This window comes from Nuphar pumila, chromosome 2 (genome assembly GCF_984573655.1).
Source record: "Nuphar pumila chromosome 2, dmNupPumi1.hap1.1, whole genome shotgun sequence".
Lineage (NCBI taxonomy): Eukaryota > Viridiplantae > Streptophyta > Magnoliopsida > Nymphaeales > Nymphaeaceae > Nuphar > Nuphar pumila.
The window spans coordinates 68,983,493-69,055,581 of record NC_143250.1 but is presented as its reverse complement, the minus strand read 5'-3'; the positions used below and the strand labels follow the sequence as shown (position 1 = coordinate 69,055,581).

Below are 72,089 nucleotides of genomic sequence, written 5' to 3'. Positions count from 1 at the left end.
GGATCCTCGGTGGCGAACCCTCATCCGATCCTTCGGCAACCGGAGGGATCCTCGGTGGCGAACCCTCATCCGATCCTTCGGCAACCGGAGGTGGCGGTCGGGGCGGAGACACATACACAACCCTTAATTTGTACTCCTCAACATGATTCCCAGCTTCCTTATTGAACTGCCGATACCAAACCGCAAACCCACTAAACAAGACATTGAGAAGCAAACCAAACACCGAAACCTAACGCCACAACACCGGCATACCATTTCTGATGTAATATCCTTCTGGGTAGCTCCATCGGCAGCAAAGACACTCTGGAGTAAAAATTTATCCTTACATTGCATATCCGGGGGAACCTCACGTTGGGCTTGCATTGTAACTATCGCAAACCACCAACACACCCATCAAACAACTCCAGAATCTCAAATCCAAATCCCCCCCACTTGGGGGGAAAACAAATAGAACTACAGTAACAAAGACAACGAGAACGATTATACCTACAACATCGCAAGTCGCCTGCGGCAAGACGAACCCGGTGTTCGGACGAACGCAATACTTGAGCGGATTCGTCGTCTTAACCTGATCAACCAAACGGGAATTTTCGGGAAATCACAAACAATCCAAAAAAATTTAAAAAGGGATATAAAAAGTAAAAACAAGAGGAAAACCGAAAAAAGAGGATTAAGCAAGTGCCTTGAAGGCGACATAATGATCCGTCCGATTCGTCAATTGGATCGAGCACGAGATCTGTTTCTTCAATTCAACTTCGGACACCAAACAAACAAGGAAACGAACAATCAATCAAAAAAACGGAAATTTTAGGACAGGAATTCTACTGGAAAAAAAGAAAAAAAAAAACTAGAAAAGAAAATAACCAAACGCCATGAATCTCTAGCAAATATTGCCCTAAACGGAAATAAAGAGGGTGAGAAGAGAGATAATTACAAGGGAATCTGAGCTCGTTGGGTTGGATGCTGAGGAGTTCTTCGGAACTCATTTTCCTTCCGCCTCTTCCTCCTCGCAGAAGAACAAAACCCTAAAGATCGACCGATTCTGAGAATTCCGGGCACCGAACCAAACACGAGAAAAGGGTTTGATCAGATGGAGCTCAGATTCCGAGGCTTTGAGCCGCCGGATGCATTGGATCGGAAGGATCTGGGAACTGCCCGTCGAGCGGTTCCACCTCCCCCTTTCTATTTACTTTTACTTTATTGAATTCCTATGTTTATTTATCTTTTGTTCGAAGGTTGGCCTTTTCATCTTTTGGTGAAGAACGCAAACTGAAGAAAAGTGGAGCAATAACGAAAAGGAAGAAATGAAAAAACAAAAGGGAAAATTCAGTTGCGTTGGGTAAAAGCATTGCAGAGCGCTGAGTTTACCAAAATATTCTTGGTTTTCTTGTACAATTACAATCGTTTTAGTGAAGTGTCTCAAATGGATCGGATTGAGTCGAATATCAGATACGAATCCAGCACTTTGAATTTGGATAGGCTGCAGAATGAGTTGGGCTAGTTTGGGTTTGGCTCGTTCAAGGAAAAGTTGGACTCGTCCTAGCAAGTAAACGAGCTGAGTTCGAGCAAGAGCTCAGACACAACTATATATAAACGAGATGTACTTGATCAAGGGTTCGAGCTTGTTTAAACTCAGTTAGCTGGATTAAGATCAGGTCATATAGTGGTAGTTATATAAGTTTGGGATTATGATATATATGAATTTTGTTGACTTAAACACGTTGGTAATGCCCTTTTTTATTCTTGGGTTTTTTCAAGATCCTGTGTTGCAAATCACAATCACTACACTTTCTTGTGAAAGTTGGTCACAAAATTGACCTTGTGACAAAGAATCGTTTAAATCAGTTTAGCTGGAGCCAAGACAGGCTCGAGCTCGATCAGAGCTGAGTCTGAATAAAGGCTGTTCAAACTCAAGCTCAAGCTCGGCTAATGTGCAGCCCTACCGGATACTTAAATAAGATTCAAGCATTTGGATAGGATGCAGATTCTCTTAATCAGATTGGCTTCAAGTTCATGTCAGTATTTTATTTGGATATTTATTTGGGAAAGGATTGAATCCAATCCATTTTGCAGTTTAACTAGATGAAGAATGCATGTTTCCAATCTTCTATTAACAATTTAGTAGTACCATTTACGTTTCGGGGTTTGATGCATTCCTGCTTCATTTTGGATCTGCTCCACATATTTGAGATTTGAATTCGAATCAAACATGCCTATCCATTTGAGTAATTGAGTGCTCCACAGTCACATCTGTAGAGAAAAACTAGTGTTTTTGACCAGAATTGTGTTTAGAAAATAAGTGTTGTGGCTCTTTTTATGTAGGAAGGAGAGTGGACCGGGGCAGGGGCGGGGGACAAGGTCTCCATCCCTGCCCCGTCTCAAAATTTTGCCCTCCATCCCCACCTTCATTTCTGCATGAGTTTTGATTTTAACCTTTATCCCCGCCTCCATCCCCGTTTCATGTCCTCCATTCTCAGTCCAAATGGGGCGATGTGAGACCCGTTTCTCCCAGGTCCACTGTCATCCCTAAAGGCATTTTAGTTAATTTACTAACGGGGATCCAGGACGGGGGGCATAAGTCCATCCCCGAACGGGTTTTGATTTTAACCTCCATCTCACTTTCATGTCCCGATCCAAACGGGGTGAGGTGGGGTGGGCCCCATTTTCTCCTGGTCCACTGCCATCCTACAGAGATTGACATGCAGGGTTTATGAAGGTAGAAGCTCACAAATTAAAAACTTAAAATTATGGGACTTGATTTTAATTTTTAACTTAACTACTTGTGGATGGTTTGCCAATGAATGCTAGAAAAAAAACAATCCATTTCTCACAAGAAAATGTCTGCCGTTATTTTTCTGTTTTTAATAGTTTTTTTTTCGACAGAGAAAGTTGAGTTAGGCAGACCCCTACCAGTTATACAACCATACCATTTGGGGTTCGAACTTGCAACGTCCTCACACAAGGTGTGACGTGCACTAACCCGCTCTCGCCTTTCCTGGGAGTCACCTGTATCTCGGACTTTAGTGATGCAATCGAGGTTGGTTGAGTTATTAAGGCGACCAATCTTGACCATCGGATCCTTCGTTATCAACGGTCCCACGTGCGTGGATTTGGTAAGAAACATTACGTTGGTGGTCATGCTGCTTACTTCACCTACCCTGGTCAGTGTTGTCAATATCGCATCATACCAAAACTATTCAGGTGAATCGGCCCATTCTGATTCAGAGCTGAATCGGCTAACTTTTAGCCCAAAAAATAAAATATTAAAATATTTAAAAATTAATTTTATCCATTTTTTGAAATTTATAAAAAAAAAAAAACCCGAATCAGCTGTGTACCATGTCGGTTTTTTATCTCGATATGATACAGATGGCTGACTCAGGCCCATTGACCCAGAAGAGTCCATCATCTTAAAATTGGCAAAAATGGCCCACAAGGAGCTAGGGGCAACTGAGGACAAGGGGGTTGCGAAGGTTCGAAACCCATAAGGGGGCATCTCTTGCCACAAGTTCGGAGTCCATTGTCATCCCTAAAGAAGGATTAGGGAAAAGGTGGGGCGGGGATTGAGACTGGGACAGGGATGGGGTGGGGCAAAGCGTAAGTCCATCCCCACCGCCATCCCTGGTCCAAATGGGGCGAGGCAGGGTCCGTTTCCCCCCGGTCCACTGTCATTCCTACCTCAAGGGTTTTACTGACAGCAATGTGTAGTTTGTAGGAGTGTCAACGGGCCTGGTTTACCCAGACCTGACCCGAACCAAACCCTATAGGGTCCGGGTATGGTGATAAATAAGAAGACCCGTGTCCAGACCTAAAGGTCCGATTGATAAATGGACCCGGGTATAGTTTGTGAAATTTTATACCGGACCCAACCCGAGTTTCAATTAGGACTAGCAAATTTTCAATGTAAAAATGATAAAAAAACAAGGTTTTACCAGGTTTGGTTCATGTAGTTTTTATTGGGTATGGGTATGATTTTTCGTATAATAAACCTGATTAGACCTGAGTCCGGACCCGATACCATACCCAAAAATATAATCTAAGTCTGGTTTCACCTGGGTCTGAACCAAACCCGACCCATTGACACCCCCAATGGTTTGAGATAGGCAGTTTTCTCTTGGCAAGCCAGAAACAGGAATGGTAGGCCGGAACAGCAATCTTGTTAGGATATGTTTAGGAGGCGAATCGGCTTTCACAAAGATCCAGAAAATTTGCCTGAATTGAATCTAATCAGTTTGAATCCAATCTTTGAATTGAAAATTTTGATTTTTCTTCAAAATCAGAAAATAGAAAGTCCGAAAAAATCTTCAAAAAAACAACAGCCATAAGATATTAAAAACAGTACTCCCATTACTGTAGGACTCGGACTGTGTCCAGACCCAAAATGAAAGTACACGTGCGAACTCGGTTCCTTGTTTGATCTTAGCAAAAACTCAGATGGCGTTGAAGAAAGTGTTCAATTTGGATATGAAATTGAGAAGGATCAAATCCAAAATACCAAATCAAATATGAAATCTGTTTGTTAAGATCCCAAGTGGATTCCGGTTTTTTATCCGCGTCCAAAATATTACCGGACATTGGGCAATGATTGGCAAGATCCAGTCTGCATTAATCATAGTGATAAATATTTAAAACGGGAAAATGACTGCGGCACAATTCTTGTTTGAAATTTATGTTTCTTAGATTTGTCATGTTTAATCGGTAAAAAAGAAATTAATTAATTTTATGAAGAAAAAATGTAAAAAAAAAACACAAAATTTATAAAACATAAAAAATAAAATAGCATTGTTTATTCAGAAGAAATAATTGTTTAAAAGGTCAATATCATGGTTTATTGTGATTTTTACTTAAAAATTTTAATGTCACGATATTTTGAAAATATCGCTATATTTTCGCTGCTTAAATTTGTACTACAATATTTAAAAAATATTTCCTACGTTTTTTTTTATTTGAGGTAACGCAGATCTTGAGTGCTTTAGTATAAGCAGGTTAACTTATGAGCTATTTACGAAAAGCCACCGAACCATTCAATTATTACATTTAACAGGCTGCCTTATATAAAATGCATTTCCAAGGCGGGCATCAAACACAATTTTTTTCTTTTTTTATAAAATAACTTAACAACTTTTTAACAAATTAACAAGGAAACATTTTATCGATTCTGTTTGACAAAACAAAGGTCAGGTCAATGATTTCGAAACAAGAGGTATCTTTGAAACATAAATAATAAAAGCTGGAGGTAGGGATGGCTGTATACTTGGGCGGGGGGACAAGGTCTCCACCCCCGTTCTGTCTCAAAATCCTGCATTTCATTCCAGTGCGGGTTTTGATTTTAACCTCCATCCTCGTTTCATGTCCTCCATCACCGGTTCAATCAAACGGGGTGAAGCAGGGCCGGAACCCGTTTCCCCTCAGTCCACTGTCATCCCTAAAGAAGGATCAGGGACGGGGTGGGGCAAGGCGGGGATTGGAGAAGGAAAAAGGGTAAGTCCATCCCCGCCTCCATCCCATCACGAGTTTAGATTTAAACCTCTATCCTTGTTTCATGTCCTCCATCTCTGTCTCCATCCCCATTTTATGTCCTCCATCAAGGTCCAAACAAGGTGAGGCGAGGTGAGGCGGGGCCCCATTTTCCCCCGGTCCACTGCCATCCCTAGCTGAAAGTTCCCAAAAAGTTGGGCGCCTGTAAATATCTAATAAGTTAGGCGCTTTTCCAAAATTGCTTTTACTTCCTTTTTTAAGATTTTAGTGGATTCTGATTTGAAAAACACTAGCTGTATGGGTGTCAACGGAGTAGATCTTATCTGATATCCAACTAAATCCAACTCCATTTAATCAGATTTGGTAAGCCAAAACTGTATCGGATATGATTTTTACTTTTTCTACCAAGTCAGACAAATATTCAGATTTGATGGATATCCAAATCCATTTACATGTAAAGGACATGATTTGGTATGAGCTTTTCACTATTCCTATCTGAATTCAAATTCAAATACATTTAGATAATATCCCCTACTTTTATGGTATTGGCTACATCCTTACTGTTCGTTTGTGAAGTTTGGCTCGCCTTATCTAGCAGGAGCTGTTAGTACACGTCACCTTGTGTTGGGATGTTGCAAGTTCGAATCCCAATTATATGGTTATATAATGGGTAAGGGACTGCCTAACCCCAGCTTTATTTATCGAAAAAAAAAAGATTGCTTGTCAATGTTAAATGACTGCCATGTTTATTAACGTTTTGAGCTACATTTTCTTTCTTGATAGCTGGGGAGAAAAGCCTTGATTTTTTGTTCACAAGGCAAGATAGGTTAACCTACACCTACCAACCGGGGCTCAGTTTCTCTGGTAGGAGTAGCTAGTGCACGTCAATTTGTGTTGGTAAGTTGCAGGTTCAAAACCCAATGGTATAGTTGTATAACTGCTGCCTAACCCTTTTGCCTCTAAAAAAAAACAAGTTAACCTGCGCCCTCATTTGGAGAGAGAACCGGGTGCAATATGATTGCACAAAAAAAGATCACCATCCATCAAGTCTTGAGTCCCACACCTGACCCGGCCCTGTCTCCTAGATGGAGGGTGATCAAGTCCTTAATGCACAAATATTTGTGCAATCATATTGCACCTAATCCTTTCACCTGCACTCGGGTGCCTAAAATCCTACGTCCACCTTTCCCAGAAGAGAGTACACCCAGCTTGGCTTCAACTTGAGAAGACACAAGCGGCTGCCTAGCAAGATGAGTGGACTCCTCATGGACTGTGTTTTGATCTACATAATTTTTTTGGGCCAAGGGAAAATTGTCAACATGGGTGTGAATCGGCTTGAATAGGTTGATTAGTATCGTATCAGCAGAAAATCGATAAGAAACTGACCTGAATGGGCTATTTTTTAATAAAATGTGAAAATAACTTAAAATTATTTTTTAATATTATTTTAATGATTTTAACACTCATGTTTTGATTGATTCTAATTTTTTTTGGCTGTTTCAAAACTATTGGGAACTGAATTTCAATCGGCCAATTCACCCAAATCATTTTCAAAATGATTCGAGCACCGAAAAGAGATTGACAACATTGAGAGAGAGAGAGAGAGAGGTCCTAGGTCAAAAGGTTTTAACCCTTTTCCTTCATCTACTAATTTCCTTAGGCCATGTTTGGAAGCGAGAAAAACTGATAGAAAAAAAAAAGTTTTGCCTATGAGAAGTTTTCCAAAAGAAAATTTTTTGCTCGTTTGTGTAGCATGAGAAAAACAAGCTGAAAACTAAAGAGAAAAATTTTTGCTACTTTGTTTGTGCATGAAAAAAAAAATCTCATGCTACACATAAAGTAGTTTATCATCCACACTGTGGACAGTTGGGGTTCAGTAACAGAGCAAATGGATCAGCTTTTCAGATTAAGACAGGACCAAAAGACCATTGATTTGCTCAGCAAAAAAACAATCTGATTTAGCAAATCGGAATCCACATCTAGATTTCATTATAAGGATTAAATCTGTAAAGTGTTGGGTTCAGATTGGATATCCAATTTGATTCCCAATTTATAGATAAATAGACAGTTGAATATAATAACTGAGATTTTGGGCAGTTCTTTGTAAGTAGCTTTTAAATTAGGAAACCTTTTGTAAATTATTCCTAAGCTATGTCCTATGACGATCTCACAGTAAACCAGTTTGCATTTAGTGATTCCTCTAAATAGTATTCCCTCTCCAATGCAGAATTAAAATTTTCCAAAAAACTGGAAATGCATGAATCAGAACCCCAACCCAACTTGCATATTACTAGGATCCAGTAAGGGTTGATTCGCTGGCGATGGGGTATCGTCTGTGATGATGGCATAGTCGGCGATGAGGGTGTCGTCCGGCCAATTTGGGTAGGTCAAGCTACTGCAAAGACAGAGGAAGGGCGAGAGGTGGGACGAGAGAGGGGGGTCTCCCCTGCCAGGAAACACTCTGATAGAAAAGACTCTTTCCTTCCCACGGAGGAAGTCGTTCCTATCAAAAGTTATACTTTTTTCAAAATATTTTTCAACAAAATATTTTTGCTCGTTTGGAAAGGTCAAAAAACCATATGATTTTCTTGTTGGATTAACCGCCACGATTGACGTGGTGGTTATCCACGACGTGGATACATCCCCACATCAGGGATGATCCATCTGATAAACCAGGTATAGTATAAGAGGGAACAGTTACGCAAACCGTTCCCACCCTATGCTTTATAAATACAGGGTATCACGAGCGACCCTAAATACGGAAAATATAGGTCTGCTCATCGGCTGCCTGAGGAAGCTTGCGCTTGTGGTAGTTGCAGCTCGGCTGAGCAGAGAACCTCCGGCGACCTCCATCTTCGGTAACCACAGCAGTCTGCCAATGGTTGCCTCAAGTGCGTTGTCTTTTGTGCTCTGTGTTTTCTGTTTCTACGCAGGGCCATCGCTTTTCAAGAGTCAGCGACACCGGACAGACGTTCTCCCAACAATGGGTTATAGGCCCACACCCCGTATCCGCTGCGTGGGGTGTGCTCTGGTCGTACCGGCCATGCAGGTCGTCGTGGAGCGATTCTGCAGCCGGTCGCCAACGGGACTCTTTTTCTCCTTCTTTTCTTCAACCAGTCGGATCCTCTTTCTTTCTGCAAATAGAGCCTTCTGGGACCACCGTTGACTGATGGCTTTTATGGATACAACCGGTCGATCTTCACTGGCAGTGAAGATCCACCGGTGGGTTGGGTCGTCGACTCTTAGTCGCCGCCTTGTTTTGGCTCTCCTGTCATGGCTGGATCGCGGCGAATTTCCAGCATTTTTTTTCCGGCTGTCGACCAGAACATCGTGAATGGATTCTAGGGAGGGCAACGACGATTTTTGAGGAGGAAAGAGTGGAGATAAGAGAGGGTTAAAGATTTTCTCTGAAACCCTAAATCGTGAAAAAGGGGGTTTAAAGTCTTGGGTCGGGTCCATGTTTGGATCTGGACCCACCCCACCTGTACCGATCCGTAAGGATCAACTGGATCGGGTCTTTGTTATGGGTGAGGGATCCAGTATTATAAGAACCCAGACCCATGTCATTTTGGATCCGAATCCAACTTATCCATACCGATCCATAAAGCTTCTCTGGATCGGATCCGATTCTCGGGTAAGAGACCCAAGACCCTTGAGACCCAGAACTGTTTTTGGTTTTGGATTCAGGTCGGGTTTTAAGGAACCCAATCTGAACTCCGAATTTGTACCCGATCCATTTGGTTTCACTGGATCGGGTCATTTCTTTAGATCCAAATCTACAGACCCGTACCAACCCATAAAGCCACCGAGTTGGATCTGAATACAAGGCTTCAGATCAAGGTACCCGGGTCCAAATGTCCCTGGATCGGATTCTGGTAACTAGATTCAGTTCTATCTTTGCCAGATCCAGAATTCGGTTGAACCGAGTAATATGGTTATGGATTTGGCAAACCTGAAAGAACTAGATCTGTTGCACTGTAACAATGGACTGGTTCAACCGTTTCACTGGGTTTCTGAATCAGTTCAGGCCATTCAGGAACCGGTTCTCAATCAACTGGACCCGGTTCAGGGTTTCTGAGACCGGTTCGGTCTGTTACAGACCCGATTCAAGGATCTTATAACCGGTTTGAGGGTCTTTATGACCGGTTCAAACAGTTTTCGGATCGGTTCAAGGGTCTTATAACCGGTTCATACGGTTTAGGACCGGTTTGAGGGTCTTTAGGATCAGTTCATACAGTTTTCAGACCGGTTCATATGGTTTTAGGACCAGTTTTTTGGGTCTTTTTAACTGGTTCATGTAGTTTTTAGGACTGGTTCATCCAGTTTTCAGACCGGTTTGTGGATCATTTGACTGATTCATTTAGTTTTCGAACCATTTTTTAGGGTCATATGACCGATCCATTTGGTTTACGGACCATTACAAGATGTTTTTCATATTGGCATTAAAGATGGTTAGATGACTTAGTGTGTTCACGTCACCAAAGTGACTGCATACACGTATGTCATCAAAGATTTTTTTATGTTATCGTACAATTTAAGTCGATATCCACATTGTACTTAAATTCATGAAACGATAAACGATCCAAAGGTAGTTTTATCGCGTTTGGAATTTAAGTAGGATAAAATAAGGTAAATGTGTCGAGATACATCACACATGTGCATCCAAAGGTACCTTATGTTGATGGTCTAACATCACAAAAACCTTAGTTTTATCGAATATGGTCGGTAGGCGAAGTGGTTTCGCGTGTCGGAGCTCTTACCAAAGTAGGACTCCAATGACTCCCTTCACTCGCTTGAAAATAAGCATATCAAGGGCCTTTGTTCTTTTGCTTTTTCCACTAAAGTTTTAGTCTCGTACGAATGCTTCTTGATACGTGTCTTTTGTCGTGCAGTTTCTAGTTTTGTGATTTTAGATGGCTCTAGCTCTATACCTTTTCTTGATGGATCTAACTTTAGTGATTGGAAAGAAAATATTCTTTTTATGTTAAGGTATATGGATTCAGATCTGGCCCTAAGGATAGATGAAATCGTTGCCCTCATTGATCAGAGCACTGCTGATCAAAAGATTGCTTTTGAGAAGTGGGAGCGCTCGAATAGGCTTAGCTTGTTACTTTTGCAATCTAAAGTAGCTAAGAATATTCATAGTGCTATCCCACAATGCAGAACAGTGAGGAAATTTCTAAGTGTCATTGAGGCATAATTTGTGAGTTCAAACAAGGCCAGATCCAGTACCCTGATGTCAAAACTCATATCTATGAAATATACTGGAGAGAAAAACATTCACCAACACATTTTGAAGATGAGAAACATAGCGTCTCAGCTAAATGACATGAAGCTCACCATCTCTGATTCTTTCCTAGTGCATTTAATTCTAACGTCCTTACCTTTGAAATACAGACCTTTCAAAATCTCTTACAACACACATAATGATGAATGAACATTTAATGATCTCATGTCCAAGTGTATTAAAGAAGAAGAGAGGTTGAAATGGGAGAAGGTGCAGAGTGCACATATGGCTTCTCATGCATCCAAGGTAGGAACAAGGAAGAATGCATTTAAGAAAAATGCTAGGAAGAAGCCAACTGAGGATAAGTCATCCCAAAGCAAGCAATCCGACTCTACTCCCATAAGGCGCTTCTTTTGCAAGAAGAAGGGATACAAGAAGGAAAATTGCATAAAGTATAAGAAGTGGTTGAAAAAGAGATATAATTTGTCATTTGTTTCTCATAAATGTAATTTATTACAAGTTTTTGAAAATAGTTGGTAGATTTATTTTGGTGCCACTGTTTATATTTTCAATTGTCTACAGTTGTTTCTGAGCAGAAGGGAACCAACAATGCATGAGAAGAGCATCTATTCGAGAAACAAGATGCGTTCACATGTGAAGGGTGTTGAAACCTGTAGGATTACTCTGGATACATGCACAGTTTTAGATCTTCATGATGTCTTTTATATTCCATCATATAGTAAAAACTTAATTTCAATTTCGAAGTTGGATAAATTTGGATATTGTTTTAACTTTGAAAATTCTAAATTGTTCATTTGTAGAAATTCAATTGAAATTAGTTCAACATCAGTTTATGATGGTTTATATAGATTGAATGTGAAGATCCAAACTCAGAAGTCTCTGACTTCTGAATACGCATTGGTTAGAAATAAATGTAGCTTGTCAAATGATAAATCTTACATGCTTTGGCATCGAAGGTTGGGTCATATCTCTGAAAAGAGAATAAAGAGACTCATAAATGAAGGAATCTTAAAATCTCTAGATTTTACCGACAAAGACCCATGTATTGATTGCATAAAGGCTAAGCATACAAACACATATAAAGAAGGTGCCAAACGCAGCAGTGAGATATCGTAGATAGTCCATACGGATGTTTGTGGACCTTTTTCCCTTTGTTGCACAAGCGAAAAATATTTTATCACCTTTATTGATGACTATTCTCGGTATATGTATCTCTACTTGATCTTTGAAAAATCTAATATTTTTCAGATATTTAAGGAATTTAAGAAAGAAGTAGAGAAACAAACCGATAAGATTATTAAGATAATCAGGTCTGATAGAGGTGACAAATATTATAGTAGATTTACTGAGATGAGGCAAAGGGATGGACCATTAGCATGATTTCTCAAAGAGGAAGGCATTGTGTCCCAATATACCATGCCTGGTAGTACCTATCAAAAATGGTGTAGCTAAAAGGAGAAATCGTACGCTTAAGAAAATGGTCAGAGCTATGTTGAATTATTCATCATTTTCCATAAAGTTGTGGGGTGAAGCCTTAAGGACTGTTGTGTATATTTTGAATAAGGTTCCTACAAAATCTGTGGCTAAAACTCCTTATGAGTTGTAGATAGGTAGGAAGTCATCACTGTCTTATATGCACATATGGGGATGTCCTGCAGAGGCTAAGTTGTATGACCCTTACATTAAAGCCTTTGATTTAAGAACAACCAATGAATATTTCATTGGTTATCCAAAAAGATCAAAAGGGTACATATTTTATTGCCCATCTCACTCAACACAGATTGTTGAAACGGATAAGGCAAAATTCCTAGAAGATGGTTCAGTAGGATTGAGTGCACTTCAAAGCCTTGGTTTTGAGGAAGTACAGGATCCAGTTTCATCACATATTAAGAAAAACATCAAAAGATACCACATTATTATTCCTAATGATAATGTGGTTGATCATTCGGTTGTTAATGCACAAATCTAAAGTGAACCTATTGTGGACAATACAAAAGAGCATGAACAGGATGATCAGGTTCAATCTGAGCTTCAAGAACGACCTGTTTGGAGATCCACAAGGACTAGGAGATCTGCTATACATCTTGATTATATGGTGTACCTTCAGGAGCCTGATGATTTTATAGATATGGATGATGACCCATTGATTTTTATGGAAGCTGTTGAAAACAAACAATCTTCGCATTGGATAAAAGCCATGAAAGAAGAGTTAGACTCTATGGCTAAAAATCAAGTGTAGAATCTTGTCACGTTACCTAAGGGAGTAAAGCTCATAGAGTGTAAATGGGTCTTTAAGACCAAGAAGGACTTCAAATGTAACATAGAGAGACATAACGCAAGATTGGTTGCTAAAAGATTCACCCAGATGAAGGGCATTGACTATAATGAGACATTTTCTTCTGTCTCAACTAAGGAGTCAATGAGGATAATTTTAGCTCTCGTAGCTCATTATGACTTAGAGCTACATCAGATGGATGTGAAAATAACTTTCTTCAACGGGGATCTGAATGAAGAGGTATACATGAAACAACCTTTTGGTTTCTCTGAAGATGATCGTTTGGTTTGCAAGCTTAACAAATCAATATATGAACTTAAAGAGGCCTCCCGACAGTGGTATATTAAATTTTCCCAAGTCATTGTGACTTTCGGGTTTACAAAAAACATTATTGATCAATGTATATACCTTAAGGAAAGTGAGAGTAAGTTCATTATATTGATGTTGTATGTGGATGACATTTTAATTGCAACCAACGATATAAAGTTGCTTTATGAGACAAAACAATTTCTTGCATCACATTTTGATATGAAAGATATGGGTGAGGCTGCTCATGTTCTTGGCATTGAGATCCGTCGAGACAGAGCAAAAGGTTTTCTAAGCCTCTCCCAGAGATCCTATATAGAAAAGGTGTTAAAGCAATATGGGATGGAGAATTGTTCTCCTAGTTCAACACCCATATCAAAAGGTGATAAACTGAGCCTGAAGGATTGTCCACATAACGATATTGACAAAGCACAGATGAGTGCTTATCCATATGCATCAGTTGTTAGCAGCTTGCAGTACGCGCAGACATGTTCTCGACCAGATATTTCTTTTGCAGTAGGGGCACTTTGCAGGTTTCAGTCTAACCCAGGTTTACCCCATTGGAAGGCTGCCAAGAAATTCTTGCAGTACTTGCAAAGGATAAAAGACTATATGTTAACATATCATAAAGTTGATCACCTCGAGGTCATTGTCTACTCAGATGCGTATTTAGGAGGATGCCTTGATAGTAGAAAGTCTACTACTGGGTACGTCTTCTTACTTGCTGGGGGCGCAATCTCTTAGGGGAGTGAAAAACAGCCGACCACTGCAGCCCACACCATGGAGGCAGAATTCATAGCATTGTGCGAGACTACTTTGCAAGCTATATGGTTAAAGAACTTCATATCACAGTTAAAGGTGGTCGATTACATTAAGAAGCCGTTGAAGGTCTAATGTGATAATGAAGTTGTGGTGTCCCTTTCGAACAATAACAAAAGTATTACGTCATGTAAGCATATGAAATTGAAGTATTTTGTTGTTAAAGAAAGGACGAAGAATCATTTAGTGCATATTGTCAATATTGGTAGCAAAGAGATGATCGCTGATCCTCTTACTAAAGGGCTAGCACCGTGATTATATTCCGAACATGTAATAAGGATGTGATTGTTAAACTCTTTTTAACATATGCATATAAATAAAATGATCACTTTCAGTTCATGATGGTTGTTGTCAATCTTATAAGGATTAGAGATTCAACTCAGGATCTATAGAATATATTATAAAGGCCAATCGATTCATCAAGTTATTCCCATAAGGTTTTCTGGTTAAAAAGGTTTATTGTCGGATCAAGTGGGAGAATGTTGGATTAACCACAACGATTGACGTGGTGGTTATCCATGATGTGGATACATCCCCACATCAGGGATGATCCATCCGATAAACCAGGTACATGATAAGGGGGAACAGTTACACAAACCGTTCACACCCTATGTTTTATAAATACAAGGTATCATGAGCGACCCTACAAACAGGGAATATAGGTTTACTCACCGACTGCCTGAGGAATCTTGCGCTTGTGGTAGCTGCAGCCCGACTGAGCAGAGAACCTCCGACGACCTTCATCTCCGGTAACCACAATAGTCCGCTAATGGCTGCCTCAGGTACGTTGTCCTCTGTGCTTTATGTTTTCTTCTTCTACGCAGGGCCACCACTTTTCAGGAGTCGACGACACCGGACAGACGATCTCCCAACATTTTTGACCTCTGTTCCTTTTTCCTACATCTTTCTCACTTTCAAATGATCTTCAACATCATCAATACTAAGCCAAAATGACCATCTCCTAAAACATGTCATATATATATATATATATATATATATATATATATATATAGAGAGAGAGAGAGAGAGAGAGAGAGAGATGTTGTCAGTTTCCAAACAGCCTTAATCTCTCTCGTTTCCATTTTCTATATAGTCCTTGATATTGCCGGAATCCACATATCCCAAGATACTTATATCATACCCTTTGGTCTCTCTAGAGGTGTCAATGAATTGGGTTTCATTCGGTATCTGACCAAAATAGATTCTGTTCAGTTGCATTTAGTAACCATAATCATGTCTGATTATAATTAGATATGGATATGGTTTTGCTTTTCTTGCTATAGAATCCAATAAATATCCAAATTTGATGGATACCAGAATCTGTTTACATGTAAAAATGTGGATCTGGTATGAGCTTTTCACCATCCAAATCCAAATCCAAATCCAAATCCAAATTTGAATATGTTTAGCCAACATCCCATCCAAATCAGAACCGTTTACATCTCTCTCTCCAGGTTCATTGCCCCCAAGCCAATGAACCTAAGACACTATATCAAGCATAGCTATGTTTGCTTCTCTTTCTCTCTCTAGCTAGTTTACAAAGATGGCTACATGGTCTAATCAATGCTACAAGATGAGGGCTTTGGTGGTGTCTGGTCATGGATCTCATTGGGAGTGGTAAAATCCACTTCCCGTACTAAGCCAGGTACCTTGATTTACCGTTGAACTTGGCCTCTCTGGAAATGATTCCAAGTTCAATATCACTACTGATTTTTCTCTGTCAATTTGGTCGGGCCTGACCTTGTGGTAGGATCCAAATCCTGGATAAGGCCAACTGGGTCCAGTAGGGCTATTGTGTTGGTGGGGCAGTGGCTTACTAGCTGGACCCCTGCTAAGTTGGTGCAGTTCTTGCCCAAATAAAGATCTTGCCAGAAACAGCCGACACAGGTCTGGATCTTTAATAAGTGGTCCATCCAATAAGGCTGGACCAAGATACGGCTCCACTTTTGGAGGCATGAAGGAAGAGATCGGGTGATATGCCAAATCACCGTCGATTGTGACAAATCTACGACAATTGGTGGGGTCACTGATGATGACATCATGAGCCCCATTGTGGTGGGCCCCAATATTTGTACAATGAACGGTCATGATGGATCGTGATGATATTCCAAAGAATTAATAAACGGATTGGATTTGGTTTAGATGTAGGCGAAAATGATCCCAAGATAATTGTATGTGGCCTAATTGGTTTCTAAAATCAAATTTGGATACCGATGAGAAAGAGAGAGATTTTGGGTGTATTTGGGGATTAGGGTTTTGGGCTGTATTTTGATTTATTTTGTTATAAATAAAATTTATGCATTGTTATGAACTTCAAATTATGGCACCAGTGTTATATATTGCTATTAGATAATGTTTAAGAACTTTCGGTTGAGGTTGAGAAAAACTGCAACAAATAGTTTGATTTGTCCATGTGAAATAGATTTTTATTAATAATTGTAGCCATTTTTTATTTTATCTCAAAAAAAAAATAATTCTTGGGAGGGCGCTGCCCCCAACCACAAACTATCACACCAATTTTTTTTTCTACACCCATGAATCCTAGCTATACCCCTGGATCCAACCCTTTCCCTACGTCCACTAATTTTCCTAAGCTGAGAATCAAGCCATGGATTTTTTCAACGTCAGCATTATGGAGCCATACTGACCATATGCTAAAACATATGACCAGAGAGAGAGAGAGCAATGTTGTCAGTATCAGTATGAATCGGTTCATTCATATCGTATCAACAGAAAATCGATACAAAACTGACCTGAATTAGCTATTTATTAAGAAATGTGAAAAACTAGCTTAAAATTATTTTTTAATATTGCTTTAATGTTATTTTAATGGTTTCAACACCTGTCACATTTTGATGGATTTTACTATTTTTAGCGGTTTCAAAACGATTCAGATCCAAATCTGAATAGGCCGATTCACCCGAATAGTTTTCAAAATGATTCAAGCGAGCACCGAGACTAGATTGACAACATTGATAGAGAGAGAGGTCCTAAGGCAGAAGGATCCAACCCTTTCCCTACGTCCACTCATTTCCCTAGGCTGAGAATGAAGCTATGGATTTTTCCAACATCAGCATTATGGACCCACTTGGATCCGGTAAGCTGGCCTGCTGACTAGATTGCCTTTCTCTTTCTCTGGTTGGGAAGATATCCTTTGGAATATAATATGCTCGGTTTCGGTTCCTTCTGAACATTCCCACTAGGGGTGGCAAAATCTGACCCAACCTGCCAACCCGCTTCTTAGCTGGGTTAGAGTTGGGCTTAAATGGGTTCGTATCGTAAATGGTTTGACCCGCCTAACCCGTTTATTAAACGGGCTATGTTTGTGTTAGGGGTATGCCAACCCGCCAACCCGTTTGACCCGTTTAATAAACGGGTTAGGCGGGCGGGTCAACCCGTTTACACGAACTCGTCAACCTGAGTCCCGCCAAATACACGAACACAAATCCTATTATGGTAATCGGGTCCCATCACCAAGGTTGGTAGGTTCTTAAGTGAGATTCCGGCCGATGACAACCTCGTCGAAACCCTAATCCTCCACTCGAAGCTGACAACGGCGTGCTTCCTCACCGGAAAGGCGCTCCTCGCACGTATCTCAACACCAGAGAATAGGTCGTTGATCACGCTGGCAAACGATCCCGATGCCATCGTCGATTCGTCATGTTGCTCAGCTGTGACCACTCCTCTATTCTCGTAGAACCCTAGCCGGAGACGATCGGCCGATCCTCCACCGCCGTTCTCCTCCAAGAGGTCGTTTACCTCCAAACCCTCACCCGTCTTCCAGTCAAAGAAGGTGCTGGGATCATCGAAGAATCCGATAGGCGACGATTTGGCCGTCTTCTTGATGGAGAAATTGTCGGCCCGAGGGTTGAACCGAACGAAGAACTTGGGGTCGCGGCCGCCGCGGAGGAGGTCAAACTCGGTGCTCATGGAGAGCGGGGAGGCAGCGGGGGAGCCGATGCCGATCTTGACGATGAGGCGGAAGGCGTTGGAGGGGTCGTTGGGGCGGTACGAGAGGCGAACAGAGGGACCAACATTGAAGGCGGTTGCGAGGCTCATGCAAAGCTTGGCGGCGAAATCTCCGACCGAGACCCATTTATTAAACGGGTTAACCATGTCATGTCGGGTTACCCATTTAATAAATGGGTTGTGTTCGTGTTTGCCACATCCGACCCGTTTAATAAACAAGTCGTGTTTGTGTTGAGGTATGCTGACCCGCCAACCCGACCCAATTGCCACCCCTGATTCCCACATATGTCACACTCAAGTCTTAGGAATTTTATCTAATACAAAATACCCTTCGTTGATTGGAGATTTTACACAAACACCATTCTTGAAACTCAATCGGGGAACGTTGGTCCTCAACGTCGCACATGAACCCAGACTGGACTTAGCTGAGAACAAGCTAGCCCATTTTTTTTTTTAAGATGATAGAAGAAAAATATCCCATCATTGACAACACTTTGTCTGGCCTTAGTTTAGTAAAATGTTTTGAAGTTCCTCCTCCTCACTTGGGAGTACATTCGACTTCAATTTTGTAGCAAGGGATGCCCCTTTTGTCACTAAAAAAAAATGGTAACCCCACTTAACCTATAGTAATAAAAATACATGTCTTACTCTGATAGAATTTGTAACTTGCTATCTTCTTAAGTAGCAGGTCTTGACTCACCTTTCGTGAAAAGACCGATTCATTTGGATCGACACGCGCGTCTAACTAGGTTGCATTGCGTTCATGTTATATATTTGAAATAGGATGACCTCTTCATTTTCTCATGTTACAATCCTCTTTTCGCCCTTGAGACAAAATGTAGGACTAGTGCCAACAGTTTATCACAAGGAAAGGACTCACCTAGATATTTAAAAGAAAGTCGAGTGTTAACAAATGGCTGGTTTTTAAATTGTTTTTGTGAACAAACTTTTAGAAGAGAATAACGTGCAGACTGCAGAGGATCTTGTTGATTTCTTATCTCCACACCGAGACTGATGATCAACAAAGCATCACTGCATCAGAAACGGTACGCTATTAATTTTGCTCAGAGTAATACCACAAGGTGGTATCCCATGTAGTAAGCAGGGTCCTGTGCCAAGTTGAAAGCCCAAGTTAGAATTCTTCTACCACATGGAGCTTGAGAGATATCCGGTAGGGGTCTGCTTAACTCTAGCTTGACTATAAAAGAAAAAAAAGGGTCAGAGGTACAAACTCAAAGTTATGAACATGCCCATTTCATGTTATGCACATATTATCTCTCTTGCAGAGTGTGCTGCCTTTACAATAACACTAAGACCTGGTCACACTGGTTCAACCTGCCATACTGCCCTCTAGCAATCAAAGCCCGAACCCCACAACGCCAACCCCGCTTGGGCCTTCACAAGTAACACGAAAATGGAATTCTTGGACAAGAGGGAGGGCCCGCCCATATATGAGATAGTGACAAACCCGTAATATCTGGGGGGATTCGGGGATGGCAAATGAGTCGGTCGGTTCCTTGGAGAACGATGGAGCCTCGTGTAATAAGCCCAAGCGCGTGCGTTTTCGTGTCGCGGAAGCGAGTGGTGGTGGTGGTGGTGGTGGTGGTGGAGGAGACGGGCGGAGCGTCGGTGGGTGGCTCGGGCGCTTCCTCCTTCGTCTTCCTCTTGGTGTAAGTTTTTTTCTTATTTTTAGTTTTCAAATTTTCTTCTTTTCTGCTGGGCCTGATTTTCATTCCTTAGAGCTCTCTGAAGCTCACAGGAAACAATAACTCTCTCTCTCTTAGGATGTTTTAATTTTTTGATTGCTGATTGGTTAGCGTTTCCGAGGTGATTAGTCGCGGGGGCACTTGTTGGTTCGGATGGATTGACGACGTTTGTTGGTTATTAAGAGGAAAGATGAAAATTTGATGCAAACTTGGTTGGGTCTTGTATGTTAACGAGTTGAATTAGTCATTTTTTTTTTCGTTCGGGGGATGAATTTGATTGATGCACTTCTGCTTTCCACTTCTTCCTTCGGGTGAAATAAGGGTGGAGATGAGTTTTGTCCTTCTCTGAAGGCCTACTTCTTCTTGCTGCTGAGCTTGTCAGCTCTATGGAGTTTATTGTTATTTTCTTTTTTTAGTAGGAAGGAATGAATCTTATGACTTTTGGTTTGTTTGCAATTTCTTCTTTCTTGTTCTTCTTATTTTTAATTTATATATGCATTTTTTAACTGAAGGATTATTGACGGTGTCCAAATTGTCAGCATTTTTGCGCTTCTCTTCCTTTAGGATACGTTCTACCACCTTTTATATTAGATTATGATGGCTATCATTGTGCTTCGAAAAATCTCAAATATCGCTACTATAGGTGTTGAATTGCTTGCCTGTTATCGGAGATATTTTGAGTTTCCCTATTTTGAGAGTATCTTGTGGGCAATAGGTTAATAGGAGGAGGAATTATCCATTATTAATACTTTTTATGCAGTGCCTTATATTTTTGAAGTTTATTTGTTATTGATTCGTCAAGTTTCCAAAATTTGAATAAATGAATCTTTTACTGCTTTGTTCCTGCATAAGTTTCTCCGGAAATCCCTATATATCTTAAAGTTAATGTTGTGTTGATTCATCAAGTTCCAAGATTATACAAAGCAAACTTTTCACTGCTAGAGGTGTTTAGTGTTTACTACTACAGGGTTGTAATTTTTTTTTCTCGGCATTCTTATTTCAGATGGCAGATTGATTTTCATAAGGGAGTAATTTACTGACTCCTGTGGCTACTGAATTCCTCTTCTTTCGTTCTTAACAAATAAACCCCTAATTCATCGGTTCATTGGAGGAGACAAGGACAGAGGGTGGTAAGCCCCCTGGCATACGGCTTGCTGAATTTCTTCGTAGATCCAGGATCAGCATTAGATCTTGTCAGACCATCGTCATCATTGTCACATTTCTTGCTTATGCAAGTTATCATGCCTCCAGAAAAACCACCAGCATTGTTAAAAGCGTTACAGACCCTGAGTCCACAGAGTTGAGATTATCACAATGGCCAGCGAGCCATTATCTGAAAACAAACCATGGGAAGCCAAGGATTATTACTAAGGGATGGGCACCATTCAATGGGAAAGATGGCACTGCAATGCTTGGAGAAATTGACCTTGCTTTTCTCTCTTTTTATTCTCTTGGCATGTACTTCTCTAGACATTTGGGTGATCGTCTCAACCTTAGGCTGTTCCTCATTGTTGGAATGGTGGGAACTGGATTGTTTACCTCATTGTTTGAAGCAACTTATTGGTTGAATTGTTAGAAAATCGTGTGGGCCTACATACGTTGAACCACACATTGTAAGACTATCCTAGGTTCAGACCCGGTTCATGTGATTTAATCCAGACGGGCCCTGTGGTATCTCATATGTGGAGAGACCCACCCTATCTACAATTCTGTAATGGGCTGAATTGGAAATAAACTCCTAAATACATTAGGTTATGGTCCCCAAACCTTATATAAAAGCCCTCCCTCTTCAGAATCCCCATTATAAGGAAGATAATTTAGTCTCTCTTTCATTAGGTTTAGAGAAAGGAAAATGACCAGATATATAGGTTATGAAAGATCATACCGTCAATGATCTATCGAAGCGCCAATGGATTCAGGTAACGCTTCCGCATTAAGTTCTATTTTATTTTTGATCTCAACGGCTTAACAAGAAAATGTATTCGATCCTATTTTCGGTTTCAGTGGATCTTTAAATACAACAATCGGTATCAAAGCACATTGTTCTCGTTAAATTGATGAATAAATTTGGTTTTGCCATTATTCGTTCTTTGTGAAACCCATTAGTTGCAAATGGATATTTAAAACCAAAAGGGATTCAAAGGGTAATGTAGAAAGATATAAGGCTCATTTTGTTGCAAAAATGTTTCCTCAAAGGTAAGGCATTGACTAAATAGAGACCTTATCTCCGGTTTCTATGAAAGACTCTTTTAGGATTATGATGACACTTGTGGCTTATTATGACTTAGAGCTGCATCAGATGGATGCTAAGATTGCATTCATTAATGGGGGGATATAGATGAAACAATATACATGGTCCAACCAGAATATTTTGCCTCAGGCGATGCCAAGAAAATGGTTTGCAAACTAAATAAATCCATCTATGGACTTAAGCAAGCTTTCCGTCAGTGGTATCATAAATTTTATCAAGTTGCCCTCTTGTTTGGTTTTGAGATGAATGTTGTTGATGAATGCATATACCATAAGTTCAGTGGGAGTAAATTCATTTTTCTAGTTTTGTATGTGGATGACATATTGCTTGTCAGTAATGATATAGGCATACTACACGAAACCAAGAGATTTCTGACAAAAAAATTTGAAATGAAAGTTCTTGAGGACACCGCTTTTGTATTAGGGATCCAGATACATCGAAACCGTTCTCGGGGTATTCTTGGATTATCATAAAAGAGCTATATTGAAAGGATTCTGGAAATGTATGGCATGAAGGATTGCAAACCAAGAGATACTCACGTTGCTAAAGGAGACAATTTTAGTCTCGCTCAGTGCCCCAAACACCAGTCTAAAATTAAGGCTATAGAATAGATTCCCTATGCATCTGCTGTGGGGAGTCTTATGTATGCTCAAGTATGTATGCGTCTGGATTTAACGTACATTGTTGGGATGTTAGGTAGATATTTTAGTAACTCAGGTACAGATCATTGGAAAGCAGTCAGACAGGTTATGCGGTATTTGCAAAGAACAAAATGTTACATGCTCACATATAGGAAGTCAGATCAGTTGGAAATTATTGGGTATTCTGATTCTAACTTTGCGAGATGCCAAGACAGTCGCAGATCCACGTCAGGCTATGTTTTTCTGTTGTCCTGAAAAGCTATTTCTTGGAGGAGTGCCAAGCAGAGACTCATTGCTTCTTCCACCATGATAGCAAGATTCGTGGCTTGTTATGAGACATTCAACCATGTGTTATGACTACATAATTTTGTCACAATGCTGCAGATTTTGGATAATGTTGAAAGACCGCTAAACTTATTTTGTAACAATAATTCAGCAGTGTTATATTCCAATAACAACAGAAGCTCATCGAAATCAAAGCATATTGACATTAAGTTTCTTGTTGTTAAAGAAAGAGTGCAGAATGGTCAGATATCGATAGAACATATTGGCATAAACTCCATGATTGCGGATTCGCTTACCAAAGGTTTGCCACCCAAGGTCTTTCACGAGCATACTGCTCGCATGGGTGTTTTATCATTTTATAATATGTTGGTTTAGTGAGAGTTTGTATTTGGACGTTCTATGATATAATAAAGTTAATTTTACTACTTTGGTATAAAGTTAAAGTTTCAGTTTCATTCTGTACTTGTTATGATCTCACTAAAGTTTTCAGTAGGACCATTTGAAAATAGGCATGTTTGATCACATTGCATGTAATTTACATGCTTTACATCTGTACTTGATCCATGTCATTTGGTTGTATCAATATACTTGATCATTGATGGGTCTAATTACATTATTTGTAATGAAGACCACTTTGGTTCTATGTTGACATGATCAATGAACCAGATTAGTTGAGATATCAATTGATAAGACAATAATTTTGAGCTCATAAGGTTACAATGTGTGATTATAAGGTTACATACGTGGCCCAAGTGAGAGATTGTTAGAAAATCGTGTGGGCCTACATACATTGAACTACACATTGTAAGGCTATCGTAGGTCTAGGCCCGGTTCATGTGATCTAATCCAGATGAGCTCTGTGGTATCTCATATGGTATGGTACACTATGTAGAGAAATCTACCCTATCTACAATTCTGTAATGGGCTAAATTGGAAACAAACTCCTAAATACATTAGGTTATGGTCCCCAAACCTTATATAAAGGCTCTCCTTTTTTAGACTCCTCATTATCAGAAAGAGAATTTAGTCCCTTTCTCATTAGGTTTAGAGAAAGAAAAAGGGCCAGATACGAAAATTCTGAAAGATCATACCGTCAACGATCTACCGGAGTGCCAATGGATTCAAGTAACGCTTCCCTATTAAGTTCTATTTTATTTTTGATCTCAACGGCTTAACGAAAACATGTATTCAATCCTCTTTTCAGTTTCGGTGGATCTTTAAATCCAACATGAACATCCATAGTTATGTCTACTTTTTAGTCATTTAGATGTTGGCAGGCCTATTTTAGTAATCTGTAGTTGCTGTCATTGGTAATTGGTTTGGGAAGAAAAAGAGAGGGTTGATAATGGGAATATAGAATGCATATACTTCTGTGGGAAATATATCTGGTTCATTGATTGCTTCAGTTGCATTAAAATATGGATAGGGATGGTCATTTGTGTTGTGGGGGCTACTTATTACCTTGATAGGATTGGTTGTGTTTCTTGTGTTGCCTGTTAATCCTGAAAGCGTGGGGGTCATGAAAGATGGAGATGGTTTATTAGAAACCTTCAAGAAAGGAGGACTTGAGGAACCCTTTCTGAGGCAGATGAATGGCAACAAGGAAAAGGCTGTTGGGTTTATACAGGCATGGAGGATCCCAAGGGTGGCACCATTTGCTCTTTGCCTCTTCTTCTTCAAGTTGGTGGCTTATACTTTCCTCTACTGGCTTCCTTTCTATATCAGCCGTATAGGTAAGCTTTTATTTTTTGACCTTTCTTTAGTTTCTTTGTTTGCAACTAATGTTTCATAAACTATAGTTGGCAAATGGACCACCCACTTATCACCTTTCATGATTAATTACTAATTCATCACAAGATATCATTAACACTGATATATATATATATATATATATATATATATATATATATATATATATATATATATATATATATATATATATATATATATATATATATATATATATATATATATATATATATATATATATATATAAAGAGAGAGAGAGAAGGTGGTAGCTGCTAACCATTTTTTTAGCTAACCACCATGCTAACCCGACTTTCAAAGGTTTTTTTTCCATGTTTTCCTGATGATATTGTTTTGATTGATGAGTCTAGAGCTGGGGTTAATGCTAAGTTAGAATTATGGAGACAGACATTGGAAGCAAGAGGTTTTAAGTTGAGTAAGAGTAAGACAAAATATATGGAATGTCGGTTTAGTAAGCAACAAAGTAGTGATGAGAGTGTAGTGAAGCTTGGTGAGCAAGAAATACCGGTGGATGACTGTTTCAAATATTTGGAATCTATCATTCAAAAGTATGGAGAAATTGATGGAGATGTAAATCATAGGATAAAGGTTGGGTGGATGAAATGAAAAAGTGCAACTGGAATGTTGTGCGATCGTAGAATACCATTGCGGTTAAAGGGAAAGTTTTATAGGGCGACAATTAAGCCCGCTTTACTATATGGTACAGAATGTTGGGCTGCCAAGAGACATCATATTAAAAAAATGAGTGTAGTTGAGATGCGTATGCTTAGATGGATGTGTGGAAATATAATAAAAGATAAGATTTGAAACGAGGAGATACATAAGAAGGTAGGCGTTGCATCAATTGAAAATAAGATGAGAGAGAATTGTTTACGGTGGTTTGGACATATTCAGCGAAGGCCTAATGATGCTCCAGTTAGAAGGATGGAGAAATGAGAAAATATATTAGTTAAAAGAGGTCAGTGTAGGCCTAAGAAGACTTGGATGGAGATGATAGGAAAGGATATGAATACTTTGAACCTCATCGAGGACATGGCATTAGATAGAAATGATTGGAGGAGAAGGATTCATGTGGAAGACCCAGAATGATTTTCTTTTTTGGTTCATATCGCCGACCCCAATTGTTTTGGGATGAAGGTGTAGTAGTTGTTATTGTTGTTGTATGTTTTCCTTAAATCTAACCGTACTGATGCATTCTACATGTTTGATTTTATAGGAATCGACTCTTGGATCATCCAATTCCGATAAGTAGGTAGGTTTTCATAAGGTTTAAAAAATCGACGGTCTAAGATTTTCCTAAATATTAAAGGCTTAAAAAGTCATGTTTTTCGTTGTCAGATTTAAGTACCATGCTAACCGGGCTTTCAAAAGGTTTTTCCCATGTATTACTTAAATCTGATTGTACTGGTGTTTTCGTCACAGTCGATTTACTAGGAAACGACACTTGGATCATGTTTTTTTGATGAAAAAATATAACCTTTTAAGCTTTGAATATTTAAGAAAGTCTTAGACCGTAGATTTTTTAAACCTTTAAAAACCTACCTGTGTATTAGAATCAGATGATCCAAGAGTTGATTCTTATAATCAAGCATGTAGAACACATCTGTAAATTTTGTACGCTCAAATTTAAGGAAAATATGGAAAAAAACCTTCGAGTTAGCAGCTACCACTTCTCTCTCTCTCTCTCTCTCTCTCTCTCTATATATATATATATATATATATATATATATATATATATAGTGGTAACTGCTTAGTGGGATTTTGATTTTTTTTATATTTTTCTTAAATGTGACCGTACAGATGTGTTCTACATGTTTGATTTTATAGAAATGGACTCTTGGATCATCCGATTCCGGTACACAGGTAGGTTTTTATGAGGTTTAAAAATGAACGGTCTAAGATGTTACATAAATATTCAAGGCATAAAAATCATGTTTTTTTTTTTATTGAAAAACATGATCCATTTAGCGTTTCCTAACAATTCAACGGTGCAAAACACATCTGCAGGGTCAGATTTGCAAAAAACAACCCGAAAACACTGTTGGCTCGCAGTAGGCGGGTGGTAAGCAGCTACGATATATAGCGTTCTGTTCTGTTACTGTTATGAAAATCACTTCACTGCATCCAGCTAGTGAAACTGCATCTTATGTCTTGTAGACCATGAGAAGTCCAGTTAGTTTAGGAGCTGCAATTTAATGGTGAAAAGATCAGGTGCAATATGATTGAACAAATATTTGTGCATTAAGCACCTGATCACCTTCCATCTTGGGGACAGGCCTGTCCGTTGTGGGACCCAAGGCTTGATGGAGGGCGATCAGGTGCTTAATGCACAAAATTTGTGCAATGTGATTGCACCCGATCTGGACTTAATTTAATGATATGGCTTGTTTCTTAGTTAGATCACTGACATCCAGTTTGATACATCTTGCAGCCATTGATGGAAAATATTTGTCTGATGAGATGGTTGGGAACCTATCTACTCTTTTTGATGTAGGAGGCATGGTGGGTGGCATCCTAGTCGGTCACATCTCTGACCGGCTGGATGCTAGCTAGGACCATAACAGCTGCAGGCTTCATGAACTGTGCTATACCAGCACTCTTCTTCCACCAAATATATGGTGATGTCTCTTTGTTTGTGAACATCGACTTGATGTTTGTTGCTGGTATGTTTGTCAATGGACCATACACACTGATTACTACTGCAGTTTCTGCCGACTTGGGCACACAGCTCCTTAAGTGGGAATTCACGTGCGCTTGCAACAGTGACAGCAATAATAGATGGAACTGGATCCATTGGTGCGGCTTTCGGGCCAATGTTGACAGGATATATTTCTGCCAAGAGCTGGAATGGCGCCTTCATAATGTTAATGGCATCAGCTTTAGTGGCCGGACTGCTATTGACGGGGCTGGTGATGGCCGAAATGGCTGCCAAGATGGAAAAGGCCAGGCCTGTAAGTAGCAGCATGGTGTAGGGAGTTTGACTTGGATTTTTCGCTTCGTCTTAATTCCGCTTGCATCTCTGCCTACTGCTTACTGCATTTATCGAATGTGAGACGTGGGCAATGAAATAAAAATATGGGTTACCCTTTGTATACCAGAGTTTGTCGAGAGGAAGGCTTCAGATGGGGCGGTAGTGATGGTTCTGGATGAAGAAGATATTCTGCCGTTTCTGATTGTTCTTTTGTATGCTGCTAAATTATAAATATTATAGTACAAGTTTTCACCCTAGTGTGATGTTGGTGATTTTGACTGAGTGAGAGTGAACTTATTTCATGCAAGTTTGTACTTGGGCATCACTGGAGTTGCATATCTTGCTGAACTCATCTTAATGATCTGGGTGAGTTTATAAGCACTTAATATGAATGCTGATAAAATTATTGTATATGTTTGAAGCTATAGAATCCTGATGTGGAGTGGCTTCATTCGAGTGTGCTTGGCAAAACAATGTATGAGATTCAACCCTTCATATTGTACTTATAAGAATGAATAGGTTTGAATGTTTTTTGTTGTTGTACATGTGAATTTATTTATCTACAGGCATGGAAATGAGAGGGTTGTGTATGTTCGCCCCCGATGATTCACTGAATCCCACGTCCGTGTTCGGGGGATCGAATGAGCACCACGTATTCATGCACATGGGGCTCGTATTCCCGTGTATGTTGACATAACTTTGCATCGGACTCTGGTGCTGTTGCAAAGACTTAATCACCCTTACTTGCTTTTCTTGCCCTGAAATGACGGTTCGAGGAAATGACAAAAATATCCTCTATTCAAAAGTTGTGAAACGACGGGTGGGGAAAAGGACAAAAAAGTCCTCCTTCCAGAAAGTTTGATGTTAACCATTTAAAGTGGAGACGTTCGCCTGCGCCATCTGCTGTAACAGTGCTCCCATTATCAACGTTCCAGTGTTACAAAACATTCCAGTGTCTTCTCTTCATTACTGCTGTCGTTAGGCATCATGGAAGAAAGCAATGATTCACAAACATTCCAACCAGTGCCATCAAGGCACAGTGAGTAGCTTTTCATCTCATCATGCTATCGATGAAGAAGGCATGTCGTCTTGTGTGCCATTAAGGCATTGTTTGGTTATTGCAGGTAGATCTTGTTATTACGAAGGTTGGAAACTTATCGATATTTGTAAGACGCTGGGACCTGTTGACAAGAACGCTTGTTTGCAGATGCTAGGAAGGGCCTCTACCCTATCAGGTATCCTACAGTCACTTATCATATGCATTGTATCTCAAACCGCTGTATTAGTAACAGACTCTCGTTTTTGTGAGATACATTTTTGTTAGTTAATATCGATTTGTTTGCTATTATGTTCAAGTTCTTCCTTATCGATTTGTAATTTATTGTGCGATATATTTATCGACCTTTTAGATAGTATGTTTTTGTATCGTCAAGTTATAAGTTATAAAAACTGAACTACCGTATCGATTTTCAATATCTGACAAATCTCTATACATATCGTTTTGTAAGATATTATATGTTTTGTAATATGTATTTGTAAGATATTTGTACACAGACTTTGAAAACGTTTGGGTGCAGAAACACATCTTGACACGCATGGCGGGGCGATTTTCGCATGCATATCGTTGCTCTCTCAGCGACTTCTATTGAACTCGCTTTAGAGCCTCGTGGATATTATGAGAGCGTTATCGTCAACACACATGTACGACATGTTTATTTTATTGGCATGGTAAGCGACACGTCGATGCTCAGCACAAGCAAACATCAAACCGCACTTGCTTTGATACTTTCATTCATTAAATCGTTGCTTTGACTTGCGTAACCCTAGTGGTATCCGTTCTTATATGCATCCTGATTAAATCGTAGTAAACCTATGCCGCTTGCTAACGGAAATTGATATATTGCTTACAAAACATTCCACTGTCTTCTTTTATTTGTCGTTGTTGTTAGGCATTAAGGAAGAAAGCAATGATGCACAAACATTCCAACCAGTTCCATCAAGGCGGTGTGAGTAGCTTCCCAGCATCATGCTATCGATGAAGAAGTCATGTCGTCTTGTGTGTCATTAAGGCTTTGTTTGGTTATTGCAGGTAGATCTTGTTCTTACGAAGGTTGGAAACTTATCGATATTTGTAAGACGCTGGGACCTGTTGACAGGAATGCTTGTTTGCAGATGCTAGGAAGGGCCTCTACCCCATCAGGTATCCTACATTCACTCATCATATGCATTGTATCTCAAACCGCTGTATTAGTAACAGACTCTCATTTTTGTGAGATAATATCGACTTGTTTGCCATGTTACTGCAAACACAAATTGATATATTGCTTAAAACATTATTGAGCTTATCATCAGGTTGTAATAAAGACGATGTAGCTCAATCAATAGAAAGATCTGGAGAATTGAATATCTATACTTATGACCCAACTGAAGAATTGAACATCTGCACTAACGATGCACATGAAAAGAAGGGTGCAGGCATTAGACCCACTATTGACTTGAATGTTCCAGTGGAAGAAATGCAATTCAATGATGAGGTAGACTACCATGACAGCGCACATAATAAAAGTGTATGCACCGGGAATGTACACGGAAGTACACCTGACTTCAATGTTCTAGGAGAAGAAATGCAATTCAGTAATGATCCTGATTTTGATGTCAGTACACTTAATAAAACCGTAGGAACTGAGAATGTACATAGAATTGCACTTGACTATGTTCCTGTAGAAGGAATGCATTTTAATAACGAAGAAGATGCATATGAATTTTACAATGATTATGCCTTAAAAGTTGGCTTCAGTGTGAGAAGGTTTTCTTGGTCAAAAAATGCACAGGGTGTCTTGGTTAGAAAGACATATGTCTGTTCCAAGCAAGGTTGGAAGAAATCAATGGGAAATCCAACTAGGAGCACGCCAGAATCAAGATGTGGATGTCAGGCGAGATTGGTTTTAAGAAGACATCCGAATGGGAAATTTGTCGTGCGTACTTTAATCGGTGATCATAATCATGATTTATCTGCATCATTTATGACTCCTATGCTAAGGTCACATCGTAAAGTAACTGTAGCTCATGTTGCAATGGCTGAAATAGCCGATAGCGCCGGCATTGCACCAAGGAAGACATACAATTTGTTTACCCGCATAGATGGTGGTCGCGAAAATGTGCCATTCACACCTTTGGATCTAAGAAACCACTTGAGCAGGAAGATGACAGATAACATGAAGAACGGAGAAATATGTTGTTTGGTTCGTTACTTACAGAATAAATCAAGCAATGAACATGGTTTCTTTAGTGCAATGCAAGTGGACGCAGATGGATATGTCGTGAATATGTTTTGGTTAGATTCAAGGTCTAGATTAGATTATGAATGCTTCAATGATGTGCTTGTGTTTGATACTACAATAAAGATTAACACTGAACAGTGGCCATTTGCGCAGTTTGTGGGAGTGAACCATCACGCACAAAGTTGTATATTAGGCGGTGCTTTTGTGTATGACCAGACCAAGGAAACCTTTGAGTGATTGTTCAGAGTATTTACACAGGCAATGAACGGGAAGCATCCTGAAACTGTACTCACAGATGGTGATCACGCAATTGCGGCTACAGTGCTTCATGTGTGGCCAGATGCACATCATCGCCTGTGTTTATGGCATATCTTTTAAAATGCAGCAAAGAACATATGACACATATTTAATCAGAATACAGGGTTTGACAAACATTTTACAAGGTGTGTACTTCATAGCGTAGACGAGGTCACCTTTAAGTCAGATTGGGACAAAATGATTAAGACATACGACCTGGATGACTGTCTGTGGTTACAAAATTTATATACAGAAAAAGAGAAGTGGGCATTGGCATATGGAAGACAATACTTTTGTGCAGGTATGATAAGCACACAAAGAGCCGAATCTATGCATGCCATGCTGAAGAAAACCATGTATTCATGTTTAACAATGTTTCGTTTCATGGAACAATATAAATTATTTGTAGACGGTCTAAGACAGAATGAGCTTGAACAAGACGTGAAATGCTTCAATACACGACCTCTAACTTTTGGCATGAAAATATTGATGCGGCCTGCAGCTCTGTATACACTAACTGTATTTGAATGGATCAAGAAAGAGGTGTTGCATGTCATGAATTGCAGAATAGAAGAACTGGTGCAAACCGAGAATATGCACAAATACCATATTTTTTGTCAGGACAAAAAGCATCAGGAAAGGCAAGAAGCGCATGTCACGTACAATGTCGACAACGGAAGGGTAGAATGTTCGTGCAAAATGTATGAATTCAAAGGTATCCTATGCTGTCATGCATTAAAGGCACTCAATCAAGAGAAGATACAAGAAATACCTGAGTCTTACGTAATGCGAAGATGGACGAGACACGCGAAGATTGAAATGCTCGTTATGGACAATGCGAGTAAATCTGGTGTTGACGAGAAGTGTCACATAGCCTCCCGTTACCAACAACTGTGTAGGTCATTCATGCATGTTGCTGATTTGGCATCGAGAAGCGAAGAAGGCTATGCATGTGCGAGAAAAGCTGCAACGGAGTTACTTGAAAACGTGGAGTTAATTCACATTAAGTCTTTTGCAGCGAATGAATACCAGCCGAAGATAATGGGATCGAACAACGTAGGTCAAAATCATGTCTCGCTTGACACTCCCGAGAAGTTGCGCCGAAGCGTAAACATTATCTTCAACAAGTCAATAGTGAACGTTGTTGATTATGATGGACATATTCATGAAGCAAAGGGTATCAAAAGAAAACCTGCCTTTGATCGCAGTCGTCTGAGGGCAAAGGGTGCACTAGAATTGGTTGGCAAGAAAAGGACTAAGAAACAACCAACCTGTAATAAAAAACAACAAAGCCCTTCGAATGAACAAGTATGTAAAACATTATATTGCTCCCCATTGCGTGAAGCTTGTCAAATAGCTAACTCGTGTAATGTCCATCATGCAGCAATACCCTGCAGAAGTACCGACAAACGTTCAAACCTACATTCCTCCCGACCAGATTTCCGGCAATGATCGCTACAGTTTTACAAGGCTTTTGGTATGTTATCGATGTTGCGAGGAGGTAGGCATTTCTTGTGAAACTTAATTCAGTGTCTAATATTTTCTCTTTCATGACAGGCTACGATGCAGTCGACAGATAGGTTTGGGACACAGGAATCTCGTGTGGGCTATTAACTTAGTTGGCATGCCTCTTTGCATGACCCGATCTCCACAATGCCGGATTTTTGGAGAGTTTATAGTCGTTTGTCATTGACGACTTGCGATTCGTGGTTGAATTTGTTCAAATCGATAGATAGCGGGTTTTTGCTTCTAGTTGTTCTAGTTGTTTCAATAATATACCTATGTTTTCTTTCAGCTAGACTGTTTTGTTGTGGTGTTTTTGAACAAGATCTATGATGAACTATTCTATGGTTTTCAAGATAGTTTTTAAAATCATTTGAAAGATACTCTCCTCCGGAATCAACTCTAAAGATTTTTAAATTATCATTAAATTGATTTTTAATCATCATATGATATGTCTTAAACGATGCAAAGACTTCATGCTTATGTTTAAGGTAGTATATCCAACAAAATCTTGAATAATCATAAAAAAAATAACATAGTAAGCAAATCCTCCCTTAGATACTACGGGTGTCTTCGCCTCGAAAGAATAGCGCACAAAGTATTGGCGAAGACAAATACAGCGATTGTTTGTCATCGCTGATTACAACGATGCAAATAATCAATAGATAAGGAAAGGATTTGTTGCCATCGCTGGATACTTCGTGCTTTGAGTCAGAGAGCGATCTGTAGCATTGCAGGATAAATCTGAGTGCACAAGTTCAAAAGATTTGTTTGTAAACGTAGATCTTTGTTCAAAAGTCAAGCTTCTCATTTTTCCAAAAATGCAATGATTACAATTGAAATTACTATTACAGAGATCTTTGTCTTCGCAATCGCTGTATTTGTCTTCGCCTCGAAAGAATAGCGCGCAAAGTATTGGCGAAGACAAATACAACGATTGTTTGCCATCGCTGATTACAACGATGCAAATAATCAATAGATAAGGAAAGGATTTGTTGTCATCGCTGGATACTTCGTGCTTTGAGTCGGAGAGCGATCTGTGGCATCGCAGCATAAATCCGAGTGCACAAGTTCAAAAGATTTGTTTGTAAACGTAGATCTTTGTTCAAAAGTCAAGCTTCTCATTTTTCCAAAAATGCAATGATTACAATTGAAATTACTATTACAGAGATCTTTGTCTTCGCAATCGCTGTATTTGTCTTCGCCTCGAAAGAATAGCGCGCAAAGTATTGGCGAAGACAAATACAGCGATTGTTTGCCATCGCTGATTACAGCGATGCAAATTATCAATAGATAAGGAAAGGATTTGTTGCCATCGCTGGATACTTCGTGCTTTGAGTCGGAGAGCGATCTGTGGCATCACATCATAGTGATTTGTGGGTATTGTTCGAATGTCAAATCACACGTGGAAAACATATTTTTGAATATTTAAAACTTAATGAGCGGCATGGAAAGACGTATTTTTGAATGTTTCGAACACAAGCATTTAATTTGGCGGCGCTTATCAAAAAAAGGCGGCATGCGAAAAGCCGTATTTATATTTTTTTTAAACGCAATCAATTAATTAGCTTTGTGCTTTCAGTCGGAGAGCGATCTGTGGCATCGCAGCATGGTGATTTTTGGGTATTGTTCGAATGTCTAATCACACGTGGATAGCGATACGTGGCATCGCAGCGTAGAACGTTGTTGATTATTGTTGGACTGTCAATCTTAGCGTGATGCGAAGGATTGTTCAAGTGTGCTGCGATGTGTGGCATCGCAGCGTAGGACTGTCAATCACTGTGCTGCGATGCCACAGATCGCTATTCAACGATAACCACAAATCGCCATACACCTCCAGTGAACTTCTTCTCCAGCAAATCTTTCGCGTTCCCGACACCTCCACTTGCCTTTTGAAATCATTATTGTCAGTTATCTTGTGAAAAGTTGTATCCATATATTATAAATAAAAGGCTACTCAATGTGTATTTTCCAACGGATAACCATAAATGTTTGAGTTGTCGTACAGTATTCATTGATCATGTTGGTTGAGCAGTACATCTTTTAGGTCATAAATAGTCGCACAAGCACTGGAAGGTGTGTTTGTCTTCTACTTCGTGAACCAGCAACAACCAAACCGACGGTTCCTTCATAAACATGGAGATCCACCCTCGAACATAGAAAATTATAGTCGGTGAGGCAGACGAAGACAGCTACACGACCAACAATGGCGAATCTGATTTCGTATGATCAATACAACACCATATTTGCTGCAAACAGACTATATCCGATTTCGTAAATTATATTAAAAGCAACGCACCAAGCTAGACTGTGAGCGTCGTCAGCCCATATTTCATGGTATATCGGTTGTATTTTATGTTGCTTTTCATTATTGATTTAGTCCAATTGATTCATATGTTAACGTTGGTGTTAGCAATGTTTCTTTCGGTTTGCAGACTATATTACGCCGTTTGCCATACTCCAGTGGATTTCAAGACGGCAAACCTTATTGGGTTAACGGTAATCACTGCAGAGACCTTATGACAAGTGAAAAGGTAAGCAAACAAACCTACAGTGCAATATTACAGTTTGACAGTGGTAAGAACATTTTTTCGATCTATTTGCAGATACTGATTCCTACACTCTGGCAGTCTGAAAAGCATTGGGTCTTATACGTGATGGATTTACGCGAAAAACAACTATGGTGTTACAATTCGTTGGAAGTTGACAGTGGTTTACGGCTAGACATTTCCCATCTCGTAAGATTCCATCTATATGAGTATCGTGTAGTGTACTGGGGTCATGAATTTACTTTCGGTCGCATTATTCTCAGATCGGTTTCCTCATAGCCATTTTGGGAGTCGATGTCAGCGAGTGGATCTTTCGCACGGCATACCATGCTCCTTTACAAGATAATGACGTTGATTGTGGCGTATTTGTAATGAAGTACATTGAAGCGATATACAATGGTGCAGAACCCTGTTTCAACGTTGTATGCCATTCCTTGGCCTCTGTTATTGGCAATTAAGGGCATGTCTATTGCTTCTAGTTTACAATCTGTTTTTGCAGGTTGATATACCCAGATTCCGCGAAGAACTCTGCAAAAAGTTGACGTCCTTTCTAATTTCGGAGGAGAATATGGGTTGTAATGTTGCCAAATAATTTTATAGTGACTCAATCATGCATATATGTGTTCTAACGCTGTCAATATTTTTTTATATTGATTCAATCATGAATATATGTGTTCTAAGCTTGTCAAAAAACATTATAGTGATTCACTCATGCATATATGTGTTCTATTGCTGTCAAAAAAAAATCTTAGACATTGAATCATGCATATATTTGTGATTAAATATATGTGTTCTAAGGTTGTCAAAAAAAATCATAGTGATTCAATCATGCATATATGTGTTCTAAGGCTACCAAAAAAATTTCATAGTGACTCAATCTTGCATATATGTATTCTAAGGCTCTCAATAAAAAAAATAATAGTGATTCAATCATGCAAAAAAGTGTTATAAGGCTGTCAAAAAAATATCATAGTGGTTCAATATTGAATATATGTGTTCTGAGGTTGTAAAAAAAAAAATAATAGTGATTCAATCATGCATAAATATGTTCTAAGCTTTTGAAAAAAAAATTTATAGTGATTCAATCATGCATATATGTGTTTTACCGCTGTAGAAAAATTTTATAGTGATTTAATTATGCATATATGTGTTCTAAGTTTGTAAAAAAAAATTATAGTGATTGAATCATGCATATATGTGTTCTACGGTTGTCAAAAAAATTCTAGTGATTTAATCTTGCATATATTTGTTCTAATGTTGTAAAAAAAAAATCATAGTGATTCAATCAAGCATATATGTCTTCTAAGGTTGTCAAAAAAAATTCATAGTGATTTAATCAAGCATATATATGTTCTAAGTTTGTCAAAAAAACTTCATAGTGATTCAATCATGCATATATGTGAGCTAATGCTTTCAAATAGAGAACTGACAATAATGATTTCAAAAGGCAAGTGGAGGTGTCGGGAACGCGAAAGATTTGCTGGAGAAGAAGTTCACTGGAGGTGTATGGCGATTTGTGGTTATCGTTGAATAGCGATCTGTGGCATCACAGCACAGTGATTGACAGTCCTACGCTGCGATGCCACACATCGCAGCACACTTGAACAATCCTTCGCATCACGCTAAGATTGACAGTCCAACAATAATCAACAACGTTCTACGCTGCGATGCCACGTATCGCTATCCACGTGTGATTAGACATTCAAACAATACCCAAAAATCACCATGCTGCGATGCCACAGATCGCTCTCCGACTGAAAGCACGAAGCTAATTAATTGATTGCGTTTAAAAAAAATATAAATACGGCTTTTCGCATGCCGCCTTTTTTTGATAATCGCCGCCAAATTAAATGCTTGTGTTCGAAGCATTCAAAAATACGTCTTTCCATGCCGCTCATTAAGTTTTAAATATTCAAAAATACGTTTTCCACGTGTGATTTGACATTCGAACAATACCCACAAATCACTATGCTGCGATGCCACAGATCGCTCTCCGACTCAAAGCACGAAGTATCCAGCGATGACAACAAATCCTTTCCTTATCTATTGATAATTTGCATCGCTGTAATCAGCGATGACAAACAATCGTTGTATTTGTCTTCGCCAATACTTTGCGCGCTATTCTTTCGAGGCGAAGACAAATATAGCGATTGCGAAGACAAAGATCTCTGTAATAGTAATTTCAATTGTAATCATTGCATTTTTGGAAAAATGAGAAGCTTGACTTTTGAACAAAGATCTACGTTTACAAACAAATCTTTTGAACTTGTGCACTCGGATTTATGCTGCGATGCCACAGATCGCTCTCCGACTCAAAGCACGAAGTATCCAGCGATGACAACAAATCCTTTTCTTATCTATTGATTATTTGCATCGCTGTAATCAGCGATGGCAAACAATCGCTGTATTTGTCTTCGCCAATACTTTGCGCGCTATTCTTTCGAGGCGAAGACAAATACAACGATTGCGAAGACAAAGATCTCTGTAATAGTAATTTTAATTGTAATCATTGCATTTTTGGAAAAATGAGAAGCTTGACTTTTGAACAAAGATCTACGTTTACAAACAAATCTTTTGAACTTGTGCACTCGGATTTATGCTGCGATGCCACAGATCGCTCTCCGACTCAAAGCACGAAGTATCCAGCGATGGCAACAAATCCTTTCCTTATCTATTGATTATTTGCATCGCTGTAATCAACGATGGCAAACAATCGCTGTATTTGTCTTCGCCAATACTTTGTGCGCTATTCTTTCGAGGCGAAGACACCCGTAGTATCTAAGGGAGGATTTGCTTACTATGTTATTTTTTTTATGATAATTCAAGATTTTGTTGGATATACTACCTTGAACATAAGCATGAAGTCTTTGCATTGTTAAGACATATCATATGATGATTAAAAATCAATTTAATGATAATTTTAAAATCTTTAGAGTTGATTCTGGAGGAGAGTATCTTTCAAATGATTTTAAAAACTATCTTGAAAACCATAGAATAGTTCATCATAGATCTTGTCCAAAAACACCACAACAAAACAGTCTAGCTGAAAGAAAACACAGGTATATTATTGAAACAACTAGAACTTTACTCATTTCTCAAAACATTCCAAAAAGTTTTTGGGCCGAGGCGTACATCTGTTTATCTTATAAATCACTTTTCTTCAAAAAATCTAAACAAAACTTCAACTTTTAAAATTTTATACCAAAAGGAACCCGACTAAAATATGTTAAGAATCTTTGGATGTAAATGTTTTGTCCTTACCGACAAAAATGACAAACTCTCACCAAAAGTCATTCCTTATGCATTTCTTGGATATTCTGAAACTCAAAAAAGATTTAGATGCTATGATGTTAAGAACGACAAACTATACGTTTCTAGGAATGTGACTTTCTTAGATAACGTTAGTGGTTTTGAGAAGGATGAATCCCATAAAGAGAATATGGATTACTCTTTCTTGTTTAAGTTACTATCTAGAAATGATGATATTTTTAGTGATGATGAACTCAATTAGTTTAGTAAAAAAGAAAATATAGATGAAGAAAACCATCATTCTTATCAACCTACTAATCCTCCCATAGAGGAAAGTTTATTTATTACCGAGACCCAAAGTCGGAAATATGTAATAATAAAGAATTAAAATGTAAAAGAATTTCACGTTACTGCAACTCATTATATAATTACAACAAATGTATAGCGTGATAAAAAAGAAAATCTAGGATTTATTCCGAGTCACTAGACGAATCTGATGAAATTTCATAGACTTGTCTCTCACTTTTTATTGGTGGACCGTCTATCCTGAGTGGCCTCCACGTTGCGAAACCTTGCCTAAGAAGACTGGTCATCATGTCCACCACTGCATTCAATTGGGTCCCCATAGTGCTTACTTCTGTCCTTAATTTCTTATTCTCCCTCTCAATAAGTTCGAACCTTGCGGCAGAGACAATCTTCTCTTTTGGAGCAAGAGTTCGGTCTTCCTCGTGATTTGTTACTGATGGCCTAGTCGTATTAACCTGATCGAGGCGACGTTTTGGTTGTAGAGGCTGGGCTACAACATGAGAAGGGACAATTGGGAGGCATGGGTTGACAATTTTCTCAATCTTCCGATTTCGCCGCATTGGTTCCCAATAGCTTTCGAAATAGAAGGGATCAAATTGTCGTTCTTCATGATCATACGGTACGGCACGGACACCACCTGAGTTCCAATTAAATAATTCGTCCCTGTACTGATCGCTCCAATTCACGTGCCTGCCCCAACCATTATTCATCTTCCTTCTCACCTCCAAAGGCTTATTTGGGATAGACTGCCCCAAGCCAGATTGTAGGAGAACTCGACTACCTTGCTGCATCTCGGCTTCAAAATTGCAGAATAGCCACAAATCGCGGCCAGACAATCTGGCAGCCTCCGCAACAACGTCTTCATCATCGTCCTCCCCATCTCCATAAGGTCTCCACAAAACCTGTACATTGGTAATTCTTTTTAATAACGAATGACAAATATATTAAAATTTATTTACGCATAATATGGCAACAACGATATGCACTACGGAAGACAATCCTGCAGCGATGTATACTTAAGAATGCTGAACATTACAACGACTTATAATACTCAATGGTAAATGCTGACGCGATTGTAAACAATTTTAGAACGTTTACCTCGTTTAATTGCAGCCCATCTAAAATGGACTTAGCATTATAAACTGCGACGTTTATTCTGGCCCAGCGACCGATCTTTGGAAAACCACAAATCGGAGGGCCACACTGTGGACGCAATGGGATAATATGTTCCAACGCCCAGGCCTAACAAAAAAAATATTATTAGCAACGCCACAGACTGCAATGAGATTTGTCTACAAATACTAAGTATGTAATCAACAAATACCTGAACAAATGGCCAAAATCCGCCAACTGTTTTCGTACCATTACTCGCACGGTGGAGTTGACTGTACAGGTGTGCGAGCATAGCGGCACCCCAGGCATAGTTGTCGACTTCGTCTAAGTCTGCCAGGTACTGCAGCCACATGGAACTTATTCTCGAACCAGAACAATCGGAAAATAATGTAAGAGCAAAAAAATATAGAAGGAAGCCGCGCAACTCTTGGTCAGCTGTTTCAGATGCACAAGTAGCGGAGTGGCCTTCCCATTTATTACGGAAAACTGAGACCTTCATTGATGTGGAATTGCTTCCACCGGAAATACATTGACTCCATTCGTCCATCAACATTCCTAGAAGGGCAGTGCAGTTTTCCCTTGCGTTATAGTTTGAATGCCGTAATAGGACAGCACTGCCAGCGCACTTAAGGCCAGTGATCCTCGCCACATCTTCTAGAGTCATGGTGATCTCAAAAGAATCAAACTGGAATGTGTTAGTCTTATCATTCCACTTATTTACCAGGTGAGTCATGGTATTCCAGCAAGTTTCAAAATATTGCTGGTCCAAAAGGCCACCGAAGTGCATATTTCGTAGTCGGTCCTTCAGATATGCATTCAGTTGACCATACCAAGACAGAACTACAGGCCATTGACAACGACCTCCGAGCTTTTCACCTGGTGCTCTACTTCTTCTGTGACCTCCCTGTAACACAAAATAACATATTATTCCTACAAATTATAAATTACTTCCATTTGTACTTATAAATACTATTCTACTAACCGCTATAAATAATATCAGTTGCAGACATACTATCGCAGTAATCGCTATAAATATCAATACCTAACACAGTAATCGCTATACCAAAATCACTAAACATATTATTAAATCTTCGCAGACAGGACGAATATATTTACCTTGGTCGCTATTTTCTGCTGTTCTCGCTCCAACCTGGGACTTTCTGGTAGGTCCACTGCCTCGAACTGGCTTTCAATCTCCATCTCTACCGGCTCCACCGTTGCCTTCCTTTCTCTCGCCTTCCTTTTCTCATCCTCCTTCTGCTTCCTTTCTCTGTCCCTATTCTCCTCCTCCTCCTTCTGCTTCCTTTCTCTCTCCTTTTCCGCCTGCTCCTTCTCCTTCCTTTCTCTCTCGCGTTTCTCCTCCTCCTCCTTCTCCTTCCTTTCTCTCTCCCTTTTGTCCTCCTCCTCCTCCTTCCTTTCTCTCTCCCTTTTCTCCTCCTCCTCCTTCTCCTTCCTTTCTCTCTCCCTTTTTTCCTCCTCCTTCTGCTTCCTTTCTCTCTGCCTTTTCTCCTCCTCCTTCTCCTTCCTTTCTCTCTCCCTTTTCTCCTCCTCCTCCTTCTGCTTTCTTTCTCTCTGCCTTTTCTCCTCCTCCTTCTCCTTCCTTTCTCTCTCCCTTTTCTCCTCCTGCATCCTTTCTCTCTCCTTTTTCGCATCCTCCTCCTTCTCCTTCCTTTCTCTCTCCTTTATCTCCTCCTCCTTCTGCTTCCTTTGTCTCTCCCTTTTTGCCTCTTCCTCCTGCTTCTTCCTTTCCCTTTCCTTTTCTTCCTCCTCCTTGTCCTTCAGCCGCCTTTCTTTCTCCTCGATTTCTTGTTTCCTTCTTTGCAGCAGTTCTTCCACCTGCTTCTTCCTTTCCCTTTCTTTTTCTTCCTCCTTCTCCTTCCGCCGCCTTTCTTTCTCTTGCAGTTGTTGTTTCCTTCTTTCCTGCAATTCTTCCTCCTGCTTCTTCCTTTCTCTTTCCTTCTCTATCTCCTCCTCCTTCTCCTTCCGTTGCCTTTCCTTCTTTTTCTCATTCTCCTTCTGCTGCCTTTGCATTTCCTTAGCTTCCTCGAACTCCAACTCCCTCCTTCGCCTTTCCTTTTCTTCCTCAAATTGAGGAATATTCTGTTCATTCTCTTCCTCCTCCTTATTCATTTGCCTTCACCTCTCCTCCGCATCCTTGTGTCGCATTGCTCTACTCTCCAAGTTTCTCCTACGAGCCTCCGCCATCATATTGCTAAAATCCCTTTCCCACTCATCCGCCTTCTTTTTCTTCTTTTTCATCTGCTGTGCGTTAATCCTCCACCTTCTATTTATATTCTATTCAATATTTCTGGCCTTTGCCTTCTCTTCGTCATCCTTGTTCTGCATCTTTCGTTCTTCAGAGTTCTTCCTTTGGTCCGCAGCCTCGATATCTGATGGATAATCCTCCGCAAAATACGATTCCAAGGCTTTATCCCTGTCTTCATTGTTCTCAATCTTAAGTATATTTTGGTATCTTTCAAAAACTTTAGATAGATGGGACTGGCGGATCACTTCTCTAATAGACAACCCATAGAACGACGGGGTATCTCTAATCTGATGAGGCATAGACATTGCTAACCTACACAACACAATACACGATCATCATCATTAGAAATTGTCAGAATATTTGGGTTCATAATACAAATCCTTGTATAAGAACCAATCTTCAGATTGAAGAAAGAAAACTTACACGAAACTCACCGAAACGATGGGAATTTGGATATTCCAACTGTAGAGTAAGCAACAGTAACAACTAATACGCAACAGTAGGTGGCAACGATGCTGCGACTGCGCGTAAGACAGAAACAGATGCTCTGGTAAAAAGGAAAGGATGCTCCGGCAACTCGAGATGAAAGCAAAGAATCTCCGGTAGAGTGCTTAGAGCGAGAAAGGATTTTTTTGTACTATTTGTATCATACAACATAACGCTTGCTACATACACAAACTCTGCGGAACGTTTTCCCGCGATATCGATGGAGGGCAGTTTTGTCATTTTCACGAACCGACGATTCAGTTTTCTAAAAGGAGGGCATTTATGTCCGTCCGAGGAAGAGGAACCGACGATTCAGTTTTCTAGAAGGAGGGCATTTATTTCTGTAAATTTTCAGCGATTTCTATTGTCATTTCATTCCCCATTTTAACTTCAACGATACATTACAACCACCTGCGGAACGTTTTCCCGTGATATCGATGGAGGGCAGTTTTGTCATTTTCACGAATCGACGATTCAGTTTTCTAGAAGGAGGGCATTTATGTCCGTCTGAGGAAGAGGAACCGACGATTCAGTTTTCTAGAAGGAGGGCATTTATTTCTGTAAATTTTCAGCGATTTCTATTGTCATTTCATTCCCCATTTTAACTTCAACGATACATTACAACCACCTGCGGAACGTTTTCCCGCGATATCGATGAAGGGCAGTTTTGTCATTTTCACGAACCGACGATTCAGTTTTCTAGAAGGAGGGCATTTATGTCCGTTCGAGGAAGAGGAACCGACGATTCAGTTTTCTAGAAGGAGGGCATTTATTTCTGTAAATTTTCAGCGATTTCTATTGTCATTTCATTCCCCATTTTAACTTCAACGATACATTACAACCACCTGCGAAACGTTTTCCCGCGATATCGATGGAGGGCAGTTTTGTCATTTTTACGAATGTCGTAAATGAGGCAGAGCACGGCCGGAGCGAGCGCTACAGAGTGGCCTAGAGAGAGGCACACCGCCATTTCGAAGACTCCCCTCCTCACCCACTGCCCCCTCGAGCAGCAGATCACGCTGCGGCACAGCCACAACACCAAGAACGCCTGGTTCTCTTGCATGGAAGGCTCCTCCTCTTCTTCTTCTTCCTTGCCTCGCGCCCACTCTTCCATCCACATAGCAAACGTCACCCTGCTTGAACCACGCCTAAGAAGCTTCTTGAATCGTTCCTTCAGTTCTTTGCCGGATTCTGCACTGTTGCTTTTGAAATTGTTGGGGTCCTCTCGAGCGAGCTCTCCAAGCAATGGGAGTCCCATCATCGCCAAATCTTCCAAGGTGATCGTCATCTCTCCCCACGGAAACACAAAGGTGTTGGTCTCCCAGCACCATGCTTCAAACAGAGCCCTTATCACGTTGGCCTGACACTTTATGTTCCCTAAGGATGCCTTCAAAGCCCCGTAGATCCCAACCTTGTTCCAACCTCCTCCGAACTTGGGTTCCAGTCGCCGGAACCAGTCGGACAGCCCGGGCAGCGGCCTCATTGCACCTTCTAACCTGCAATTTCCGGACCAATCTGCCCTGCCGGACTTGATTTCGGCTTCGAGGGGTGGCATTTCCATCGACGTCTCAAACGCCGCAACCTCCTCTTCTTCTTCCACCTCTCCAACAGTTGGCTGCAATAGTTGGGCTTCACCCTTCCAAACCTCACGCAGCTGTCGTAGGCCCACGTCGATGGTAGCCATGGTCGCCTTGGTTTTCCTGACATAAGAGTCTTGAGAGAGTAGAGGAGGGCCTCACCACCCACCGAATAACAAAAAATACAACGACTCAACTTCAAGTGCAGTAAGGACCCAGAGTCGAATAAATTTAGAGGCGGCTCATCAGTAAGGACCCACAACAGTCAATGTGCAGGTCAGTCGGTGCTTGATGGAGCAATATAGGATCTTGTGATGGATGTGCACATAAGCAGAAATAGAAGGGAGAGAGAGCGAGAGAGGGTTGATGAGCCCCCGGACCCCCCTCCTGTGAGGGCAAAGGGCCATGAACACGCTGGGAGGAGCCCTCAGACCCCCCTTCTGTAAGGGTAAAAGCTCTGAATCAGACTCCATAACTCTTCAAGTTGAATGATGCTACCCACACTGAGAGGAGCCCCCAGACCCTCCTCCTGTAAGGGTAAAAACTCTGAATCAGGCTCCACAACAGTAAATGTGCAGGTCAACCAGTGCTTGATGGAGCAATGTAAGATCTTCTGTTGGATGTGCATAGAAGCAGAAATAGAAGGGAGAGAGAGTGTGAAAGGGTTGATGTCCAGGGGAGATATCTTTCTCGGATAATCCTGTAGTGCAGAGACTGAGTCTTAAATAATCATCTTCGGGGCACTTAAGTCTTTACAACCACTCATTTTCAAGAACCGTCATTTTTTTTGCACCAATGGAGGAGAGGGTACTTAAGTCTTTGCAATCGCATTTAACTTCAACGCTAATTAATGCTGACAAACATGGGGATACGAGACGCACATGCGTGGTGCTCTTTGGGCTGAGGTCAATGTTTGTATCAACGAATCATTTTCCACGAGTGTTGCATAGATGGTATCCTATCACATCTTAGTTGCGTGACTTGGCAAAACTTACCTTTCATTTGGCTTTTATTTTTCCTCCTTGTCACCACCACACCCCACCTGGAGATGCAATTAGTTGAAGTGATTATGAGGAAATGCACGTGGCTGCGTGGCTGTCATAATTTGCACATATTGGTTGTACGTATTTCATGGCCAGTAAGGCATCACGGGTCATGATTTCCTTATGATAAAACGGAATTAATGGTATGGTTGTAGGTTCTGTAATTGGAATAGGCAAAAGGCGAGAATGACAGTTTTTTTTTTTTCTTTTTCCTTGGCTTGTTTCATTTTGGAGTGGGAGAATAAAAGAACAATCTTTACTGAGTAGGGGTAGCTGCTTCTGAAGTTTTTTTTTTTTGACAGTACAAATGTGTTCTACATGCTTGATTTTTTAGGAATGAACTTTTTGATAGTCCAATTTTAAAAAGAGAATGAGTTTTTTATAAGATTTGAAAATCGACAATCCAAATTTTTATAAATATTCAAGCTTGAAAATTCATTTTTTAAATCTAAAAAACATGATTTAAGACTATGCCAAACACATTTGCAGGGTCAGATTTGCAAAAAAACACCCTGAAAACTCCGTTCACTAGCAGTAGGCACCCACTCCCCCACTCATCTTTACTTATTCAATCCTGTCTAAATAATGGCCTCCATTAAGTATAAGAAGTGCAAAACGAGATTTCTTCAGGGATACATGACAAATGTACACATGGGATACCACGATGTACCTTTCTTTCTCATTTTTGTTGACAGAGTTTGATCATGAGAAACTTTAATTTTCAAGTTGATCTTTAAACAATTTTTGCTTTGTGGTAATCCGATCATTTGGAAGAGGCTGATCGAAAAGAGGATCGCATAAATGGTTTCACGCCAAAAATTATCATTTAAATCATTAATGCCACCAAGACAGAAAACATAACTCGCAACAAACCACGTGAACTCTGGGTTTATCCAAACAAGATGTAAAGTAGGGATGGCATTGGACCGAGGCGGGGTCGGGGGGACAAGATCTCCACCCCTGCCCCGTCTCAAAATCCTGCTCTCCATCCCTGCCTCGGTCCAAATGAAGCGAGGCGGGGCAGTGCCCTTGGACCGAGCCGGGGCCCCATTTTCCCTCGGTACTTCATCCCTAAAGAAGGATTGGGGACGGGACGGGGCAGGGTGGTGCGCGGCAAGGCGGGGATTGGGACGGGGACGGGGCAAGGCAAGGGAAAGCGTAAGTCCATCCCCGCCTTCATCCCTGCACGAGTTTTGATTTTAACCTCTATCCCCGTTTCATGTCCTCCATCCGCTGTCCAAACGAGGCGAGACCCCGTTTCCCCCATCCATCCCTAACGTAAAGGGGATTTTTTGACGTATACAGATTCCTTTAACCAATCAATGAATTTGAGTTGGCATTTTTTTTGACAGATAAAGCTAGGGTTAGGCAGATCCCTACCAGTTATACAACCATATACTGTTGGGATTTGAACTTGCAACGTTCCAACACAAGGTGACGTGCACTAGCTGCTCCTGCCAGACAAGCAAGCAGAGCCCCCGTTGGTATATTTGAGTTGGCTTTTACCGGAGGTTAAAGTTGCAAGTGGATGCAGTTCCCCACCTTCCCTGGTACTTCATATACAGGATCTGGACCCCATGTTAGGGTCTGGGCCAAGTTAGCAGGATGGCTGGATCTGGACTTGGTGTTGCCATATTGGTGGAAAGGGATTTTATTGTGAAAAAATAAGGTGCAATATGATTGCACAAATATTTGTGCATTAATCACCTGATCACCCTCCATCTTGGGGACAGGCCTGTCAGTTGTGGGGCCAAGGCTTGATGGAGGGCAATCAGGTGCTTAATGCACAAATTTTGTGCCATGTGATTGCACCCAATCTGGACTCGATTTTATTAAGAATGGATCTGTTGGTTGGACTCATATTTGGCTGGGATAAAATATGTTCGGACCCACTGATCCAGCCAAGGCTCAGCTAGCCTCGGGTTGACCAAGCTACAGCAGGTGAATGATAGCATCATCCTTCATCTGAGGAATTGATAACCAACCTCAACAGCTTTTTTCTCTAAGTCGAATAATTATAACAATGACATTGATATAGCATGATGCTCTGCACAGTTGATTCTTAAGTTATGTGACCTAACATTTGGATAATTTAGAGACGTAAGAAAAAGAAATTATTGGTCAAGTCATGTAATGTCTATGAAATAGTACTCCATGCCTAAGTTTGGCAATCAAATTCTTGGAAGGGATGACTATATGACTTGTTTAAATAATATAGATTCATAATTCTATATCAAATAGTCTGGGTCCAGAACAAGTTGGCAATCTTTAAGAAACTCAGTAATGTTTATGAAATAGTACTCCATGCCCATGTTTGGTAATCAAATTCTTGGGAGGGTGACTATATGCCTTCTATAAGATAATATACATTCATAATTCTATGATCAATTATTGGCTTCTTTCTTGATTTACTTCAATACAATCTAGGGCTAAATTTTGCAACTGTGAGCCAAGTTTGAGTAAGGCCTTGTCTGTCCGGGCATCGTTAGATGCATATGGAAAGTGGGAGCCGTGGTGCAGTAGTCAGTTTGAAAATCCTATCAAAATTGTAGGACCTTAAGTTGAAGGTGAGATACAGACATTGGGTTGGATGTCCAATTGACACACCTGCTTAATTGGGTTTATAAACCCTTGATGGACTTTATATCCTTTTTGTTACTGAACTCTGAGAGGAACTAGGCCCAATGTCCGGTTTGCTCATAATATGCAAATTATGATTCCAAGAAATGACCCAGAAAAGATTCAATACAACTTTGCTGTAAGTCTCCCAATCCAGATACCAGTTCAAGCCTATATTTGAGAAGTCCAGATCCAATTAGTAGGAGTTGGTTTCTTCCCGAGTTTGATGGCTCATGAGTGGGTACAGAGCACCAGAAACCAACTGAATTTTGCAAGCTATTATCAAGTATCCCTGTAATGAAATAAACAGATATGAAGGTTACTGCAATTAATATGTTGATGAAACATTCTGAATTATTTGAAAAGTTAACGTGGGCTTAACTGATGCACGAAGCATACCAACTAATGATATGTTAATAGTACTGATTAGGGGTATCAACAGGTCGGGTTTACCTGGAACCAACCCGTACCAAACCCTATAGAGTCTGGGTATGGTGATAGATAAGAGGATCCAATTAAGACCTGGGTTCGAACCCGAAGGTCTGATTAATACATGGAGCCGGGTATAGTTTGTAAAATTTTATATTAGACGCAGCCCGACCCCAGTTTCGATTAAGACCCACAATTTTTCAATGTAAAAATGATAAAAAATAGTATTTTACCGGGTCTGGTTCATGTAGTTCTTATTGGGTCCAGGTTTCTCTTATGGTGGGTCTGATTAGACCTGGGTCCAGACTTGATACCATACCCAAAAATCGTGACCAGGTCTGGTTTCACCTGGATCCCAACCAAACCCAACCCGTTGACACCCTAGTGCTGATTGAGGGACTTTAGTGAGGGCCAAAGTTCACAAGTGAAACCTAACACAATAGAGAAAGTCACTAAAGGTGGATATGAAGTCAAAAAGTAGGCCACTGAAGTCTTGTGAAGTCGCTGGGGTGATAACAGCCGCATTAACGCCCAATGTCTTACAAGATAACGAAAAGGGTAACATCTAACTTGTATATATATTGACATAGGCAGAAGGACTATCAAAGGTTTATACTGTTATTGTTTTGGTAGATCAGACGATGTGATCTAGATGACTTGTTTAGTTTCCAAAGGGGTTTGAATAATGTATTTGTGATGTTTAACCAGGCTCTTCAACAGCGTGAAAAGCAAGGGTTAACCAAGATTTTGTGTCTAAGGAATCCATGTTTTTACATCGGAAACACAATATAAGGTGCAGTCTCTAGCAAGAAAACCATGCTAAAACACATCTATCTAATTAGATACATTTAATGATACAAATGCATACCCCATAATGAATTGGAAGAAAGCAAAAATAAACGAATGACATATTAAGGTGACACCACCGCGGGTTCGTCCGCGCGGCCAGCGGGTTGGTTGTGAGGGTGCTGAGTTGAAGGCACCAAATCAAACCCCATTTGCACATGGGTGTGCCGGTAGCTTAGCTTTCAGAGGTGCATGTGGAGTTTTTCTTGCTTCGGCCAGGGTTCCAAGTAATAAAGAAAAGACCTTAAAGGTGGCACGTTTTGGAGACTTGAATTCTAGAGAACATATGAAAGGAAGGAGAAGCTCAAACCAATTCTTATGAAAGGACTCTAACTGATTTGACGTCAAAGAATCCTTGTAGCATACTTGTGCTAAGAACCCTTGTAAATTATAAAGAGAATCCTTCTTTGTGAAGAGTTTCCTATTTTTGATATTGTACTAGGTTGAGGTTAATAAAAGGAGCTGCATGTTCTCTTGTGACTTACTTTGTACATTTGTGTGTAGAGTATGTATTGTTTTGGTTGAGTCATGATGTAAGTGTTGAGTCACTTGTAACTTTCTTTGGGTCACTCTTGCACTTGGTTGATCAATACCTTGAAGGGTTAACATGTAGATTTGAACCATAATGAGCCTATGGGCAAAATAGTGAATGAATGCAAATGCATTAAGCTTTCTTTGTTCACCCTCGTTGTGATTACCTTCAAGTGATCACAATTTCTCTCACTCTCTTCTCTTTCGCTATCTTATACTCTCTATACTCAAAGCTTTCACAACGGCAAGCGAGCGACCAGATAGGCTTGCGGCAGTAAGGAAGGACCATCGCATTGCACTGACCTATTAAAAAAATAGGCCCATGACAAGTGGTACCAGAGCCCATTCTTGAGCTGGAGAAGAGACGTCGAAGTCGGTGTCGAGAGATACATCGACAAGCCACAATTTGTGAGTAAGACATCATGGTGCCCCAATACAACTAGAATGCCACCAAAGGTAAGGCAATCACAGAGACTGAGGAGATGGGTTCACCTCGGGGCCATGAGCAGATGACGAGACTATCAATAGACTGGTGGTTGATGTGACTTCGCATGATGAAGCAATTTCACGTATATTAGAGTCGTTCGAAGGATTGGACAATGAGGTGAATAGCCTGTGAGAGCAAGTAAATTTGTTAGTGAAATAGGTTACTTTGCTGACTACGACAACAACCACCCTTCAGACTGAAGTAGGGGAGCTTCAGTTGAAGAACCGCACGTTGCAACAGATAGTGACCTTAAATGACAGAAATGACAATAGGTCATCAAAGATAGATGTGCAGAGGCCAACAAAGTTTAATGGTTTCAGAGATAGAAAGGCCATAGAGAATTTTTTGTTCTACATGAAAGACTATATGGATATTTAGACTGTACCGACCGAGGACCTCAGGGTGAAGGCTGCAGTAGCTCTGCTCGACGAAGATGCTATAGCCTGGTAGAGAAAGAAACGTAGTAACATAAAAAGAGGGAATTGCATCATTGATACTTTTGAGGCCTTCAAAATTGAGTTACGAAACTACTTTATGCTGCAGAATGTACAACGACAAGCATATCAGATGGTGTCAAAATTGAAGCATACTAGAGCCTTGATATATTACATCAGGACATTCCAGAAGCTCATGTTGGACATACCCAATATGCCAGATGAAGATAGACTCAACTAATTTATTGTGGAACTACAGCCATGGGCACAATCCGAAGTGAAAATGAGTAATCCCACGACTTTGAAAGATGCATATGTGACGACCGAGTGCCTAGTGGATACTCAGTGCAAGACCTTCACTCCATTGACCAAGGCTGGGAAGAAGCCGGACCACAGAGGCAAGAAAGAGGATCGACGCGACAACATGAGTGAGGCGTCGAACCAACACCACTTCGACAAGAAGCAGAATTTCAAGAAGTATAACAATGACAACAAAGGGCGCATTGTAACTTATTGGTTTTGTGATGATAGGCATATCACAAAGCAATGTTCAAAGTGCCTCGTGAAGGATGACAAACAAACCAATGCAGTACAAGTATAGAGTAGTGATGCCGAGGTCATACAACCTAGGATAGGGGCCATGCAGACCATAAATGCGGTCAAAAGCTATGCAGTGAAAAACATACTGGTCAACAAAGAACTCATGTACTTGAAAGTCATTATGAATGAAAAGTCTACTGTGACAATGGTAGACTCCGGGGCCACACATAACTTCATCTCATGGGAAAAGGCAGAGCAGTTGGGCTTGAAGCTCAGGCCAAAGCAGAGAACCATCAAGACAGTGAACTCTGTGGCCAATCACATCTTTGATGAAGCAAGAGATGTGACTATCCAAATTAGGAGTTGGGTCGATAAAGTCAACTTCTCAATGGTGTCCCTGGATGATTTTTAGATAATTTTGGGCATAGAGTTTCTTCGCAGCCAGAATGTAATGATGCTGTCGATGGAGAATCCATTGACAATCATGAGACCGAATTCTTCGCACATGGGGCACAATGCCTCACTCTTAGAGGCATGGCTTCAATGCTATTTGTGATGCAACTGAAGAAGGGTATCAAGCGGAGAGAGCAAACATTCCTACTTGATGTGTGCACTAAATAAGGAAAGGTTGAAGCAACAGTGTTGCCGACCCTTGTTCCACTGTTAGCAGAGTTTCGAGAAGTGATGCCCCTGGAACTGCTGAAGCGTCTGCCGCCGACATGCGAGGTTGACCACATGATTGAGTTGACTCTGGGAACAAAGCCCCTACCATGGTCTCTTATCACATGGGATCGACTGAATTGAAGAAGTTGCGCAAGCAACTAGATGAGATGTTAGAAGCAGACATCGATCATCCTTCAAAAGCACCTTTTGGTGCCCCTGTGCTCTTTCAGGCAAAACATTATGGTTCTAAAAGGTTATGTGTGGATTATCGTGCACTGAACAAGGTCACGGTAAAGAACAATTATATGTTGTCACTGATAGTGGACTTATTCGATCACTTAGGTAGTGCTCAAATCTTTTTGAAGCTAGATTTGCGATTGGGTTACTAGTAGGTGAAGATTGCAAATGGTGATGAGCCAAAGACAACTTGTGTCACTCACTATGGTGCCTATGAATTTCTGGTGATACCATTCAGGTTGACTAATGCTCCAGTCACATTCAAGATATTGATGAATAAAATTTTCTACCCTTACTTAGACAAGTTCGTGGTAGTCTATATAGATGATATCGTGATCTACAACAACAACACGAAGGAACATGACAAGCACTTGCAAATGGTGTTTCAGGTGCTGAAAGAGAATGACCTTTGTGTCAAGCGAAATAAGTGTATCTTCGATCAAGAGAAAATCAGCTTACTTGAACATACCATGGGACGTGGTTTGCTGCACATGGACAGACAGAAGATAAGAGTCATCCAAGAATGAAGTCTGCCAACCAAAGTGCCAGAGTTGCAGTCATTCCTTAGCTTGACAAACTATTATCGGTGGTTCATCGAAGGCTACTCCCTCAGAACAGGAGCCTGCCAAGATGCCTTCGATGGCTTGAAGAAAGCTTTGGTGAGAAAACCTATGCTGCGATTGTCGGACCACACAAGACCCTTTAAAGTCTATACAGATGCTTCAGACTTCGTCATCGATGGGGTTATCATGCAGGAGGGACATTTGATTGCTTATGAGAGTAAAAAACTGAAGGATGCAAAGAGGTGCTACATTATGCATGAACGTGAGATGACGGCTATCGTGTACTACCTCAGAACATGACAACACTATCTTCTGAGTGCCTAGTTCATCGTCAAGATAGACAATGTTGCCATAAGCTATTTTTAGACGCAGAAGAAGCTGACGCCCAAGCAAGTTTGATGGCAAATGTTTCTGGCTGAATTCAACTTTTCTTTAGAGTATAAGGTGGGGAAGACCAATGCTGTTGCTGATGCTCTGAGTCGCAAGGCCAAACTAACGGTTGCACGTACAAAACCTTCTGAAGTTCACTTGGAGGGTGTGTTGCTGGATCACATCCACGAAGGTATGTAGCAGAACACATCGACACAACACCTTGTCTCTCTGGCGCATGTGAGAAAGACTTGATAATTTTGGCTACAGGACGACCTCCTCATGACAAAAAAAAGATGCATATTTGTACCACAATGGGGAAGCCTTCGTCGCGAACTGCCTAAGGAGTGCCATGATACACTATGAGCCGATCATTCAGGACAAGAGCAAACCTTAACACTTTTTGAGCACGACTACTATTGGCCATAGATGAGAGATGATGTGGAGGGGTATGTGCAAACGTGCCTCATCTGCCAGCAAGATAAAGAGACCAATCAGAAGACTGTCAGCCTCCTTGAGCCTCTACCTATTTTAGAACGTCTTTGGGAGAGCATTTTCATGGACTTTATTGTTAGTCTGCCGAAGGTAGATGGTTTCGACTTCATCCTGGTGGTGGTGAATCGTTTATTTAAATATGTCACTTTTATCCCAGCTTCCAAAGAGTGCCATGCAAAGAAGACTACAGAGCTGTTCGTCAAGCATGTTATGAAGCACTGAGGTGTACCAAGAAGCAATGTGAGCGATCGCGATGCTCACTTTACGGGCAAATTCTGGCGTGAAGTATTTTGGCTACTCAGTTTTGATCTACTGTTTTCAACAAGTTTACACCCACAGACAGATGGGCAGATAAAGCACATCAATGAACTATTGTAGCAGTATCTCAAGCACTTTGTTAGTGACAATCAGAAAGATTGGGTGAAGCTCTTGGACATGTCCCAATTCTGCTACAATCTTCAGAAGAGTGAGTCTTCAGGCCACAACCCATTCAAGATAGCCACGAGGCAGCAACCGTTGACTCTGCATACTCTAGCCGCACAGAAGAAGGGAAGGGCATCCTTTGCCTATCAGTTTGTTCGAGACTGGCATAAGCAGACCGAGCTGGCGAAGGTGTTTATGCACAAGGCGAGTAAGAGAATGAAAAAGTGGGTGGACAAGCTTCGTCGTCTTGCTAAGTTCCGTGTTGGAGACCAAGAGTTGGTGAAGCTTTATCTTAATCACACAAGCATCTTTCGTGGACGACACCACAGACTGATAAGGAAGTATGAAGGACCATTCAGCATCACCAAGAGAGTTGGCAAGCTGATGTACAAGCTGAACCTGCCCTCGAACTTCAAGGTGCACCCGGTGTTTCATGTGTGCAAACTAAAATCATTCTATGTGGACGAGGGAGATCCAGAATGTAGCATGCTACAACACTCTCCTATCATGTAGAGGGCCTTGACAAAACAACAGGCCAAGAAGCGTCTCAACAAGATCCTTCGCCACAAGGTCAACTACTTGAATGGAGTGAAGAAATATTTTATGCACTGGAAAGGGACAACGAAACTGACGTGAGAGCCAACATTCCGGATAAAGAGCCACTATCTAGATGAAGTTAGGGCTTACCATGAAATAGATGGCGCCGAGGGTGGTACATGATTTGAAGGGGGGAGCATGTTCCCTTGTGACTTACTTTGTACAATTGTGTATAGAGTCTGTTTTTCTTTTGTTGAGTCAACATGTAAGTATTGAGTCACTTGTAACTTTCTCCGGGTCACCCTTGCACTTTGGTTGAAGTTGATCAATACCCTGAAGGGTTAGCCCATAGATCTGAATTGTAATGAGCCTACAAGCAAAATAGTGAATGAATGCAAATGCATTGAGCTTTCTTTGTTCACTCTCATTGTGATTACTTCCAAGTGATTGCAATTTCTCTCTCTCTTCTCTTTCGCTCTCTTACACTCTTTATACTTAAAGCTTCCGCAACGGCAAGCGAGTGACTAGATAGGCTTGCGACAGTAAGAAAGGACCATCACGCCGCATTGGCCTATTGAAAAAATAGGCCCATGACAATGTGCCTCATTTTCATAATATGTAGAGAGAGAGCATGTTTATCATGGTAGGTTCAGTTTGAATTGAACCACATCAAAATTGTGTCTAGTCAGATTATTGGCATATCATCTGCTAGAAAAGCGTGGGTGGCGTTGAAACGTGCCTATGTTTCTCAGTCAAGTCATGAAGAATGAACTTTAAGGTGTTAGTAAAGGCAACAAGCATATGGTTGATTATCTGAATTAAAGTCGAGTTTTTGGGTGATTCGCTAAATGCTATAAATAAGTCTATTGATGATGTGCTGAGTTTTTGGGTGATTTGCTAAATGCTATAAATGAGTTTATTGATGATGTTAATTTGGTGCATTACACGTTAAATGGACTTGCACATGATTATGAAAATTCTATCACCACTATGAAGAACCTCTCATCGTTTTATAAAGTTTTCAATACGCTCTTGAATCAAGAGACGAGGCTCAACTTATGAACCAAAAAAGCTCTAGAGTCATTTTCTTCTGCTTTCATAGCTCAACAAAACGTATGTGGTAGTTTTTTCAACAAAGGTGGTAGTAACGGCAAGGTCAAGGTCAGGAAGATACCATGGTTTCCATGGCAGAAATAATAGAGGTGGAGGTAATAATCAGTCTAGACAACAAAATGACCAAGGTGTGATATGTCAGTTTTGTGGAAGTGTAATATCCCAAAGGCATTTATGGCAGCCCTTAACATGAATATCCTAATTGGTATCTTGACAATCGAGCCACTCACCAATATGACTCCTGATGATGCAAACATGGAGCAAATATGAGAGTGGTGATCACGAAGGTATCATGGTGGGTAATGGTTCTAATCTTCCAGAATCGATAACATTAATCTACTACCCTCAAATGATAAATTCTTCTTGTTAAAGAATGTTTTGCATGTTTTTGCTATTAAAAAAAAATTCTTATTTGTTGCTTATATTTGAATTACTAGAGATAATAACTGTGTATTTGAATTTCACCCATTTGTTCCTTTGTTAAGGACTTGAAGAAGGGAATGCTACTTTTAAAAGGACACAATAGGCATGGTTTATATGTGTGGCCATTGAACAAGGCAGCAGCAAATCTAGCTACACGTGGTAAGCAAGGAAACAAGGAGACTTGACATTATCGTTTAGGACACCCCCAATCAGACTATTTTTAGATATTTCGCATAAGAATAATTCTTTGTTTAATGGTGATATGACATTATATAGTACATGTTGCTAAGGCTCATAAATTACCTTTTGAAAAGTATGGTATTCATGTTGTCTCCTTTTGAGATTGTCCATTCTTTCTAGAGATGGTTATCATTACTGTGTGTTGCTAGTTGATGATTTTTCACTTTTTTTTTTTGTTTTCATTAATAAGGAAATCAGACACCGTCCAATGCTTAAGAGAAGCAACTTGGTTGTAAAATAAAAATATTTCTTAGTGACAGGTGGTGAGTTTATAGGTAGTGACTTTTCACTTTTTAAGCCAATATCATGTTAAGAGATGGGTGTCTTGTCAAACCCCAATAGAATGGGGGTGGTTAAAAAATCATCATATTTCCAAAACATTATTTCTTCCTTTATTAGAATTTAATTTAAAATTAACTCAAGATATGTATCAATGGCCATAGTCAGGATATATTGAGGGTTAATTTTATCTTAAATCCTATAAAGGCACCAAAATATGTTTTATTCTTCACTTGAATTTAAATGTGATTGTCATATAATACATTCAATGACCATAGTCAGGAATGTATTATATCTTCAATCTTATTTCAATTCATTTAAAGAATGAAATATGTTTTTCAAATTCAATTTCAAAATTCTTAAATTCATTTCATCATTTAAGATAGAATTACATCATATTTTCAAAAAAATTCTTTTTCAAAATCCAAGTGATCTTGAATACCTTCTTCATTTCTCAAATCAATTCTTATTTATAAATTCAAATTCAATTCTACCTTATTTCAAGATTCAAAATTCAATTTCAAAGTTCAATTTGACTTTGAAATTTCAAATTCATTTTTATATTCAAAATTCAATTTCCAATTCAAATCAAATTTCAAAGTTCAATTCAACTTTGAAATTCTAAATTCATTTTCAGGATTCAATTTCAAATTCAAATTAACATCTCCGATCAAATTTCAAAGTTCAATTTAAAACTTTGAAATTTCTGATTCATCTTCTGATTTCAAACTCAAACTTTAAAAATCAAGTTTATTCTTTATCCTCAAAGTTCTATCTAAAGATTGAGTCTTAATTTTCAATTCAAAATCAAAGTTTTGAGATTAATTCTAAATCTCAAAATTCGGTTTTCCTTAAATTTTAAAATTCAAAATCTGGATTTTCAAAATCCAGATCCATCTTCAAAGTCCCATTTTGGATCTTCAAAAATCCAAAATTCCATCTTGGGTTCTAAATTTAGGACCCAATTCCACTTTGGATTCAGATCTTTAAAAACCAATCTCATCTTGGATCCCAAACTTCGGATCCAATTCTCTTTAGGATTCCAGATTTCGGATTCAACCCTATTTTTGGATTCCAGACTTTGGATCCAATTCCATCTAGGATTCCAGATCTCGGATTCAACTCCATTTTGGATTCCAGATTTCAAATCCAATTCTATCTTGATTTCCAGATTTCAAAACCAATTCCATCTTCAGATCCCATCTAGATTTCTTAAATCCAATTCTATTTTCAAATTCCATTTAGATTTCTTAAATCCAAAACTCTATCTTGATTTCGAACTTTAAATCTAGAATTCAATTCCATTTCAAAATTCCATCTCTACTTCGAAATTCAGATTCAAAATTCAAATTCAAAGTCCATTTTTTACTTTGAAACTTCATTTTTCCTATCTCAGCTTCAAAAACCACCTTTCTCTTTATTCTTTTCAAATTCAAGACTTATTTTCCCAACTCTGATTATTTCAAGACTTAGAACTTCAAATATATTTTCAGATCTATCTCAAGTTCTAAAGTTAGAAAAACCATTTCTTCACTTCATTATCAATCTCATCTCAGAAAACACTTGGAAATTTCTAAAACATTTTTTCAAAAGAGCATATATCTTTGTATCCACACAAGCATGATTCTTTGTGCATTTTAGACTTAGGATAAATTCTTAGACAATATTAAGGTAAAGCAAAAAAGCATAAATTCAATCCTTGGTTCGATTACCCCTGGTATAGGCGCCAGGAACGGTCGAACCTTGTATCGACGAGCGAGCCCCGTCTCCCCTTTTTCCCGCAAATTTTCAAAAACGAAGGCGAGTAATCTTTCAATTTTTTTTCAAAATTAAGGTCAAGTGAGACCTTCGCAAAAGAATTCATCTCTCTCTTTCTTTTCTCTTCTTTTCTGTCTTTTATTCTTCCTTTCAAAAAGGAGAAATAAAGGTTGGAAAGGAAAAGAAAAAGAAAAAGAAAAAGAGAGAAGGAATGAAAGAGGAAAATTTTTGCGATGATCACAGTTTTGGCGACCGTGATGGGACTCGTCTCCGTCCGGTCAAATTTATGCCTTTTTGCTTTGCTTTAATCTTATCTAAGTCTTTATTCTACAAATGTCAACTTCATTTTCATGCAAACTTAGGAGCCTAGACTCTGTCCTAAACTGACATAATGCATGTAGGATTTAAGTATGGTTTGGTAGGACCATATTGGGTAGATTATTCCATGTTCACATTAGACTTAGGTCTGAAATACAACTCTCCTCAATTCTAGGGATTGAATGGAAATAATGTGTGCAAGTGTATGCTTCTTATGATTTAAAAAATCTATCTTTTTTAGGACTTGCATTAGAGCCATCTGATTTCTTGCATGTTGAACATATTTTTGAAAACATCCCTACCTATATTGTCCCGGTCTTCACGTTGTTGGGCTGTCTCACTGAACCATAGTTCAGGAGAGAGCCTCACAACTGGACCACTTATTTGGGTTAGCGCCCCCCTACCACGTACCTAAGGGCCATAGTCCGAGGTATATCGGTAGGTGCTCAAGGATGTTGGGAAGCCATTACCTTAGAACCGGAGAAATATTTCTATGCCATGTATTTCGAGCTTCGGCTTGGGTATATCGACATACCTTAATTAGAATCAGATGATCTGAACCATAGAGTTAGGATTAAGGTCCTACAAGCCATTTCAAAATATTGCATTTAGAGTCAGCCTTTAGGGAGTGCTGTTTGTGCATCCTTGTTTGTGCAACTTTGGTTATACAATGTTTCTCGTATTTTCTTATATATATGTATCAAACCTTTTAAAAAAATTGGGTATATTATTTAAAATTTCCCCTTATTTTTAGAAATCCAGGTGTATATTTTTCCTCTATCTACACTCTCTTTCTCTTTTATATCAAATTTTCTTTAAAAACCTTGGAAATCCCTTTTCTAAATTCCCTTGATCTTTCAAAATTTCCAGGATTTGTGTCTATCCTCTTTCCTTCAAGAGTCTATCCGTAAGTCCTGCATTCCATCTAATTCTCCTCGTTCTTCTTTGCCCCAGTATCATTTCCATGGCGTCCAATTCTCTCGATGTTGTTTTTCCCAGAGATCATGTCTTCTATCATATAAAGGATGGATCCCCGGATCATCGGGTTATCCAGTCTCATCCCTTCTTCCCTCAGTGGTATTATTCTTGGTTCACCACCTTCTCACGTATGTTCCCAGACCACTTGGATGATTGCGGATTAAAGATGGCATCAACACTGGGCAAACGAACCATCAACAGAAGTCTGATTCAGGCCATGGCAGAACGGTGGAATCCACGTACCTGCACATTTTGGTTTTCATGGGGAGAGATGACTTTACTGATGGATGAATTCAATGACATTATGGGATTGCTCGAACCAACTAGCCAACCGGATGATTCTGTCAAGCAACAGTTCCTGATGAATATCAAAGGGGTAGATGTTCGAGAAGCCTTAGCCAGAGCAATAGGGAGAAGATCTTGGCCTCTCACTGAGATCAATGGAAGTCAGTTCATCGACCTGTTTGGACTTTATCGCAAGTACGAAGCTTACAAAGATGTTGACACCTTGTCTCGGGCAGTGAAAAATAGAATTCAACATGCCATGATCCTATGCACAATGGGATTAGCTTTCTTCTAAGATGCTCTGAATTTTATCGACGTCAGAGTTGCCCAACTCTTCCGAAGATGGGAAAGCAAGCAGACCCGTCAACTTTCAGTCTCTATGGCAGCCTTGGCTTTTCTTTACCGAGGCTTGGCTCATTTCGCTCTTAGGGAGACCATTCTAGTAGAAGGATGCACTTATGCTCTGCAATCATGGTTCTTGCGACATGTGCCATCAAAGGCCAGTTCTTTCAGGTTCAATAGTAAGAAGTCGAAGTCTGCCATTCAGTACTAAGCCTTGATCGAGAAACTGCATCAGGAGGAGATTGTTTGGGATTTCTTCAACAGACGAGAATCAATTCCCTGCTACACTTATGCTCGCAGCAAGCGCTACAGATTGCTTGGCCCCTTCTTCTGTGTCGATTATCAGCTAGAAAGGTGTCTTGGAGCAGTAGAAAACAAAAAGCTATCGCTAGATCAAGCTCTGAGGCTGAATATAGATCCATGGCTGCTGCCACTGCCGAAGTTACATGGATCAGGCATCTTCTAACTGAAGTAGAAGAAAAGATCTCTCACACTGCCTTGCTTTGTGACAATCAAAGTGCTATCAATATGTCATTCAATCTAGTACATCACAGTCGTGCAAAGCACATTGAGATCGACCAACACTTTGTGAAACAGAAGGTTGAAGAAAAAGAGATTGAGTCTGAGTTTGTCAGTACTGAAAGACAGATTGCAGACATATTTACCAAAGGGTTAACCAATGATCGCTTTTAGATGCTTAAAAGCAAGTTGTTCATGGTCCAAAACCATGATCAATATGAGGGGGGGGGGGGGGGGGTGAAAAAGGTGCAGGATCCGAACCCGATCCATGTAAAGAAGATCCATGTAACTTACTTTTAGTTATCGGGTCTGGATACACTAGACCCGGACCCGTAGTGTAATGTAAACTTAAATACACATTTAGGTCACGATTTCTTTTATAGAAATCGTGACAGCCGTAATCTCTCTCTCTCTCTCTCTCTCTTCTCTTTCTCAATACAGGGGCGGAAGGAAAACTTACACTTCTGTGGCATGATTTTGATAATAAATCCTTCCTCAATGTTACTTCTCTTTTTTGTATTTTTAATGGATTCAATATCCAGAGTTTTAAGATAAGGCTGTGTATACACATTTCTGGTCCTCAATTCTTGTTATGCAGGAATGACATAGTTTATCTTGAGTCTTGCATAAATCATACCACCTTCGTTTCTAGACTGTCATCTGCAATGTGAATAACAATTTCAGTGACTCTCAGAAGGCATCAATTGATTTACAGTGTCGTTATAATTCTGTTCAGTGTCAACATGATAGGATACTAGGATTACTTTTATACAATTGTCCGAGATATCTTTTCACCTTCCTACTTTTAGGGATCTTTTGATCTTTTAGGTACTGGATCCTACCTTGTTTAAAGGAATATTTCTGTTTGCTTATTTGAATTTTTGATAATTACGTTGGTGGAGTTGGACATGACAGGTGATCTCCAAGAAGAAATTCCACAAAGAATGGAGTAGGAGTATAGAGTGAGTTCTATGTACAATTGGCTCTATCCTGACAAAGTGCTTTTGATCTCCTAATCGACAGCACGACAGGACATGCCATGTTCTCTTTTATAGATGGATATTCCGGCTACAATCAGATTAAGTTAGCCGCCCGCGACCAATCAAAAACTTCCTTCACTACGCATTGGGGCACTTTTTGCTATACAGTTATGCCCTTTGGGCGCAAGAATGCCGGAGCAACGTACCAATGAGCAATGGCCGTCATCTTTCACAATCAGATGCGCAAAATCATGGATGCATATGTTGGTGATATCCTATTGAAATCTAAAGAGAAAGAAGATCACCTCGAAGCCCTTGATCAAGTTTTCAAATGACTCATTCTTTATAAATTAAGGCTTAACCCCCAAAAGTGTGTTTTTTGAGTCGAATCAGGCAAATTGTTGGGTTTTTTGGTCAGTAAAAAGGGAATTGAAGTTGACCCAACCAAAGCAAAGACTATCATTGATATGCCACCCCCGAAAAATCTCAAAGAATTGTGTAGCCTTCAGGGACGCATGCAATCAATTCGACGATTTATTTCCAACTTAACAATGAGATGCGAACCTTTCAATCACTTGCTCAGAAAAGGAATGAAGTTTGAATGGGGACCAAAATGTCAACAATCGTTCGATCGTATCAAGAAGTATCTTCTCAATCCTCCCATCCTGAAGCCGCCAGAATTGGGAAAACCTCTTTTGCTATACATCTCAGTCAATCAAGTCGCATGCGGCGGATTCTTGGCACAGTATAAAGAAGGCAGCTTGATAGAACACATCATTTATTATGTGAGTAAGACTTTCATAGACTATGAAAAGAAATACTCTCAAATAGAGAAGACCTGCCCAGCTCTGGTGTGGATGTGTTAGAAGCTAAGACACTACCTGCTAGCATCTGAAGTCAAAATTCTGTCTAAACTCAATACTCTCAAGTACATTTTGGAGCAACCTTTTCTCAGTGGATGAGTAGCCAAATAGCAAGTCTTACTGATGCAGTATGACTTAGAATATGTCTCACAACAATCAATCAAAGGTCAAGCAATTGCAGATCAATTGGCAGATTTTCCTTTGGCAGAAGAGGTGAAAGCCGAAGATGACTTCCCCGACGAACACATCTGCAATATTCAACAATATCCAGTCTGGAATTTATTTTTCGACGGTTCCAAAAATATGGCCGAAATAGGCATTGGGATCTTGTTAATCACTCTAGAGAAGGAGATGATTTCATTTTCTCTCAAGCTAGATTTTCAATGCACCCACAATATGGCTGAGTATGAAGCCCTGGTCCAAGGACTCAAGATTCTACTAGACTTCAATGTCAAGAGAGTGCATGCCTATGATGACTCATTACTCGTTGTCAATCAAGTTCGAGTCGAATGGCAAGTCAAAGATCAAAAACTATTTCCTTATCAGAAAATCGTTTCAGCTCTTGTCAGCAAGTTTGAAGAATTTCAGCCCTTCCATATCAAAAGAGATTTTAATCAAGTAGCTAATAGTCTAGCCAACCTAGGCTCTATTATGGCATTCATAAGTGGAGTATCTTGTTGCTCTTTTGAAATTGGCAGACTTGACCAACCTGCCTTCCTTCCAATAGAACAAGTACATCAAGCTGAGCAAAAGAAGAAGCCATGGTATTACAACATCAAGAACTTCATAGAAACCAGCGAATTTCCTCCAGAACTCTCAAAGAAGAGCAACGAGCCATTCAACGCATGTCTACTCGATATTTCATTCTGGCCAATGTCCTTTATCGTCGCAGATTCAGTTCAGAGTATTCCAGATGCTTAGACGAAGACAAAGCCAAGGAAGTCATGCGAGAAGCACACGAAGGCATTTGTGGTGGCCACGTCGGCTACCAAACCCTTGTCAAGCAAATCGTCAGAGCAGATTATTATTGGAAAACTATGCAGCAAGACTGTTATCATTTTGTGAAGAAGTGTGTTCAATGTCAGATACATGCACCTTCTATTCATGCTCCAACAACATATTTGCAATCTATTGTTTCTCCATGGTCGTTCTCCATGTGGGCCTTCGATGTCGTAGGTTCCATCACTCCTTATGCTTCAAATGGCCATAAATACTTTCTTGCCGCAACAGAATATTTCACCAAGTGGGTAGAAGCTATCACTCTTCGCACAGTGGAAGGTTGACACATGGTCTCTTTTATTCACAAGAGCATCCTTTGCCATTTCGGCATCCCACATGACATCGTGTCAGATAATGGCAGTCACTTCAAGAATGAAAAGATGAAGACATTCTGCTCAAAATTCAAGATCTATTATCATTTTTCCGCTCCATACTATCCTCAAGAGAATGGTCACGCAGAAGCTACCAACAAGATCTTAATTCGTATCTTGAAAAAAACTGTGGAAACAGGACGTGATTGGCATGAGAAGATCCACGATGCACTATGGGCCTACCGGACCACCATTCGCACTCCAACAAATGCTACTCCATCAGAATTGGTCTATGGAACAAAAGTAGTATTGCCGCTACATGTTCAGAAGCCCGCTTTGAATTTTGCTTCACTCCTACAATTACCTCTTGATCAATACCAACAACAACGATTGATACAACTAGACTTGCTCGACAAGAGAAGGCTAAGAGCAGCATAGCATGCTCAATCCTATCGCCAGAGAATAGCTAGGCAGTACACAAAGTCTGTCATCGAAAGGAGATTCAAAGTCAATGATTTAGTACTTCGATCTACAACTTATCTCAAACATCATCCCGGCGGGAAATGGTCGCCAAATTGGGAAGGTCCCTATGTCGTCAAAGAAGCATTACCCTGCAACTCATATCGGCTCATCAATGCTGATGGGGTAGAATTACCAAATCCCATTAATGCTCGACACTTGAAAAAGTTCTATACTTGAAGCATCTGTTCTTTCTTTGTAATCTTCCTATTTTCTTCAATAACGATCAAACTTTCTTTTCCCAGTTACACTGGGGCATTTTTAAAAAATTTCTTCTGTATGCAGGAAAGATAAACAAATCTCTCATTTTACACACTCGTGCATTCATGTGCATCAATTTGCATTCATTTGCATTCAACTACATTAATAACAATCTGGTCAATAATGGGATTTCAACAAACAGTCCCATCACAATTCCTAATTGTTATTCAAAATTGAAAAACAACCATTAATACTGAACCAAAATTCAATGCTCAAACTGGTATTATTTCAAAATCCAATGCTCGAACTGGTATTATTTCACAATCCAGTGCTCAAACTGGTACTATTTTCAAAATCCAACTTTTAAGTCGATCTTTGAAAAACCGAGTTCCGACTCAGATTTTTATTCAAATTATTTTCCTTTGAAGATCCGAGTTCCGACTCGGGTTTGTTTCAAATTATTTTCTTTAAAAAACTGAGTTTCGACTCGGGTTTGTTTCAAATTATTTTCTTTAAAAAACTGAGTTCCGACTCAGGTTTTCCTCAAAATTATTTTTCCTTTGAAGATCCGAGTTCCGACTCGTGATCTCTTTACCTTATTCAGGCTCCGACCCGAGCCATTTATTCTCTTATGTTGATCCAAATTATTTCGACCCTCAGGGTCAGTCAATTTCTCAAATTTGATATTTTGCCCACCAATTTCCAATTTAAATCTTTGGATCATCCAATTCTCCAATTTCGACCCTCGGGTCATTCAATTCTCTAATTTTTTAAATTCAATTCCCAATTTCAACCTTCGGGTCACTCAATTCTCATTTCCAACCTTCTGGTCGCCCAATTTTCATACTCTCGATTTTCAATTCTCAATTTTGACCTTTTGGGTCAACCAATTCTCAATTTCGACCGTCGGGTCATCTAATTTCGACCTCCGGGTCACCCAATTTCCAACAATCAAATTTCTAATTTAGACCTTTTGGTCAATCAATACCAATATCCAATTTCAATCATTTTCTCTTGCGAAAGACCCTTTTTAGGGAGTGTTCGAGGGAGCTCGTTCTTTTCGCATGCTATCCAATTCGTTCACTTAGCCCTGTTTCAGGGAGAGTTTGAAGGGACTTACGTATTCGTGAACCGTTTGCAAAACGATTTCCAATTTCACACAAGAAACCCTTTTAAAGGGGAGAGGCTCGACTGAGACACACTTTTCTTGTGGCCCCCAAATTTTCATACTAGGTCATTTTCGTCATGGAGGACCCTCTTTTTAGGGAGAGTGTGATGGACTCATTTTTTTTTCATGACCCAATTTTCCAACCTCACTATTATCGGACCCTTTCCATAAGAGAAGCCTAATATTAGGGAGCTTTGACGAAAGCTTAAATTTCTCTTCGAAAGTTCATTTTGCAAACACCTCCTCTTCAGGGAAGAGAGAAGTATTTTCCATTTTTCATTCAGGTAAGGGCTAAGCCTGAGTCTCTCTTTTTGGGGAAAAAGAGAGGAGAATTTTCGTCACGGATGTGTTGAGTCGGATCTCAAATGCTCTCTTTCACCAAGGATTTCAAGAATATGTTGTCAATTTGTCAAACAAATTACTTATTGATTTTAAAACCTTTATTGCATAAATCTTTACCTCAGTTTACCTTCAACATTACTTCTAAAAGAGTGAAGCTTTTGCGAAAAGAGATTCAAAATTCGAATTCTTCCTATTGACCAACCAAAAGAATGAAGGATAAATCATCGATATGGCCATCAAAGAAGATTCAATGTTATTGCAAAGCCATAAATGATTGATATTGATCGCAGTCAATGACACATCTCTAAAAGACATTCTTACAAAAATGAGACAGTGGAAATATCCTGAGCGCTAGAAAAAAAGAGCATTTATCTAAGCCCTGTCTCCTCAAAATCACCTGAGTTGTGATTAAATATCCGCAAAAGGGAACTCTCAATTGTCATCAAGATGAAGGTGAATTAAGCGAGTAGACCTCCGGGGCCAAAGAAGATTTGAAACATGTCCAAGATGACGGAGTTTGTGACGGATCCTTTCAGAGAAAGTCCAAAGCACTATTGAGATGAAGGCAGATGCGATGAACCTCCCGACAATCCCTAAAAGATATTTAATTTCAGCTATCATCCAAAGATCTCTAAACCCATGAGTCAATATCATTAAAGAAGGATCAAAACATCTTCAAGTTGAAGGAGTTTGTGACGTACCCTTCCAAAAAAAGAGAGAGAGAGAGGAAAAAGAAAGAGAGAAAAAGGTCAAGATATCTCCAAAATGAAGAAGAATATATAACCCAAAACCCACAAGAGAGCCAAAAGAGTATAGAAAGATTATCATGAGGGAAACTCCCAGGGTATCAAACTGTCAAATCTATCAAGAATCTTCTTTGAATTTGTGAAATTCAATTATCAATACTTTTTCATCAGTTGCTTTCACAATATCAAATTCTCTTTCCTGTTCATATCAAAAAAATTGATAGCTTCCTTGAAAAAGGTCAATCACAAGCAATTTGGATTCCCAATCTTGATTCTACGAAGTGAAGCTCGTTTGGAGGTAATGCTTTAGGTAAAAAAGAAGGAATATTTTTGCAACAATATGCATCATTTTCAGATACTTTGAATCGACAACAAAATTCTCAATATTTTGACAATATTTTCTAGCTATCCTGATGTGAAGTGAGAGCTTGATGTCCGTCTTTGACACATCCTGACACCAATTTTAAATCCCTCTTAAGGACTTGATTCCTTTCCTTCTTTGAGAGCGTGAGCTCTCAGATTTGCACACTTTCCTGTGTCCCCACTGTCCAATCATAGACAGTCCCATTTCGGTTCGAGGTTGAACCACCAATCATTTCCTCGCAAAAGGCAATTTCAAAAGTTATTTAGTCTCAACAATGAGACGCCCAAGATCAATCCCTTTTCAAGCTTTAGGGACCCCATTTTCCTTCCTTTTGCAAAACCCCTGTCGGATTTATTATGCAAAATCCGAAGGTTCCATCATGGTCTCCTCTTTCGAGGATTCCATTCATCCATTTTCTGCCCAATCAGGATAAGGGTATAAACCTGAGCCTCCTTTGATGAGGTATTCCATTTTCCGCCTGATCAGGATAATGGTACAAACCTGAGCCTCCTTTGATGAGGTATTCCATTTTTCGCTTGATCAGGATAAGAGTATAAACCTGAGCCTCCTTTGATGAGGTATTTAATTTTTCGCCCGATCAGGATAAGGGTATAAACCTAAACCTCCTTTGATGAGGTATTCCATTTTCCGCCCAATCAGGATAAGGGTACAAAACTTGAGTCTCATTTCGATGAGATATTCCATTCCCCAACCAAGCCGAAGGATCAAATCTGAGCTTCGTTCCATACGAGGTATTTCTGTCCCATCCAGGTTCAGGGCAAAAACCTGAACTTCACTCTCACAGAGCAAATCTATTTCTCTTCATTCTCTATTTCATATCTACCATCTTCACCAGGCTAATATCTCTATACCCAGTCGGATCCTTCTAACTGGGGCATTTTTATATAGCCCAAATTTGGTGTGTTATCTTTGCCACTAAGCTCGGCAACAAGCCGGCTTAGTAGCAAAGAAGGGCATCTGTAAACACCCCAAATTTTCACTCACCTTCCTGACATCTCCACCAATTATCACATTTCAGTTCTCCGGAAGCAATGAAGGGCAAAATGGTCATTTTCTGAGAGTGAACCTTGCAGAAAGCCAAAAAGTTCATTCCCGAGTCTCAAAATCTCTCTATTTAGGCTCAAAAATATCTTCAACTGCAAAATTTCAAAATCCTACTCTTGACAAAAAGCTAAAATTGCCAATTCCTGATTTAGAGTAGTATTTCTTGAAACATGTCTTTGCATAGCATTGCATGAGCATTGCATGAGCATTTCATATCATTTCATTGCACAACATGTCACTTCGAGGTCCAGAACTCTCGATTTCAAAATCTTCAATCCAGATTCAAGTTTTAACTCTGTTCAAAATTGATTTCAAAACCCTGGGTCTTCAAAATTGCCCAATTTACCCCTAGAACTCTGAATTACAAAAAGTTTATCTCAGGAAAACAATCTGGATATTTTAATATTGATTTTCAAATTTTGTCAGGAGACGCAATTTTATATTTAGAAGATTTTAGCTCAAAAACTTTTTTTTGCAAAAAGAATTTAAATCTCTTTACAAAATTTCTGTGTTTTCTTTATCCATATTTTTGCCCTGAAAAGCCTTTTTCTTCCAAATTCTTGAAAACAAACAAAGTTTTATCTCGTATTATAAAAATTCCAAAAAGAAGTTATTTCTTTTGTTTTTTTTTTATTTTCAAATAAATGGTGTGGGACCTGCCTTGAACTAGCATCACACTCAGACTCTCAGGTACGTTTCTTATTTTCAAGCGGGGTCCACCCGGAGATGGCACCAATTTTGCAAAATCCTATTTGTATTTTTTTTCATGTTAGTCATCTTATAAAACAGTTAGTGGGACCACACATAGGTGGCGCCCCACTGGAGCTCCCTGCAGGAAAATTTAGGAAAATTTGCCAATAAAAAATGAAACTTATGTCAAAAGATTTTAAAACCGATTGTGGTAGCATTACCATAAAAAAAAACTCCCGTTTATCTTATTTCTATAACAGCAGCCTTTGATGGCGCTGTAGAAAAACATTACTAAAAAAAATTCATTTTACCTAAACCTTAGGTAAATGAACCCAATTTTTTTTTTTAAACCTAAGATTTTGTCCCCCTCCAAAACGGCAGATTTTCAAATTTTCAGTTTCAAAAGTTTCAAAAACTGTAACGGAACTCCAAAAGGAAAATGTGATTTTTTAGAAAGAGGTTCGAAAATCTTTAAAAAGGGGATTTGGGTATGGAAAGGAGGAGGCCAATCTGCATTTTTTTTCCTAAAATCTGATCTCTTTATTCCCTCTGCTCACCCCTATCTCTCTCGGCTGGCAGGAGGCCGATTGAAAATTTTCTTTTGTTCTTATCACAGGGGATTCACAGAGAGCTTTGGACCCATTTTCCTTTAGCCCAAGAGAAGAGGAAACTACTCTGCTGTGGAGCTCTTTCCCCTTTGGGGATTTCATCTCCTCCATCTAGCGTGAAGAGGATCTTCCTTCAACCCATCAACAGAAAATCGACCTGATGTAGTGCATTTGACGCAGGAAATCCAGCAGGCTGCCCATCTTCCTTCAGCTCAGCAGCAGGGAATCGATCCTTGCTTGTTGGATATAAGGGGCATTCAATGCAGAGAAGGCAGCAGGTTCCTTTCCCCATCTCCCTTCAGCCCAGCAACAAAAATCGACCCCTTTTCTGTTGTATATAGGTTGTGTGGTGCAGGGGATCCACAAGGTAATAGGAGGTGGCATTATGTTTTTTTTTTTAGATTCATTAAATCAAACCTTTTTGTAATCTGAATCAATATAAGATAAAGATATATCTATGGCTTCATTTCAGCCTAGTGGATGGGTTTTGAAATGGTCATTTGAAAAGCTTTCATATGCAGGCTGAATGAATGAAACAATTCATCTTTTTCATGGACTGAACTCCATTTCAGTAGCCTACACACATTCAACCATGGTTATTAGTTTTCTCTCTTTTGTCATGCATTTCAGCTGCATCATATCTATTGTTACACACATTTCGTTTATTAATTTCCTGTAGCCTATGTGTTCATGTCTTGCTACTTGCATATCCATTGCAGCAATCATAGTAATTGAATCTGGAAATGAAATAGCAGATTGATCATTTTCCTGCACTTGTAAAACAAAAAGCAGAAGTTGTATGACATAAGCTCTGCATATTGTCACCTCATTTTGCATTGTTATTGCATATCCTCATGACAAAACTCCATTACTGCACATGATTTGCCATTTCTTTTATTATTTTTTTTTTAACACTTTCGTGTCACCATACACATTCATTTAGCTCCCAAACCACCTGCTGTATACATGCCATTATCTCCAGTTTTGGCTGATTGAAGTGAGCTTAGGTAAAACTGATCTTATTAGCTTAAGTGATACTTTGTTGCATTGCATTATGACAGATTTTATGCTTATCATGATTAGTTCCTGCACTTATTCTATTTTTTTTTTTGTATTTGTGATTTCACTCTATCTTGATCATCTGTATGTTATCCAATAGATAGCAGTTTAAACACCATGTGTAATTTAGCCTATGGCTTTATTTTTGTTACATTTTCATCTTAGGACTTTTCTTTTGCTGCTGTACAACTGTTGACATTGCCCTTTTGTGCATCTGTATTCATATTCTATCATTATATGTTAATATTTCTACACTAGCTGCTAAAAGGAAAATCATTTTCTCTCTTCTATTACTGAGTTTTATCAAATAGATTTTGTTGATATCATGATCCCTAAACTGCTGGAAATCGATTAATCAACAGCAAGTCTGAAATTCAGCTAGGTTCAATGGAGTTTTGTATGTCACCGGTATGTGTAGATCATAATAGAGGAAAGGAATCGGTTTTGCAGGAAGTAATGGGTGGTCAACAGCCCATTGGAGTGATATTCATCAGTCATTTAAGTATTCCACAGCCACCACTTACAGTAGCACCTTTGTATCCATACCCATTCCCTTTTCTGCAGGTGTGCAGTCTTGATAATGAGTCATATTCATGGATGGATATGTCAATATCCCTTCATGATTTCTAGACCATCTTTGGCATGCTTTTTTATTGATATACAAAGAATCTTCATACCAAATTTTGCTGAGGAATAGTTTATAATTTGGGAATTATGGCTTTGCGAAATCATGTACAGAAATTGTGTATACCCTGTATTTTCTGATCTATGCATTTACCCATCACATATGGAATTTCAATTACTATGTATATTTTCTCATTATATGTACACATACCTATATATATATCTATGTACATATATATATATATACATGTATATATATATGTATATATATATATACTTATATATATATATATATATATATATATATATATATATATATATATATATATATATATATATGTGTGTGGATCCCTTCATGTACACTTGCTTTCATATATGAGCATTTATGTAGATATTTTCTCCTGTAAATACACTTCCATTATCACATGTCACTTAGCACAGATTTGAGCATTTAGATATATACATATATATCTTCGTTGTACATGTTATATATATACCCATTTCCTTGGGTATCTTGTATATCCATTCCTTGTACTAATTCTCATTTTGCAGGAAAATCTAGGAGATATGGCTTCTTTTGGAGGTATCAAACATTTAGTTATATTTTTTACTTTTTGTCAGCAATGTAACAATCAAATGTAAACTTTGGAATAATATTTATTTTTCCGCTTAGATTAAGATGCATCTCATATAGTTTGAGTTTCTACAATATCCTGATTCTATGAATCATGCATTT

General features: G+C 39.6%; 3 protein-coding genes and 1 pseudogene across 5 annotated transcripts in view; 2 read left to right on the top strand and 2 right to left on the bottom strand.

Moving 5' to 3' along the window:
* Nucleotides 1-1,268, bottom strand: part of LOC149845697 (vesicle-associated protein 1-2-like) — a 19,078-nt gene extending 17,810 nt beyond the window's left edge. For 2 of the 3 annotated variants that reach the window (XR_016430469.1, XM_089997705.1), the window contains exons 1-5: nucleotides 935-1,268; nucleotides 683-753; nucleotides 487-568; nucleotides 253-368; nucleotides 1-166 (exon numbers count right to left, since the gene is read on the bottom strand). The exon at nucleotides 1-166 is cut by the window's left edge and continues 83 nt beyond it. Coding sequence is in view for 2 of the 3 variants with exons in the window: in XM_089997705.1 (XP_089853831.1) it covers nucleotides 1-166; nucleotides 253-368; nucleotides 487-568; nucleotides 683-753; nucleotides 935-986 (487 nt within the window). In the remaining variant the exon portion in view is untranslated. The remainder of the gene's footprint in view (nucleotides 167-252; nucleotides 369-486; nucleotides 569-682; nucleotides 754-934) is intronic. The other variant, XM_089997704.1, reaches the window with a different exon arrangement.
* A 16,257-nt stretch (nucleotides 1,269-17,525) lies between these two features.
* Nucleotides 17,526-18,185, bottom strand: LOC149845696 (uncharacterized). Its single transcript, XM_089989044.1, has one exon. The coding sequence runs from the start codon at nucleotides 18,183-18,185 to the stop codon at nucleotides 17,526-17,528; it is 660 nt and encodes a 219-aa protein (XP_089845170.1).
* Nucleotides 18,186-19,588: 1,403 nt separating this feature from the next.
* LOC149845695 (putative glycerol-3-phosphate transporter 1) lies at nucleotides 19,589-50,748 on the top strand (annotated as a pseudogene).
* A 3,286-nt stretch (nucleotides 50,749-54,034) lies between these two features.
* Nucleotides 54,035-54,535, top strand: LOC149845694 (uncharacterized). Its single transcript, XM_089989022.1, has one exon. The coding sequence runs from the start codon at nucleotides 54,035-54,037 to the stop codon at nucleotides 54,533-54,535; it is 501 nt and encodes a 166-aa protein (XP_089845148.1).
* The last annotated feature ends 17,554 nt before the right edge of the window (nucleotides 54,536-72,089 follow it).

Excerpts from the sequence above, each read along its gene's own strand:
- LOC149845696 (XM_089989044.1), bottom strand. The coding sequence starts at position 18,185 with ATGAGCCTCGCAACCGCCTTCAATGTTGGTCCCTCTGTTCGCCTCTCG.
- LOC149845694 (XM_089989022.1), top strand. The coding sequence starts at position 54,035 with ATGTCCCAATTCTGCTACAATCTTCAGAAGAGTGAGTCTTCAGGCCAC.